At 36.5% G+C, this 72,089-nt stretch overlaps 1 pseudogene; it reads right to left on the bottom strand.

Moving 5' to 3' along the window:
• Window positions 1–8,003: 8,003 nt before the first annotated feature.
• LOC109677053 (small ribosomal subunit protein uS2-like) lies at window positions 8,004–49,354 on the bottom strand (annotated as a pseudogene).
• Between the last annotated feature and the right edge of the window lie 22,735 nt (window positions 49,355–72,089).

Raw genomic sequence — 72,089 nt, forward strand, 5'->3', positions numbered from 1 at the left:
CAAATCAAGTGCATGTGTAATCCGCCCACAGTTAATGCCTGTATCCATATGCAGGAGAGACATTGACTACCCTTGGCCCTGGCACTGGGCCTAAATGTTTCTATGAATGCTGAGGCAACGATCCACAAAGACTTGGAGGCAGGCATGCTCACAGAACTGCCCTCCACTTCCCAGCAAAAATGCAATGTGTGAACTTGCCTCAGAAACCCTTCACTTATGGGTTTGGACAGCGGTGTTTTAAGCAATGCTTTTGTTCTCTTTAGAATGATAATACTCTCTGCAAAAGCCTATCAATTATTGACTGCTTTTATTTTATTCTTAGAAATAACATGCAAAGAAGCAGTGTTACTAACTTATGACATCCCTTTTCATTATGAATGATTGAATGACTTCCACGCATTTTACACTCCACATAAGGAGGTGGGGAAAGGGGTTGAAAAAGAAAGACAATCCACATACAGATTTCACCTCACTAAGGACTTAATTGGCATCACCCCTGGGGTGAAATGTCCTAACACCCTACAACCCTTTATGACAGGAAGTGAAAATTCCATATCCAATTGGAGCTACAGGGATAATTTAGGGAGGCAGAATGTAATTATCCAATTAGGAACTTAGCCAGAACAGAAAGGTTAATCCCCCTTAGTCCTTTCAAAAGAGCCCATGGGATCTTTAATGACGACAAGGGGTCAGGACCTGTGTTTTACAACTCCAGCCAAAAAATTATTCAGATTTCTCTCTCACTTTCTGAAAAGTAAGAAGGTTCAAATCTACCAAACTTCAGGAAAAATTTCTATCATCATCAGAACTTTTCAGAATTTGCAGATTTCTTCTCTTCCCTCTTCTAAGTTACAAAACCACAATGTAAAAGTTGTTTTAGCTTCAAAATCAAGTTGGGTGTTTCACTAACAATGATTTCATGGCATGGCATGCTTTCCTGTCCTGCACAGAAGACAGAATGGCATGGAGCTGGATGCTGACTCAGAGGTTTGGAATGCGCCATTGATGCCTGGCTGAGCTCCAGCTTTTGGCTTAGAATCTGCCAACTTGGCAGGCTAGGGAATTTACTATGGCAATTTTTCAAAATGCAAAGAATCAGTCCAAAGAGAGATTGTTTCTACATTTTAACTACTAGGACAAGTGACAGGGTCCTCTCAGACAAACAGTCTGGTCTAAGACAGAAGAGTTGTGCTCAAAGGAGAACTGACGGCATATTTGCAAGAACCTCTTGTACAAGTAATATACCTCTTGGGCATTCACTCTAAAGTTCTGGCCAAAGGATATATGAATAACAAATTTCAGTCTGGAAAGCACAGAACACAGGCCTGTCTGATGCAACAACAAATGGTACTTTTCAGGTCTTCCTTATCAGACATACAATTATGTCACAGATATTTAGAAGTTAAGTAATTTTTCTTTGGATGCAAGCCAAAACAGGATCATTAACCAGAGTTTCTGGATTCTCAAATCTTAAAACAGAAAGAGAGACAGAGACAGAGAGAGAAAGAGAGAGAGAGAGAGAGAGAGAGAGAGAGAGAGAGAGAGGCTTTTAGCTAGTAAATAAGTACAGCTTTAACATCTTATTCTTTTAAAATTCTTTAGCCTTTAATCTCTTGATAAATTCCAGTTGACATGAATATTTTGACATTTTGGTGAAATTTGTAGAATGTTCCCAAATACTTTTAATTTTCTAAATATTTCAATTTGTTCCAATACCCTATGGGATAATTTTCTTATAAGACTTACAATATTTACAAAACAATTAGGTAATGTGTCAAAGTTGAAATTACAGGATTTGACTAACTTTTGTGAATTGACAGGAATTAATAGAATCTTGTCAATTTGTCACTCAGTCAGATTCAAGCTACTACTTACATATTAGATTAAAATTAATATTGAATTAGTATTAGAAAATGCATGAAACACTGTCTTCATCAGAATATGAATTTCAGCAGTGAAATCTAAGGCAAAAATTTTTTATCATCATATAGGTTTTAGTTCATTTTAGCATTTTATTAAATTTTTCAAGAAGACAAACATTTTGTTTGCTTAAATAATACTTTCTTAATTTGTTTGTCTAAGTAATAATACCTAAATAATACTTTCTCTAGGAAATAAAATTGGATTCTATGTACAGGGGAAAGTATGTTTCTGCTCTTTGTGCAATTCTGCATATTCAATGGTTTAATTTACACTGGAAGTAAAGTAATAAAAATTATTAGTTGAATGATATTTAATAAATAAAGTAACCTGAGAGCCCAGTAGAGTCAAAATTCCCTTTAGAGTACCATTGTTTCCTCCTAAAATATCTAATTTTACAAGATTTATTACTGAGGAAACAAAATCCAAAAATTCATGTATGTATGATACTCAATTTATCCATTTTCTTCTTTAGTATTATAAAGAAGAATAAATTTAGAAAATGTTATTATTTACGTTAGTCCATGTAGGAAGATGACCTTCAAAATCATCTGATGATTTCAGGACAAAAGTTCACATTTAAAATTTTTTTGAATAAGAAGAGGAAAATCATTTTCTAAGAACAAAGATATTTGAGATGCTCAGGATACATGCTTAAAATATAGATTTTGTTATTGATTAAGAGGTATTTGTCACTGAAAATGTGGTTACTCTTAGTTCCAAAGATTAGTCAAGCCACACAATGCAGAGCCACAAAGAAAACACTAAAGTGGATGAGAAGTTGGTGTGGGGGAGAGTGAAGGCATAATGTGGGTAAGAATCTTTATTGAGGTTTCTCTAGAGAGGAATGGACTAAGCAAGGTGAGAAAAGTAGGGATTGGCTAGTTTAAGTGATATAAACTCTGGGAAATCATGGTGTCCTTAGTTGTCCTCCTGGTCCTGATGTGGTTCAGACAGGGAAATAGTGACCTAAAATGTTAGGCCAATAGAAGAGGAAGTTGAGCTCTGGATTCCTCAGTTTGCATTTGAAAGGGACACTCACAGGTGAGTCATTCATTATCTCAGGAATTGACAAGCTCTTAGAGAGGCAATTCCTCCAGAGTTTGCAAGATTCCAGATGTCAATGTACCAAGAATGTAGAAAAATTGAAAAAGATTACTGATGTAATTTGCCTTTCAATTTTTTAGGTCAGTATGACAATTCAAAAGCTTTTTTAGAGTACCCTAAACAAGAAATTGTTTTCTTTAATGTATACCCATTTTCTGTTAATTTCACCATAGCCATAAAGAATTGTTTAGCATCTGTTTGTGTAATGAAGCCACCCTTTCAGCAGAATATCTTTCCTGGGTCTAAACAGAAGTTTTTTTCCTTTGGTATTAGACAGATCCCAAATCAAATCTCAAGTTTTACCCACGTTCAGTTGGGTATCATACGTAATTCACCTCTCCAAGCCTCATTTTCTTCACTTTTTAGAGAGTCTTGTATTTCTTAATTTGAAGATTAAATGTGAAAATAAATTGTAAATGCCTGTATCATGCCCAGAGCTCAAAAACTACTCAATGGAAAATCTCACTCTTATTATGCTTTTCAAGTTCATAAACTGGAGCCAATGTGATTATGACTAGCCAATAAAGATACTTTTAGCTTATTCATGTCTGGATCTTTATATTTTCTTAGAATCACACTAATTCATTTTCTAGGAAAACCTTATTATATCAGACAAGAAAGGATTCCAGCTTATCAGAGGCATATCTTAACTGCTAGAATACCACTGTTTACCATCAGGTAGTGGAAGTGAAGTAAAGGTCAAGGCAGCCTTGGGTAGATGTAGAAAAGGTCATTGGGAGTTTATACAGAGGGAATATGTGAGAATGTTATTGTAGGCAGATAGGTAGGCATGAGCAATAATGGACCATGAGACTCCATTCTAAAATTCAGATGACCCATACCCTGGGCCAGTGATTAAGATAATGGCCATGTAATCTTATGTAACCCACCCACATATCAAAGCCAAAGAGGATCAGATAGAAAGGGCAAATAAAATGCTCAGATATGTCCATTCCCACACAAAGGCAGCCTCTGCTCAGTGGCCCAAATCATTTGCAGAGGGCCACAAAAGGAGGGCCCTCAGTTTTGCACCATTCAGTAACTCCACCCTACTGAACAACCGCTTCCATCCACCTTTTGGCTCTTATCCAGCAACATGATGTATCCCTAATAAATGACTCTTGGCTAACTTCTGACTTTTGGTAGTTCTTTGGCTGCATCTGGAGCAGGATCCTTATTTTAGAACTTGTACCTGAGAATCAAGGAGCATCTGGAACAAACTCCCAGAAAATGGACTGATAGGCTATAGAAATGCAAAGTCACTCTGTGTGACTCCTAGAAGAGCAAGCCAAGTTGCTCAACCACTCATGGGCTATGAGGTCAAAGGCAACCATTTCACCTCAGTGAGCATTAATTCAGTTATAGAACAGGATGAGCATTACTTGTCTCCTAGCAATAAAACACTCAGTGCAGTTTGTGACAGAGAGTAAATGTCCTGCATATGGTGGTTATCAAGTCATTTTTATAGTTTCAAAAAAGATGTACAGAAAGGAGGAAATTCAATTTGAACTGTTGTGAGCCAAATATTCAGTAAATTTTGCTTGGGGGACCTAAATCCTATAATAGAATACCTACCACCACTGTCACTACTGTGTGTCTGTAGCATTGCTCACGGCAGCACTTACAGCATACTCACTGTATTCAGTAGTATTCCTGCTCCCACACAAATATACTGCATTTTATTCCCATTACTAAATTAAAGTTTATTTTCCACTTTTTTTTTGATGATGTTAGGTAGTTTGTCCTGGCAAGGTCATTTTCTACTTATCAAAACCCCTTTGGGTTTGTTCGCTCTTTCCAGGTAATTAGAGAGCTCACGTGACTTACTGTGCTATGATACGATGACAAGCCCACGCTGGTTTCATTCATCTCAGGCAGTTTAGCAATGAAGATATCAGATTTTTGAGCCCATGAGTTAGGGTTCATTCACATCTCAATTCATTCACATCTCTTTCTAAGACTGCAGAAGCATGACACATAGCTAGTTCAAGGCTAAAACAGTAGCTTCTTTACATGAACTGATCAAACTAAATAGGGCTACTTAATAAACTTGTGAAACATCCCTGATAGAATCATTATTTTGAAATTTGTTAAACATTTTATGCTTGCATATTAAAGCACAAGTATGTTTAAAACTTTAATTTTATTTAAAAAAAGGTTAAAATGTTAAAAGGTAAGTGATTTACTTTTTTACTTCCTCCTTTATTTATGGAATGGAAGTTTCAAATGAGAAAATGCAATTAGGACTTTCAGAATAGGGATGTGTGGAACATCTTATTCTGTACTGTTTCATATCGAGTTACAACTGTCAGTTTCTTAATTAGTTTTCCTAACACTCCATCTTCTTCCCCAATCCTGACCTGATCCGTATCTGATTTCAGCTTTTCATCACAGGTTACATCAAGGTTCCTGCTGGGTAAAATTCTTTGTTCTCTCATTGAAGGAGAGGTCCAACCTATAACTGTATTTCTCAGATTTCTCTGAGAATATCATCTCCAGAAAAAAATACCAATTCATTTTTATCTAAGCCTAAAACTCAAAAATACCATGAAATAAGACCTTTTACAGTTTGAAATAAGTATTTGTGTTTTTTGGCACTGTAGCTCACAGAATGCCTGGCTCTAATGACAGACTATAGTCATCCAAACTTCTCATTTATGAACACAAAATAGATGATATGTCATTCATAGATTTTTTTTTTGCAGATAATAGTGATGTTTTTAAGATTTAATTTCCTAACCAAATTGTGAAGAATAACTTAATGAATGTCAAGTGGTTAGTATGTGTTGAAATTCTCATGCTTCTAAAGACTTTTTCATTTTCTAATCTTTGTTGGCGCTACAGGTTAAGTTTACCACAAAAATTTTTCTAACATCAAAACTTGTACATCAAAACTTGGCTGGAGTGATTGAGAGTAGAAGGGCTCTTTTGTACATTCAGGCTCTTTCTTCCGTGAGAGATCTCAGACACTGGCTTGTGGCTGGAGGCTCCCTTCCCTTTCCTTTCCTTTTCCATTGCTTAACAATGTTTGGAATTTTCCCCTTGTTCCCCTCATTTTCTTCATTAATGCATTCTGGAAGTTTCCAGTCCCTTCTATATAACAAAAAGACTCGTAATTGATATGGGGAAGGGTCTAAAATGACCTAAGTTCAGCAGAGGCTAACATAAAGGCAATGAAAAGAAAGAGGAGTTTCTCACCTAGTCCAGAACCCTAGAGTTGGGAAGGTCTGTATGACCAGTCCTGGGACACATGTCATTTCCTTGTCAAGTCAGTATCGACTCTGAATGATTCTCTCTGCTCTCTTTTCCTTTCCTGGAAAGATGGCGCAAAACACATTTTGAGTTGGCTCAATCACAAATGAAAGTTTGAGAAAATTCCCCTGCTGGAGAGGAAACTGCTGCAGAAAAAAGGTCTATTCTGGTTTATTCAATCATTGAGATCTGGAGAAAGGGTTGTCTGCACAAATAGTCCAAGTTATGAAGCTAATATAAAGCATTATCCTGTTGACATACCTAGACTATTTAATTTATCCAGTTTAACTGATTTTATTGACTAAAACAGAATTTAATCAAATCTGTCAATTTTTATAGGTGTGGTTTATATTATATTCTGAATTTCCAATGTAAATTTAATATGTAAGTAATTAAACTCATCTCTAAAATTAAAGGAAAACAACAGCCTATCATCAATTACCCTTAGTGAAAATGAGGCATAAATACTTCCCATCTGTTGGGCACCCCAAATTGGAGTCCTGCAGTTCTCACACCTTTTCTAAGGATAACATATCAATGCAACACTTCAAATATGCACAAGTGGGCCACGCCTTGTGCTTCATTGACTCCCCACACTCATTAGGACATGCTACATGCTCATTAACAGAATCTAAGGTTAGATGAGACTAACCTTTCTGGATTTTTGACAAAATCAATCTCAAGTTTCCAGCCATTTCAAATAATCACTGGTATTAATGAGCAATATTTATGCCCACCAGAGAACGGGGCGATGGTCACGTCACATGCCAAAGCCACTCTTTCCCTAAATAATTGGTGGAATTAACTGAAGTCATTTTTCTCATGGCTATTTCTTTGTTAACACATGCTAACTTTGTCAACTTGATTATGTTAGACAAATGTCCAAGTTTAGTGCCATAAATTTGTACAGATTATCGTGTAATATTTTAATCAGAGGGGTTATTGAGACGTCCCCTTTTTATTGCTGACGTTTCTTGTTTGTGTCTCCTGTTATTGCTTGCTAGGAGTTTGTCAATTTTTGACACTGCTGAATGTCTGTAAGACATGATGGAATTCTATTTACTTAAACTCTCCTCTAAAAATTTATTTTTATTTTACTCTATGAGTCTAACTTACTTGTCTTATCCCACTTTCACAGGAGAGATATTTTCAGCTTTTTTCCTTTAGAATATATTAATAAGTAAATATGGTCATATGTGAAATATTATTATAGTAAGTACTTATTGTACTTATAATGGCTTTATATTTTGTTATTTAGCCCTATGTATTTTATAATTTCCATAATGATTTGCTCTTTGACTTTTACCACATCTCCAAATATTTGTCTGTTTCAATGAGTTATTGTTTTCCTTTGCTTTAAGTCGTGTTTTCACTTACACATGGTGATTTTTATTGAGAGTTACACATTGCATTAAAGTAATTTGTAGAACTGAATCGAACCTTTAGGAGATGCTACCTTTCTCCAGAAATGATTGATTTCTGTTTAGGAGCTACCAAGGCTATGGCCATTCACAGTCTTAGATGATTACAAGCCACACAGGAAGACACCCTCACTGTAAGTGCTTGTTCTTTCTGGGTTAGACTTACTGCCATGAAGTCAAGCTTCACGCTTCCACCCGAAGGCCTAGGATGTCTAGAAACCCTGGCATGAATTGCTTTCCATTTTTTTCCTTCAGACTATTAGTCTGATCTCTTTACCTTTCTGGTCACCTCCTCATATATTGTCAACAGTCTTGTGCACAAAGGGTGCCCCAGGGCAGGGCTTGACCATCTTGGTCACCTTCCTGTCTAGGAGCTTGACCCTGTCTGTCCTCACTCTCTAAGTCTAAGTTTAAAAATGGGTCCAGTTTTCTACTTTCTGTCAGGAGCAAGTCTGGTCAGAATCTATTTATTTATTCATTCATTCATTTATTCATATTTGTTCTGTTATTTAGAAATTGGTGTTTATTTCCCATCAGCCTTCTTTCCATTTTGCCTGTTGTCTGCAGAACAATTTCATACCATGTGTGGCTATTCCCCAGCCTTCTGTGGCTGGGCTGTGGGAGCTGCCTACCCAGTGGCTGGTTGGTGCTCCATTCTTTAATAGGGAACTGCTGAGTAGGCTCAGATGGCACCTGCCCACCATCAAACCAGTCTGCAACCTCAGGTTGAGCAGCAGTGAACTTAGGAGCTGGTTTGGTCCATTCACTCTGAAAATCTTTCTTGGTCATAGCATTTTCAGCAGTGAGTGGCCAGCTTTTCCTATTCTGTCTCTACAGGATCTCTATAGAAGTAGATATCAGGCATGACTTCCATAGGTGACAGGACAAGGGACCATGCATGTGCAGAGCTTCCTGGGTCCAGCATCCATCACATCTGATCTACCAAGTGAGCACCCTTATTGTTATCTGAGATGGTGATGTCCACACAGTGCAGGGGAGAATCTTGATTTACAGAGCAATGGTTTGGGATCACAGCAGAAGACATGACTCCTGGAAGGCCTCCTGGATCTGTGAGTGAAGGTTCTAGGAGGGAAGCAACCAACAATCTGAGATGCTCCAATGGCAGCAGCAAACTTTAGCATAGCCTGCTGGCCAGAATTTCTGAAGAACAGGACACTGACTTCAGGACAGTTTGCATGACAACAATGTCAACAGCTGTTGGAGAAGCTCCTCCCAGGTCCTCTTCAGACTTACAGTGTGGACACCATTGTAGGTATATGGTTCTTTTTGGAAGTCAGTCTGTGCCACCTTAAGTGGGTTTCTGCTGTAAGGAATTTGAGGAAATCCTCCTTCATTTGCAGAACACAAGACATTTGAAAGTTTGCCTTTAAGTTACTATGGGTTACTGGAGGTGTGGCCCAAGCGATAAGAGTACCTGCTTTGCAAATGGGAAACCTTGAATTCAAAACCCTAGTCCCTCCAAAAGAACCAAAAAAGTGATAGAAATAAAAAACAATGACTGTGGCTCTGAATTAGGTAGGCTCTGAATCTATTTAGTCTGCCATTCTCCTAAGCAGGATTTTTTTTTTTCTTCACAGTACTTGGTTTTGAACTTAGAGCCTGCCACTTGCTAATCAGGGATTCTACTTGAGTTACACACTCAGCCCTAGCCCTTTTTGCTTTGGTTATTTTTGAGATAGAGTCTCACTTTGTGTCCAGACCAGCCTGGACTGTGATCCTCCTATTTACACATCCCACATAGCTGGGATGACGGGTGTGTGCCACCATGCCCAAATTTTTATTGGCTAAGATATGGCGGGGGGGGGGTCTCACAAATTTTTTGCCCAATCTCCCAATCTCCACCTCCCATGTAGCTAGGATTATAAGTGTGAGTCACCAGTATCTTGCTCCCTAAATAGAATTTGAAGACTTACATATTTCAGTTCTCACCTCTAGATAAACATCCCTATGTCCACCTCACCTTCATCTGTGTTTCTTGTCCAGTAGATGTTTGCCTTTTTATTTATTTATTTATTTATTTTTGGTACAGGGGTTTGAACTCAGGTCCTCATGCTTGCTAAGAAGGTGCTCTATCATTGAGTCATTCCACCAGCCCAGCTGTTTGCTTCTTTGTGTTCTAAGTTGAGCAGAACATGTAATGTGACCCTTTTACTTTTAATACCAGTAAAAATAATACCTCCAATAGGATAAAGAACTCATCAGCAGGTGCTTACATATTGAAACACCTTATTGAATGAAATCTCCAGTTTAGATAGACTTGGCATCAAAGTAGCACACAGAAACAAATTTAAAATATTCTATTATATATCTCTGTCTCTCAAAGTCCTTTAGCCTTACTTGTATCCAGACATTCTCCCTGGCCCAAATTTCTCCTCACATCTCTTTATTCCCTGTCCAGGGACTTTTCTATTATAAAAACATGTACTGCAGATGCTTGCTTTTCTCAAAAATGCAAATTTTTGTAAACATTTGTCATTGAAGCCGCATTATATCTTACAAATGCTGTACTTTTTGGCATGTATTCTTCACTCATCCTTCTCATGAAATGACTCTGTTGTAAACTGTGATATTCTAGATCACTGGTACATACTTTTATTTATTATAAAAGAACCAAATCATCAGAAATAGAAACATTTATATGCTACTTTGCATTTAACCACTGTAAAAATTCCTATACCATGTTTGATGGAAAATGTGATTATTAAGCAAGGATTGCAGAGAGGTTTTAAACAGAACTATGTTTATGAGAAAATCAATCTTTCTTTTTGGCTACCAAATTTTTCATATCTGGGGAATATTTGAAGATGGCAACATGGAAGCAAATTCTTAGATTTGCAGCATGACTTGGGAGCATGAAGAAGGAGCTCCCAGGCCACTCCAGAGAGATGGCATCTCAGCAAAGTCACGTGTAAAATTGAAGGAGACTATAATAGGACTCTTGACAATTCCCTCTAAATATTCATAAATTGTCAAATGGTTAAATTTCACTAATAATTTGAAGATAAAATATTGAACATGGAAAATCCATGACATTTGTGTAAAGCAAAAGAATAATAAGCTTTATTGAATTCTTATTCAATAAAGCTTTCTGCTAGATTCTTTATATAATTATCATATTTAATCTTCACTACAATCTCCATATCACAGCAGCACGTAGAAAGAGAAAATGTCCTCCAGACTGAGTAAAGCAAGCACATTAAGCAGAATCCCAAATTCTATGAGAAAAGAGTATTGTAACAATTGGCCTTCTGGGTTAGACTTATTCCTAATTAAGGCACTTGGGTGCCAATGATTTACTTTGTCTCTCAACCTTACGCAAATTTTTTCCTTCCTGCTCAGTTAAGCTGGTTTCCCAGGTTCCTTTGAAAGTTGGTTTCTCTGTTTACTCAGTCAGAGATACTAGCACAACCTCTGATGCATGGGGATAGAGAAGACTCTCTCTATCTTTCTCTGCTTGTTGTTGATTCTCTGGATGTGACTTTACTCTATCATGAGCCAGGCTTTGGTCATGTAGCCATCCTTGAGGCTCTAGCTGGGTCTGATGATGGTTGCATGGCTTTTCTCCCATGATTCCAGGCTGGCTCTGGTAGTTGCTGCATTATTGTCTCATTCCTTTCCTGGGGAGTAAAGTGTCAGTCTTAGCTGATAAGATGCAGGCATGTCTGTCACAACCCACAACTGGTCTCACTTTCACTATCATTTCTTCCTGGTTTGTTGGAATACCACCTGCTCCATGCGTTTTCTTTGCTTTAGACATCCTGCTGCTACTAATGTTTGAACTACCAGCCCTTCCAAACATCGGTACTTAGTAAAGTTGATGATTTCTGAAAATAACCTGAATGGTACACCTTGTAGCATTCTACAGAGTATATAATTATGATACTGTATTTGGAGGTATATTCTTTGGCACACAAAACCAGGGGAGTTTCACTTCACTCTTTTCACAATAACAATGCCAATAATGAATAAGATAATGAATAGAAACAACCCTTGCCCAGGAAAATGTTCCAGCGAGTAGTATTTGTATAGGAATGGCTTGGAGTTTCATCTGTATCTCTACAAATCTTATCCAGATTTCTGATCAACCTGCTGGCTTTCAGTTTTATATTACATGGAAGCAAAAACTGAAGCCAATAGAAATGAACATCAAAACACCTGCATTGATGTGTCCTTTTTTCCAGGCCAACCATATTACCTATGTTCGGGATTGATTCTCCAACCAAGCATTTTGCAATGTTTGCTTAATGGGTGCTTCTCTGCTATATTTTCACATGTATTTGTCTCTCAGACCTCTGAAAATATAAATGTTACAGGCAGAATGGCCCATTAAAGAGGTTTGTATCCTAATTCCAAGAATCTGAATATTTATCCAACTTGACAAAAAAAGAGTTTGCAATTATAAATAACATTAGAGTTTTAAAAAGGGAAACTATCCTGGATTCATCAGTTAGGCCAAGTATAATCACATAAATTCTTTATTTAATTAATATATTTGAATAACATGTATTAGTTGTAGATGTTAGTGAGGTTCAATGTGATATTTCAACACATGCATATAGTGTGAACTGATCAGAGTAACTAGCATTTCCCTCCTGTCATTTCTTTATGTGTGGCATCTTCTCTTTTGTCTCTTTTAGATTTTTATAAAATTTATAATAGGTTATTATGAACTTTTATCAACACACTGTTCTGTACAGCACTGGGACTTATTCCCTTATTTAATTCTGTTTGGGAACCTGTTATCCAACCTCACATAAGCTTTTAAAAGCAGGACCTGTTACCCAACCTCCCATGAGGCAGAAAGAGAGATTGCAAGCATGAGGAAGTTTCCATACACCTTTTCTGGTTTGCTAATTGGAAGGAAAACATAATGAGAAATGCAGATGAAGAAAATGTAGTATCTATACACAATGGAATTTTATGCAGCTATGAAAAAGAACGAAATGTTATCATTCTCTGGTAAATGGATGGAATTGGAGAACATCATTCTGAGTAAAGTTAGCCTGGCCCAAAAGACCAAAAATCATATGTTCTCCCTCATATGTGGACATTAGATCAAGGGCAAACACAACAATGGGATTGGACTTTGAGCACATGATAAAAGCGAGAGCACACAAAAGGAGGGGTGAGGATAGGTAAGACACCTAAAAAATTAGCTAGCATTTGTTGCCCTTAATGCAGAGAAACTAAAGCAGATACCTTAAAAGCAACTGAGGCCAATAGGAAAAGGGGACCAGTAACTAGAGAAAAGGTTAGATCAAAAGAATTAACCTAGAAGGTAACACCCAAGCACAGGAAATCAATGTGAGTCAACTCTCTGTATAGCTATCCTTATCTCAACTAGCAAAAACCCTTGTTCCTTCCTATTACTGCTTATACTCTCTCTTCAACAAAATTAGAGATAAAGGCAAAATAGTTTCTGCTGGGTATTAAGGGGGTGGGGGGGAGAGAGAGGGGGTGGAGTGGGTGGTAAGGGAGGGGGTGGGGGCAGGGGGGGAGAAATGACCCAAACATTGTATGCACATATGAATAATATAACAATAAAAAAAAAAAAAAGAAATGCAGATAACTTCAAGGAGCGAAGAGAGTTTCTCAACTGTCGGCCAGCAGGAAACAAGGACATGAGACAGAGAGCCACCAGGAAGTGAATTCTGCCAATGATGAGAATGAGCTTCAGGCATATTCTTCCCCAGAGCCTCCAAGCAGCAACACAGTCCTGCCAAACCTTTGATATTGGCCTTCTGAGACCATATACAGAGTACCAATTGGGTCTAACTATATTCCACTTTGACCTACAGCACTGTCGAGTGCTGTGTTTGGCCACTATGTTTGAGACAATCTGTTATGGCAAAATGAACAAAGACAATTTTTCCAAAAAAATACATTCTAAGACAAATCCTCCACTAAATTGAGACCATTAGCTATGGTCCTACTGTTTTTATCTTTCTCATTTTGTCAATATTATAAGAAAGTTCCCTTGCTTACATCCTATATTAGTCAGGGAAGCCTGCTGTAACAAAAATATCACAAGCTATATGGCTTAACAACAACAGAAATTTTTTTTTCACAGTTCTGGAGGTTAAAAGTCCTAGATCAAGGTGTGGGTGGGTTGGGTTTCTCCTGGGACCTCTCTCCCTGGCTTGAAGATGGTTACCTTCTCCCACTGTTCCTCATGTGGCCTTTCTTCTGTGCCTGTCCATCCCTGATATCTTCACTATTGTTTTTAGTTTCTTGTTTTTGTAGGTACTGGGTTTGAACTCAGAGCTTTGCACTTTCTAGGCAGGCACTCTACAGTCTGAACCATGCTTTCAGCCATTTTTCATCTGGTTATTTTTGAGATGGGGTCTCATTTTTTTGTCCAGGGTGGCCCGGACTCCAATCCTCCTATTTATGTCTTAACCGCCACCCCCTCCAAGGCTGGGATGATAGGTGCACCACCACAACCACCTATTGGTTGAGTTGGGGGTCTTGGTCTTGAAACTGCCCAGGCTGTCCTTAAACTGTGATCCTCCTGATCTCAGCCTCCCAAGTAGCAAAGATTATAGGCGCGAGTCTCCAGTACTCAGCTCCTCTTTTCCTTTTCTTACAAAAACTCAAGTTCTACTGGATTAGGGCTCTGCCCATACAACAAAATTAACCTTAAAATGCCTTCTGAAAGTGCTATTTCCAAATACAGTCACTTACAGATTGTGGGAGTGAAGGGATCTTAGAAACCATTTTGCTGCTACAGAAGAATATGTAAGAGAAAAGACTTATTTGACTCACAGAGGATCTCTGCCACATTCCAGTACCAGCTCTTTGCTGAGAGAACTCTTGAAGCCACAAGATTTTTAAATTATAAAACCTCAGTATCAAGCCTTGCCCATTTTGCACTTCCTCATAGAGATATTTATTTACAGCAAAGTGCTTGTCTGAATTTAAAAAAAAAAGCTACGCATTGAGCAAGAATTTCCAGTTCCTTTCTTTGTATGCTAAATTACATTATAAATATTTAAAATTTTTCACTGCAGAACAACGTTGATCTCCTATAAAATTTGATTTAAAAATCTATGTGAATTGACCAACAAACAGTAAATTAAATTGAGAACATATTTATTGTATATAAGGGACAAAAAATTGTGTATAAAGCAGTTTGAATGATAACTAAAAAGTAGAACTTAGGCAGCTTTCTGCCATGACAAGCTCAGGGAACTAGAAGTAAGATGCAAACCAGAGTGGGAGATTTTCTGAATGTGAATAACCCTGAAAGCACTTTTGTTATCCTCACAGAAAACTCACAAGATATTTTAGAATGACCATCCATGGCACTAGCAGTGGAGTTATAAATGAGCAAGTGAGCACCAAATTAAGATAAATTGTCTTTGATTAACAATAAATAAATGAGTTGCGATATACTGCCCTTCCAAACATGTGACCAAATACCTCATTCTGAGAATTTCTTCCCAGGGCAGACAAATAAAAGTCACAAAGTTATTGCCAGCCCTCATGTCTTAAAAAAAAATTTTAAGGCATTTTTAAAAAATTTTACAGATAATGCTAGAAGATACCATCTCAGTTACCTAGAATGTTTTATTTTTTATGAGCACTTTTTACTTTGTGATGATGAGTAACTGCCTCTTCACTAGGATAAAGTAATAGTGTCTATGGGGTTGCTACTCTTCACATAGTAGCTTCTTCCCCTGGCCTCCCAGCAATTCAAGCAGTCACTCAATGAACCCAGATGTCCAAATCAGCACTTTCCCCAGGCAACCCCCACTCATCTCTCCTTCCACGCTGTTCACAGGTAGTCATGGCTTTATTTTTTTTCTTCATCAGCATGAGTTTTCTGAAGGAGAGATTTCCATGGATAAGAGAGGGGATGGGATGAACTTTTCAATTATTTCCTTTTAAGATACCTAACTCCTTCTGACATTGAAACTACAGGTGTAGTTAACTCATATTCCCATAGTCCTTCATGGCATGTGGGGTCACAGGCTAGCATTCCCACAACTATTGATATATTAATGAGATAAGTAGTTAGGCAAAACTGGACTTTCTTTCATCCAAACGCAAGGAGAAAACAATGCCAAAAAGAAAGGGCATTTAAAGGCCTTACGTAATTTTGTAAAGATAGATAAATACACTGAATTCATCTATGCACAAACAAAAAGAGAGTGAGCCAAAGCTATGAAAAATGTAATCTTTCCTTAATTAAATAAAAGTATATTCACAACTAACATACTCAAATGCAACTTTGATAGGTTATGCATGGTTGTGCCCTCTCTGTCTCAAATGGTATTAAGGTATACCTAAAAATATTTCAAACTGTTTTAAATATACAGATAACATGGAAAAGTCCCTTCAACATATACAAACAGCAATTTAGAAAAGCATGCAGTATGTGGCAATCACAATGATAACTAGGAAGTGGAAAACATATTTTTGGTATTCAAACTTTGGGGGGTTAGTTGAAATGTTGAACTTAAACAATGGTGATCAGAGCTATTAATTTTATGAATCATGTGGAAGTGAAACTTCTGATGCTATTTTCTTTTGCTTCTAATCCTACCCTCAGCTTATCTAGAATGTGAGCCACATTTGATGACTGCTGAACATATTTTCTCATGGAGGATTTGAGGGGCCACATTTGCCCCTGGAGCCTGATGGCCCCCAGTATTACCAGACTTACTCTGTCTGAGCAATGGATCTTTGTCTTACAATTTCAAAGTGTGAAAGTCACCGACAACAGGTGAAGGAAAAAGGAGAGGTTTATTATGCAGAGAAGAAAAGAAAAGGAAGCCCCTCAGGCTTAGAAAGGCTGAACCAAAGAAGTGACCTGGTCTGGGGTTTTTATCCATTTTCTCCAGTACTTTGTTGAATTTCTATGCTAATTAGGTGTGCAGAAAGCAGCATTCCTGTCGGCTGTGCCTGCAACATACTGATTGGTTGTGCCCTAGACCTTACAGTGTTTTCATTGTGTTCCATCTGCTTTTCCTTCTTTCTATCTTTTAAGGTTACAGGGAGGACATAATGGAGGTTTTCAGGGGAACTTCTGACCTAGCTATACTGTCTAATTCAGCTAATTGGATAGCCTACTTGCTCACCAGCATAGTCTGTGCACAGAACCCAGACCAGCCACTACCAAAGGCAGGGTGAGCAAGTAGATGGTTTAGTGTTGGTCTTGAGAGCCATGGAAATTGTGTAGGAAGTGTGCAAAGTTAAGGACATCTTGTTGTTATCTTGCATTCCCCTGCAGAAAGAGGAAATATGGTCCATTTTCTTGAAGTTCTCAGCTGACTGCCTGCTCTTTAGTGTCTGTTGCCTTTAGGAATTGGGGAGATAGTGACAGGTACACACTCACACAGATGCACAATGAAAACAAGATCTAAATGACACAATAAAGAAACCTGCATCTGTTTAGGATAAACTTTGTGCCATTAGGTGTGTGGTGAATGGAAGAGGTAGAAAGAAAGTGCAGACTTATGCAGCTGTTCCTTTTTCCTAGTTAATTATTCAGACTTTTTCCATCTGAGATTCTATAGAATGCAGATTTTAATTGACAATTGTATACTGTCATTGGATGGTTTAAGATACATATATATGTAACATGATTAGAATTTTTATGAATGGTTGCTTCATTTTTGGTAAAGAAACAAAATGACACATTGGAAAGATTTTGGTGCCAACAGTGGCCAATTAAACATACAGAACAAGGGCAGACATTTTACTACAGAGAGGTGAATGAACATATATATTAGACAGGCAATAATCTTTATGAGAGGCCCAGAAATTGCATGGGTCACCTTGCAGTCTGATGGGGCCAGTGACTCTTATATTTTGGGGCTTTGGAAACAGAGGGTAAATGATCAGTATAATTTACCAAGGTCAATACATTTTCCTGATCCCCATGAGAGTAAATATTAGTCTGCCATGGTTCAGGTGGCTGGAGGCAGATCTTGGAAAACTTAGAGAAGCTGAGTATAAGAAGCTGGGCCCAACTGTAATGAGACAAGCTGTCCACTTTTATCTATCTTCTCCATTGAAGAAAATAGTAGAAGTAAGTTTAATAAATAGATTAGGATATCAGTCAGAGTTCTCTGGAGACTCAGAATCAACAGGATATCTGTATCTCTGTCTATCTACATCATTTCTATCTATATATGTATATACTTACACACTGTATGTACATGTACATTTACATATATAAAGAGAGAGAATTATTTTAGAAAATTGGCTCAGAAAATTGTGGGGTCTGGCAAGTATAAAATCTCCAGAGCAGGCCAACAAGCAGAAGACATAGTGCAAATTTGCAATTCAAATTCAAACACCATCCACTGTCAGAGTTCTTGCTTGCTTTGGGTCAGTCTTTTTCCCTGATGGCCTTCAACTGACTAGATGACATCCGCCCACATTATGAAGGGTCAGCTTTACTCAAAAACTACTGACTTAAATGATGACCATCCAAAAAATACATTCACTGAAACTTCCAAGTTCAACTAAATATCTGCATACCTCAGTGTAACCAATTTAACACATAAAATAAATCATCACCATTACCTTTGTTCTATGTTACAATCCACTAAAAAAGTAGTTTATTACTAGTTTTTACAATTAAATAGAAAGGAATGAAGAGAGAGGGAGAAAGAAATTGAAGGAAAGAAGAGAGGAAGGAAAAGATAAAAAGGAAGACAACAAAAATAACAAGCCAAAATGATATTCAAGATCTTTAAGAAATGTTTAGAAATCTGCAAAGACAAATAGTTTTTTAATTACAGAAAATCTACCTTAGAAATTTATACTCAATGGAAAAGATCACCAAAGACAATTTCCCCAATGCATGTTTTTTTAAAAAGTAATTTGTGACAAGCCTGTCAAAATGTTCCCCATGTCTTTAATTCTATGCAAATATTCATCCTGACTGTAGGTAGAAAGAAACATATTTGCTTGCCTGTTGATTTTATAAAGTTTACTCCTTACCTCTTACCCCCATCCCAACACCTCCAATGTAGGTCTCCTATTCACACCAGCAGAGTGGGGAGAAGCAGGCATACAACAGCCAAAGAATTAAATGCTTTGGGAATGGAAAAGGGGTATAGTAATCAATTCTGAAGAAGTCCCCAGGGACTCATTAACTCCCAAGCAATTTCATAGAAGAGATGCCTGACAAAGAGCACTTAAAACCGGATAGGACATGCGTGAAATCTAGCACCTCAATTACACGCTATCCTGAGAGCAGAGCAGAGTGGCAATGGTTAAAGCTTTTAGTGAGGCAGGCCATGGTGGGCTGCAAAGCTGGCACAATGTACTCTCACTGCACAGAAGTGGGTTGGGTCACAGTGAAGTGTTCCAACATGAGGCCTCCTAAAAGGCCAATCCATAACTTCCAGCTGGTGTTGCTGAGCTGGGCAGGTAGGAGGCAAGTGAGATTCCATCAGCCCCTACATTTTGTGCTCTGCACAGCGTATATCCCTCTCCAGGCTGAATTTATGACCTTTCTGTCAACTACTTCTTTAATGCATAAGGCTGGATATCAGGGGTATGATTCAGACACTCAAGAGTTTGAATCCCTACTATTGCTCGGACATGCAGGGGGGAGCTGACATTCAGCATACGATGTTATAATTTAAAGTCTAGCAGACCTGGTAGCAAGTATCTCACAGCTGGAATGCTTTCTGTCATCCTTCCTCTTCTATGTAAAAGGAAGTTATGATGTGTCAGACCCCAAGAGAAACATTTAAGAGATAAGCAGTACCAATTTTTAAATTTTTTTCAATGAAAGACTTTTCCTTTTCCATTTCATGGGAATGGATTTTGTTAACCAAGTATGGATCTAAGATATAAAGAAGCTGTTGCAGAATTTTCCCAGGATATTTATGCAATCAGGAATGTTAAAAAACATTTTATTATTAACGAGATAAAAAAATCTAAAATTACCAGGCCTTGCAGCATTTAAAGAAAATAACATTTGGGGCTGGGAATGTGCCCAGCTTCATCCCCAGTTATCCATCCTCACTCCCAAAAAAACCCCTAGAAAGTAATGTCTATGAATACAAATAAAATCCACATCGCAAGGAATTCTCCCCTATGCAGGTGGAGAGGTAGCACGGTTTTGTATTCATTCTTCCTAGGATTTGAAGGAGTGAGTGAGAAGGTCTCATATGTGGGCCTGGACTATTCTTTCATGTTTTCAGATCATGGCCCCTTGTGGACCTCTGCTGCCAGGAAGATGCCACCAATGACATGTAACTAAGGCTTCTAAGGCAGCAGGGGCCAACAAATTGTAAGAGCCAAGTCTCCTTCACTGTGTTAAAACGAAACCAAGGTCTCAGCAGTAGGGCAAGAAGCAGATTCACTACCACTCGTGTGGCTGGCCTTTTCCTGGGGCACCAAAGCAGATGTATTGCTACCTCATGTTAAACAATATCCCTTGTGAAATCACATGTTCTGAATTTGCCCCTCACTCTGAAGATTCAGACCCTACATATCTTCTACAGTTGTTGGACCATTTTATTGTCCTCCCAATCTTCCTTTCACCAAAGTCTTCTTCAGAGGGGAAAATACTAAACCCAAGATTGTATTGCAAAGGCAGTGTTCAATGACAACTCAAGGAAGATAACAGCTGCATCTATACACATTTATTAATGACTTAAAATTTCTTCCAGGTACCATGTTTCAAAATGTATGATGTATTATAAGAAATGTTCCAAGATCAAATAAAGTTGGAGCATGCTGTATTACCAATGGCCTTTGGTTACACACCTGGAGCTCTGAGCACTGCCTTACAAAGAAACTCATTTGACTTTTATTAAGACAGACTTTAAAAACTTATTTGACAGCATGCCCCTGTTTCTAGTTTCTATCTTTCATTTTTTTGCAGTGTCTGTACTAAGGCACTCATACTGCATAGAACAGAATTTGGCAAACAATACCTTAGGAATATTCTAGCCCAATTTTGATAACAAAAACTTCTTACTTCTAGAAAAAAGTAAACAAGGCTTTGAAGTCATTCACTCTGTTTTTTTAATCAGCATCAAGCCAGTTTTCTCAGTGGCAAGTGTATGAGTCAAGGGGTGCAAAACCATAGATCTTTTTGGCAGGTGTGGTGTTATGCCAAAGACCAGGACTCTTACCAAGGGCACCTCTGCCAGAACCGTAGTGTAGGGGAAGAGCTAGTGTGATACGATCCCGCCACTGCAAACAAAAAAAGAAAAAGGAAGAAAGAAAGAATGAAAAAGACCAATAATGGAGAAATCTAATTTTTAAATTCGAGGGGAAAGACATCTTATACATAAGTACCCTTCATCCCTCACTTACATAAATAAAATGAATTTTAAAAAATACTTTGGGGTTGAATCTAACCCATGAGTTACCAGGTTATATTCTTCTGTCTGGGTTCATGGTTGGGAAGTAAAGAGAAAATTAAAGCTGTGTTCTCAGCTGCTGCTTGCTTTCAAGTACCGTATGCAATCTGCTTATCAAAGTAAGCAGCATGATATTATTGCTGCAAGAGTTTATAGTTTAGCTCTGGTTACAGAGGGACTGTGTGGTAAGTATCCACAGGCACTTAGACTCTCATGTCCAATGTTTTCAAGCTGTTTAAGTCAAATAATCAATGCTTTAGGCCATACCTCCTCTGGCGATGTTAAAGATTAGTTTTGTTGGAACTATAATTAAGAATACAATTCAATGATAAACTTGACAATCATGCTATTATTTTAAAAGGCTAATCCCTAATACATTATTATCAAGAACAATGACCATACTCTTTTAGGGAATTCTGCAGTTCAAGGGAAGTTTCAATATTGGTTTGAGTCACACTGGAATTATTTAAAACCCTGACAGAAAATGTGCATCAAAGGTATTACCTCTCAGTGATCTATAGGGTCTGTCCTTCACCACAATTCTACTGTGCAATATTTCCACTCTGCAACCCAACCTATGATCCCAGAGAGTTCAGCTAATACACACATACACACATACACACACACACATACACATATATTATGTGTGTATATTATGTTACATATATATTCCATAAAAATAATTTTATTTAACACTGATACTGGTTATACATTAAAATATAGGTCTTATGCTAATGCCAAAATAATATTCTTGACTGTCATTCTCCATTAGCATGTAATTTATACTAACAATCTGATACTTCATGAAATATATTTATCTTCTACTATTTGTACTTCCAGGAGATGTCAATGAAAAAAATGACTTCTATTAATGTTGCTTGTTTTTTGTTGATGGACAATCCTACATTTTATTTTTTGTCTTATTTTATGAAAGATGTGAATCTGAAAATTTTAGCTATAATTTTATTTCTTATAAAACACATTACATTTCTTGAGACTGATAAGGTGGGTGTTAATTTTTATCTTTAAAAAGGAAAATGCTTTCCTTTTGAGAAGGATAAATCCACTCTGAATATTTTTTCTTTTAGACTTCAGGTTTTACATAGAGAATTTAGTGAGTTGGGATACAAATATAGAAAACTTGAATTTTTTTCTTATAATTTTGTACTCGATTTAATAATTCTTCAATTGATTTTCTGTTTTCTCTACCATATAAGAAAGATGAGTTTTGAAAGAGCAAAAATGATCCACTTTCCTTATCTACCCTTTAAGAGAACAAAGGGTTTTGTTTTGTGTTTGTGTTTGTTTTTTCCATCCTGAAGACATCAAAGAGCAAGAGGAGTGCTTGGCTGGCTCAGCTCAGGAAGGATGGGAAGAGGCAGATTTTTGGCAGTACTGAATGTGTTAATCTGCAGTGAAATTAGCGATTTAAAAAAGTATTTCTCAGCTGCACATCAGAAAAAAAATTTATGGGTCTAATTTTCCTTTGGAAATTTAAAATGTTACAAACTCGTAAGATATAATTATCCAAGTTTTTCCACCCCATACTCACCAGGCCCACAGAAAGGAGTGGGAATTATGTATGGATGTAAATGGGATGACTACTGCAAGAATTTAGAAACATTTCAATAAACATACTTGCAAATATTTTCGGTATTTTAAAAAAGTAGGACACATATGTTAAACTCAAGTGAAGAGGGCCTAAAAGGGAATCTCCAAGTGCGCAGTTTGCTTCTATATTTGTGTGAACCATTTGGTTAAGTATTTTACAAAATATCTACACTTTATTTTCCAGTCCTTCTGGAATTTTCAAAATACTGTATATCCTACAATAGACTTTTCAACATATGTGTGAGCTGTAGTGTGAAAATAATTGTGGAAATAATTCTAGAGCTATATAATCCCACAACCTACTTGCCTTGAATTGGCTGCATGTGTTTTTCATGTAAGTATGCACAGAAAATGATGAAGTGTTTCACACAAAACTCGTTTCGTTCTAAAAGCATCTCTGCGATTGGGAAGGCTTTGCCAACCCTGAGGAAATTAGCAAAGATAACATTTAATAACATCCACCATGAGGTAATCTTACTTTGTCAGATTTCTTTAAAGGACTTAGAGTTGGGGTGAAGTACAGAGAGAAGTGTTTTGTTCAAGCATTCCTCTTTAAATGCATTTGTTAGTAGGGAATTCTCTGCATACTGAACGTGTTAAATATTTTCAAAAATGAAATGCTTCATGGTCTTTCTAGAAAAATACATTGCTAGTGAGGGACTCCTGTTTTGTTTCATCCTGTCTCAGGTTCTGGGGTCCTCCTATACCTCTCTTCTCAGAAGTTGCTAAAAGGAGTTTTAAAATAGCCCAGGCTTTTCTTCAAGCTTCTCTTCCTTAAATCTTCTCCTCCTCCAGCTTTTCTTTACCCACTTAAGATGTTATAAAAATTAGCAAAGAAAAAACTAGCACTCAGCATAACTATACACATTTGGGTGCTAAATAAATACTTTTGATGGTGATGAATGTTGGCAAGTCTCCATGGAAGAAAAACCTTACACAAAAGATGTTATAATTATTATGTTTAAATGATTATGCTATAATTATTATGTTAAAAATCTCCCATGCACTCAGAGCTGCTCAGCAGTGGCAGGGCTGTGACATTCCCATTGAGCCTTATCTATTGCTAAGGCACTTGCTACCTTCCCAGGAAACCATGCAAAGACAGTGGTGTGGCCCAGCCAGAGCAAATCTGAGTCATGGGAGAAGGTTCTGGAAGGCTCTGCTCTCTCCTTTCCCCATTCTGGGAGACTCCTGGTCACCAAGAGATCATACTTTCTAATTTTGCTGCAAGGTTTTCTCTTTTTTCTTAACCACCTGCTATAAAAGATTTCAGTACTTTTATTCACACCAGTTTAAATGAAGCTCAAAATTCCCTGCCTCTTTTGGGTTAAGTAACTTTTTATAGGGACGATGATAAAATTTGAATAAATGGTGAGTATTTTTTTAATCAATAGACTAAGTTTCCCTAAGGAAAATCTTTGGATTCTGGTGCTAGGAATCACCTACAGATAATTACATATTCTACTACTTTTTTTTCTCCTGATGTTTTGTAGATTAAAACTAACAGAGAGGCAGGGTAACTTTGATAGCATGTATGTGTGTACACTGATGGTCTTTTACTGTCCTTTGAATCTTCTCCAGAAGAACGGCAAAGGCTGAGTTCAGCCAGGTTTTCAGTTCTAAGATAACAAATACTTGAAAGTCCATTGCCTGCTCTGCCTGTGCCAGGAGGATTTCCAAGATGTGTCTGGACAGGAAACTTGGAGCTTATCCAGGATGCATTGAAGTGTCATTTATTCCTTACAACTGAAAATTACTAATACCCTTCATTTCTATGAATGCCAATGCATTTGAAAAGTACACAAAGAGAGGTGCAGTTTGGAATGCCATGCGTCAGCTGCCTGTGTTTCTGACCTGGGGGATAACATGGGAGGGAGCACAGATGTGAGGTCTTGATTCAAACAGAACAGAGTTCTCCTTAGAAATGCAAAGAATATGGTCACCCCTGCTGCCACATGGAAGGGGCCTTGCTAATACTAATTGCTATGGCCAGCTGTCACCCTTCACACTCAAGGTCAAGTTTGTGAAATTCATCCCTGAAGGTAGGTAAGAAGGAGGACTGAGGTGGGTGAGGGGAAGGGGTCCCTACAAAAACCTGTTGAGAGGACTTTACCCAGCATGTTCCATCCTGGGGAAATGGCACAAGGGGAAAAAGACAAGTTCACAAACTCAAGTCAGAGGACTGGGGATTAATTGAAATCCTCAAGTGGTGCATGGTAAGTGACTGCCTATTTAGAGCCAACGGATAGGTTTCCCTGAGGTTAAGGAAGCGAAAAATCCCATACGAAGCTAGTGAGATGTTAAATTCTAATTAGAAATGTTAATTAAAAAAAATTCCAATTTCATCAGCAAGAGTGCTTTTGTTGTTCCGATCCTCTTTGCTACAGTGAATCCTAAGTATCCTGACTCACTTTGTTCCAATATTATTCGCCACGTCTATAGGGTAGAGAAACGTTGACTCCGTCCACAGGAGCAGAGCATGAAAATGCTGTTCCCCTCTTGCTGCCGCCTGGCGAGGGCTTCAGACTCTGCCATAAGAAGTCATTGACTCAGAGTTTGCAAACCCAGTGTGAGGTTCTCAGGAAGAAGAGGTATTTAAGTTCTTCACAGCTTCTCTTTGCCCTTGTTTTCTGATTTTCATACCTGCAAAAAATAGCCAATGAATTTCCAAAATTATTTTATTTCAAGATTATTTTATGTTGTGTATTAAATTAAGCATGAAGTCATAATATAATCTAACTGATCTTTTGGAGATCATTAAATGGTAATGAGGATGAAGTCCTTTGAGACTATACAATGGTATAGAAGTATACAAGTATATAAAGTATACACCTGAAGTTATGTTTAAAATTAAACATTAAATTAAATCCAATATTTAACAGATTTCAAAAGAATGTGTAAGTATATATTAATATTTTATTCAAATAGTAGTAACCAACATGCTCTAAATTATTTAATGCAATCTTAAACATTTTCTATTATGTTTAACTTATATAGGTAAACTTTCAAATTTTACATTAAAGGTTATAAAGTGTAATGTATCATATTTTTAAAGTGTCTCAAATACAAATTTGAGAATAGGAGAGTGTTTATGTAGACAGACACACAGAATAATTTTATACATTAAAAATTACTTATTTAGCCAGAGTAGTTAATATATGTTTTAGAAAATATATGCACACCTCTATTTATTTAGCCACATGTTTTTTCCAGATTACATGGTGTCATCTTATACTTATATTTCTAGTGTCTTGTCTAGTAGTAATAAAAATAATGGAGATATAACTTAAAAAGTGAAAGTATTTTAAATCCCTAAAAATCCATCATTTCTGAGGAGTATCTCTTTTAAAATATGTTGCTATACCCCATACTGTTTAAAGAAATGTATGAATTTTTATTTTGAAGTTATTGTGAAATACATCTAGAATAACTGAAGAAAAGTAGAACCTAGGTGTCATTTGCTTATGATCTCCACTCTACCCTACAAGCACCCTCCCACTTTTTGCCAAGATCCTTTGTGGAATATAAGATGCTTTCATTTTTCTATAGTGCCATCTCTCAGAACTTCCAGTTAACTAAAATGCCCACTATCCCATCAGCATCCCCTACCAGCCTGAGGGCAAAACCAGACATTTCCAATTCCATATTCTGCATCAAAATATAACTTTCCCAGGTACCATATCAACAATAGAAAAGCAAATGGAGAATTAGGAATATAATCGATAGTACATGCTGTCAGAGGGTGTTACTAATGAGAAGATGCCAATTCATGCTGTAGAGACTCAGATCCAGAGTATTAGGGATTCACAGGCTTGACTGAAAATGCCATTACAGAGCAACAGGACATCAAATCTCTTTCTTTATCCAAAGTTGTAAGTAACCCCCTGGGAGAGGGAGTACCATTCCCTGAGGAATCCAGTTAAGAACATCTGGATGTGAATGTCACGGAGGAGAGATATGGTAGAGGGAAGGCCAGGGAATGGAAAAGGAGATAAGGTAAGTCTTTGTGTGAACAGTCAGATGACCAGTCTTCCCCAAGTCAGCTCCACAGCACTGGTTGCAAGTCACCTTCTCCTCCAAGAAAAGAATTAACAAAATCCAAATGTCTCCAAAAAGACCCACATATATTGATGGTTTTAGGTTCTTCTAAAAAGTGACTCATATGGCCGAAATTAGTGGCTCACATCTGTAATCCTAGCTATGTGGGAGGCTGAGATCAGGAGAATAAAGGTTCTGGATGAGAACAGGCAAAACTTAGCAAAACCTCATCTCAACAGAAAAAAGCTTGGTGTGGTGGTTTAAGAGGTGACACACCTGTCAACCCAGCAACTGTGGGAAGCATGAAGTAGGAAGATCATGGTCCGAGCTGATACCATTTGCTTGCACAAAGTGAGACCGTGTCTCTAAAATAACCAGAGCAAAAGAGACTGAAAGGCTCCAGTGGAAGAGTGCTTGCCCTGAGTTTGAACCCAAAAAGCAAACTCTATCCATCCCATAACCTTCAGTGAAGACCAATAGACAAGCCCATCATGGAAAGTGTTTTCAGTCATCATTTTAGGCCTTATTTCTAAACATGAACAAGTAGACACAGATTTTTGAGAAAACCTACAAAAAAGAAGAGGCCAAAAAGAGTACAATTTAGAAAGGCGGATAAATATAAAACAGGAAAAAATTGAGAATGCCTTGGATAGAAGACCATGCCAAGAAATGACAACATAAAAAAACAACAATATTCTGAGAGTAATAGTCGAAGATACTACCTCCACGAAATTTATTCTGGAGGTGATGGGGCCTTGGAATAAGCTCATGAGAACACAGAGGATGCATTTTTTTTTTTTCTGGCTGAGTTTCTTTCTTTTTTTTTTTAATTTTATTATTCATATGTGCATACAAGGCTTGGGTCATTTCTCCCCCCTGCCCCCACCCCCTCCCTTACCACCCACTCTGCCCTCTCCCTCTCCCCCCCACCCCCTCAATACCCAGCAGAAACTATTTTGCCCTTATTTCTAATTTTGTTGTAGAGAGAGTATAAGCCATAATAGGAAGGAACAAGGGTTTTTGCTAGTTGAGATAAGGATAGCTATACAGGGAGTTGACTCACATTAATTTCCTGTCCATGTGTGTTACCTTCTATGTTAATTCTTTTTGATCTCACCTTTTCTCTAGTTCCTGGTCTCCTTTTCCTATTGGCCTCAGTTGCTTTTAAGGTATCTGCTTTAGTTTCTCTGCATTAAGGGCAACAAATGCTAGCTAATTTTTTAGGTGTCTTACCTATCCTCACCCCTCCCTTGTGTGCTAAAGCTTTTATCATGTGCTCAAAGTCCAATCCCATTGTTGTGTTTGCCCTTGATCTAATGTCCACATATGAGGGAGAACATACAATTTTTGGTCTTTTGGGCCAGGCTAACCTCACTCAGAATGATGTTCTCCAATTCCATCCATTTACCAGCGAATGATAACATTTCGTTCTTCTTCATGGCTGCATAAAATTCCATTGTGTATAGATACCACATTTTCTTAATCCATTCGTCAGTGGTGGGGCATCTTGGCTGTTTCCATAACTTGGCTATTGTGAATAGTGCCGCAATAAACATGGGTGTGCAGGTGCCTCTGGAGTAACCTGTGTCACAGTCTTTTGGATATATCCCCAAGAGTGGTATTGCTGGCTTAAATGGTAAATTGATGTCTAGTTTTTTAAGTAGCCTCCAAATTTTTTTCCAGAGTGGTTGTACTAGTTTACATTCCCACCAACAGTGTTCCTTTTTCCCCGCATCAGAGGATGCATTTTTAAAAGCAAGAGAATACTTTGAAGAGCAGTCAATTAACCATTCCAGAAAGCAAAACAGTAACACAAACATGGATAGCAAAGTGGTGTAAATAAAAGAAAGTTTTGATTTTTTTTTTCCAGTGAGCAAAGAAACCAAAAGAGTTGATTTGCAAAGAATTAAATCAAGAACATTTCACAGGACATAACTCTCCTGGACTGAAAATGTGCTCCGAGAACCCAGTATCAGAAAAAAAAAAGTTTTCAATAAGGCACACTTATAATAAAATTCTAGAACCTATAGAGGTAAAAATCCTAAAATCTTTCAAAAAATGCATACAAAGAAAGAATAATGGCATTAAGTTCAGTAGAATTTATAAAATTGCTGGGTGCCAGTGGTTCACACATGTAATCTTAGCTACTTGGGAGAGTGAGATCAGGAGGATTGTGGTTTCAGGCCATCCTGGGCAAAAATATGAGACTGCATCTCCAAAATAACCCAAGCAAAAAAGGCTGGAGGCAAGCTCAAATGGTAAAGAGCCTGCCTAGCAACTGTGTAACCCTGAGTTTAAACCATAGTATTGCCAAATTTAAAAAATCTATAAAATCAACTAAAGTAGGGGTATAGCTCAGAGTAGAGTGCTTGCTCAGCATATACACAAGCAAGACCCTAGGGTTCCATCCCCCAGCACTGCAAAAATCAAATCAACTAAGGAATCCCCGAAACTCTGATGGGAAATGAATTTCACCTTATGATTTTACTATTAGACAAACTGTTATTTAGTGGAGATAGAGCAGTTTTGACACTACCTAGTCTCAATGACTATGGATTCTCTCTTGACAAACAGTTGGAAGATGTCTTCAACCAGAGGATTTAAAACATGAGATCCACCTGCCACAAAGGAGAGGAGAAAGGATGCCTCAAAAAGTAAGCAAAGAGAAGTTATGTCAGTTAGTAGCAGGTCAAGAGTAATCAAACTAACGTACAGCAGTAGGATGAAATGTTCTAAAGGCATATCCTCTATGAAATTTAAAAAAAGAGGGGTAGAAAAGGAGGGAATTGTTACATGATGTTTTGAATTCAATGAGAGGAATTTTATGGTGTCACAGAATTTGTGCAAATTCATGATTCCTGAAATAGCATAAGCAAATGAAAAATCTAGGCATTGCTAATTATAGGAAAAGCAAAGCAAACATTTGCAAAAGAAGAAAAGAGAAATGTAATAAGTGTCTACTACTTGACTCAGCAATGAAAACACACATTAATAGAAAGCTCAAAACTGAAGACTGCTTTAAACAGCAGTTGTATTGGAGTTACTTTGGAGGATAAGACAAGAAGTAAGTTCAGGCCAAGTCTGACCTTATTATCATTATTATTTCACATTATAGGAAGATTTATCTCCTCCCTACATGAGGAGAAATAAATAATTGAACAGACCACATGTCCATGTTTCTACTTCATTCATACAAGTATAAATATGCAAGCTTCCAACATTTTTTTAAGCAGAAGACATTTCAGTATAGACTTTTTCTCTACTTTTGTCTACAGGGTATGCTGAAGTAAATAATATTAAAAACAATGTTATGTACTATGGGAAATGAATTTTAAAACGTGCATACATGCAAGGTTTGCTATAGCTATCCACAAGCACTCTGAATGACATTTATATATGCAGTCAGTCCTCAGAATTCTGTGTGAATTGTATGAGAACCTTCAAGAGTAATTCATCAATAACGTGATTACTGTGCACCTCACAAGCCATGCTGAAACCGTTTTCATCAGGTGTTTCTGATACTTCAAGTCACCTTCGTGTGCCTTGGATTTATGCCAAGATAATTCCAGAGGTGATTTTAGAACCTTTCCTAGTGAAACTTACTAGGCTGATGTCTGCAAAAAATGATTCATGAGTCGTTTGCACTTTTTATGTGTTGATGGAACTACTTTCTCTTAAAGGCATTTCCTTGTGTTTATCCTTTTGGAAGTTCACGTGCCAGTTTTCTGCCCACTGACTTTGGCTTTGGAAACATTTCTGCAGCTGTTATTTCACTGTCTGGCATTTCAGTCACTGGGAACTCACTCACCAGATCATTTATAACACTTCAAAATGAGGCCAGTATGTACACCAAGCTTAGGAAAAATCACTACTTAGTGACAAAGAAAGTAATGTACTACAATTACCCTCCAGTTTTTCAAGACTTAACTGTCTTTAAACTAGGGTCCCATGCATGGCAAATTAGACTACTCAGGTGTATGGGAATTTGATCCAAGCTTTAAAATACATTTATAGATTAAATCATTTTCATTTTGAATTTTCCTTTATTCTTTATCTGTACTGCAATAGGTAATTAGCAAGTGACAAATCTCAAAGCAATGTAAGTTAAGAAGTGTCATAGGGTTTAAGATATGTCACAGAAACCAAGAGCAGAAATGCAGCCTGGACTCAAGAACCACTAGAAGCAGCCATTCCAATGCAGTTGTTCTAATGTCTTCTCTCTCGGTACCATTATTTTCTTTCTTTTGAGAGATCCTTTTTGGCATTTCAGGTCCATACAGAAGGGTTGTTTTTCCTTTCTTTTTCATGTTGGCTGGACTCATAGGTAAAAAAATAAAATTTAATTTAGCTATGACTGGAATTTCTGTTGCAGATAAACCTACTTTCTTTGGTGAGGGGCATACTGAGGTTGATCTTAGGGCCTACCACTTGCAAGGTATGCCCCAGTCTTTCGACTTTCAGTTTTTCAAAGAGGGACTCCTGATTTTACCTGGGGTTGGCTTTGGATTATGATCTTACTACCTCTGTTTACGAAGTAGCTAGGATTGCAAGTGTGTACCACACATCCACATTTTTCCATTGAGATGAGATCTAACGAATTCTTGTTTTTGCCATGGCTGGCCTAGAACTACAGTCTTTCCATCTTAGCCTCCACAGAGCTAAGTTTTAAGGCATGATCCACTGGTGCCCGGCTACATGATTTATTTCTTAAGACATTTAATCTACTCTCCCATTTGCTAGGTAGACAGATATAAATCATTAAATTGTATATTTTCCAACTTTGATAATAAAATTAAAATAAAATCAAAGTAATGATAATAGTAATAATAAGGCATACATGTATTTTAGTTTGGGGATTATGACCAAGTCTCTGAGTTTAGTATGCATTTTATCTCCATTTTCCATACTAGGTGCTACATAGTTCAGATACACTAAGAGATAAACCCAAAGGTACACTAATTAGTGAAAGTTGGAGCCAGAAACTAGTGTGGATCCAATTCCAGGGTTCTCACTCTTAACCACGTTGCTGCATGCATTGTGTTGAATTTTTCTTGTCTAGTTGAATTGATTGATTCTTAAGTAGTTGTAACAACAGTGAAAGCAGGAAGCATGTTTCATTACTCACTTAACAGTAAGGTCTTAAAGATACCATAGTGGACAAAAAGTGTGGCTCTTGGTATGAAAAAGATGTGTTTGAAAATGTTTAAGATGAAAGATTTTATTTCTATGTGTTACATCGTTAAGACTTTTAAAACATTAGAATAAATTTTGGTCAAATTTGAAATTCACACAGTCCATCAATCTCCACATGCATCTGATTCTTTTTATTTATTGCCTAAGTGTTCATCCAGTACCTGTTTTGTTAGGCATTATGCAAGGCAGAACACCTTATATAACACATGGATTGTACCAGGATATATAGAATTTACACCCTACTTTGAGTTTTTAAAGTTATTTAATCTGTCCTGATCTCAGCTTGCTTGAGTGAGAAATGAAGTTCAAGTGTCATTCCTTGTCCAATGTCTATTTATTTTTCTAGGAGTCTGTGTAAGTGCAAGAGATTCTGGTGAATTGATTTTTGCTTACCACTCAACTGAAGTTTGGAAGCCCTGTCCTTTCCACTTATTGCAGACACCACTCCTAAGCCATTTTCTTGTCAGTAATTAGACTCTGGGAATTTGTTTATTCAGAAAATAAAGGAAGAATTGATATTATAACATCCCCTTTACAATATACAAATAGAAATATCTCCTATATGCATACATCCCTATATATATATGTATATATATATGCACATACACACACATATACTATATTTAACTATGATTCTAATATCTGCTTTATATTAGCTAAGCGTTTAGTTTTTAAGGGCTGAAGTTATAACCACTTCCTGGGAATAACATTCAATTTCAAAAGGCACTCGGGGAGTCATAAAACTCCTAAATATGGCAAGTAGGGATGTTTCAAAGCATGAATAGCTACCATGGGGATTGCAGGCCCTGCACGTGGAAGCTGCAGTTTTTCCCCATTTTTATATTTATTGAGACTTCTGTCAACAAAAATGTTTTTAATTCCTGTAATTACCCATCACCACAAGGCACTCTCCTATCTGCTGTTCCAATGTGCCATCATACTTGGAGGGCAGTCCACGTTTGTGGTGCTTTGGGAGTGTGATATTCTCCTAAGCAGAAAAAACATACTTAATTGCATTCATTTTCATTTTCGTTTTTGCTGCTAGTAGAAATAACACATCATTTCCTATTTTATCTCCCTGGAATTAGATAATTATGTGTGTATCAATGTATTTATCAATGTGTGCATCCTTGATGCCTTCAGTGAAAAATATGAAAAGCATAAACTACCAATACCATGAAAATCAGCATCTTTTAACCCAAGTGTGACACAAGTGGGGAGGATGTTTTTCTGGCTTTCCTTTTCTAAAAATTCAGATTACGATCTGCTTCACTGGGTTTAAATTTAATCTTGTTTTAGATTCTTGCTACACATAAAAATGAAAGCAATGTGAGACCTTGAAACAATGAAAATTCATCTTGTAAGTGATAAAGACCATCTGGGAGCTTCAGTGGCTTCTCTCCCACTGTTAAGGAAATAGACTTGGAGATCAACCTCTGATCAGTATAACAGAAAGTGTGGAATTATTAACATACAAAACCTTAATGGTGCAGTTCAGATTATGTAAAATACTACCTTAAAATAGTATGCTTTCAAATAGTTTGTTTTAATAAGTGGGCAAAATACCCTCTAAGTTTTAAAAGTATTGTGCTTGAAAATTCACAGTCTTCCTCTCTTAGTCAAAAGTGACTTTTAAAATTTTTCTTTAGAAAAGGTGTAACTTTTAAAATGCTATGCAAGATTTTCCTTTCCAGCTGTGACATCCGAGGGCAAAAGAAAGTGAGACATAACGTGGCTTTACTGCTTCTTCTTTTCAAGATAACTCTCTTAGTCAGTTCAGGCTGCCATAATAGATCACCATAGGCTTGTAATCAACAGACATTTATTTTTCTCATAGATTTGGAGGCCAAAGACAAAGACTGAGGTGCTGGCAGATTCTGTGTTGGAGAAGGGTCAGCTTCCTTCTCATGGGTGGCATTTTCTCTTCCCTTCAATCCTCATGTGGCAGAAGATGACAAGACAAAGTCTGGGTGTCCTTTGCCAGAGCACCTGGTGATGAGGTATCAGCATTTGAATTTGGAGGAGGCATCAAAAATTCAAACTCTAGCAGAAATATTGCAACCTCTGCCTAATTTCCAAGAGGCTCCATTTATAACACTACAGTGTCTCCTTTCTTCTTTCTCAGTGATCCTAGCAGCCTCAGTGGCATTGGTTTCTAAGGAACTTCCACGAACTAAATGTACAAATGCTCCTCAATTTGTAAGGGTTACATCCCAATAATTTGAAAGTATAGTTAAGTCGAAAATGCAGTTAAAATAGCCAAATAATGGAAAATAGCCAAATCAATGGATGGATGGATAAGTGAAATGTGGGCTCTATACAAAGTGGAGTTTGACTCAGCCATTAACAAGAATGAAGTTATGTTGTTCATTGGAAAATAGATGGAACTGAAGATCTTCATATTAAGTGATACCCAGTCCCACAAAGACAAGTATTTCATTTTCTATTATTTGTGGAAGATAGGGAAAACAAACAAACAAGAAAACCAAAAAATCAAGGTCATAAAATTAAAAGAGACATACTGGGCAGGTGGAATGGGAAGGAAGGAGGGATAGAACAAGTAAGAGAGGGGCTGAATATACTCCAAGTACATTATATGCATGTATGGAAATATGCTGAAACTGCTTACTATGTACAGTTCAATGTACACCAATAAAAAAATTTTAAAGGCAGTAAATCCACCTAAACTGCCAAACATCCTAGCTCAGCAGCAAGAAAGAACAGGGCGGTTCTTTCCCACTGTGATCCTCTGGCTGCTTGCACTGCCCAGATTTGCCAGAGAGTTTCAAACTGCATATAGCTATCCCAGGAAAAGATCCACATTCAAAATTGAAAGTACAGTTTAATGAATGTGTATTGCTTTCACACCACCATAAAGTCAAAAAATCAATATGTTGAACTATCCTAAGTCGGGGACCATCTGTAGTTGCTTTTGAAATAAATGTGTGTCACGTTTCTCTACGTTTGATTCTGATGGAAACGCTTGGCATTACTCTAAGTGGCTTTATCATTATAGTTTGTTTATGAAAACAAACCTACAAAGGAGGAACTATGGTTATTCCTGCTTAAAGATGACAAAACTGAGACTCGAGATGTTAAATAACTTGTCACTAACTACTGTGTCATTATAGTCATGTATCGCTTAATGATGGGGGACATGTCCTGAAAAATGTGCCATTAGGTGACTTCATTGTTGTGTGAAGACTGTGGAGTGTGCTGTGAGCCATGATGAAATAAGCAAGCTCAAATCAAGCTAAGACAATAGAGGCAATCAAGGAAAAAGGTAAACCCGATGCATGAATCTGCTGCTAGAATAACCCAGCATATTGTTTTATAATAAGTGCAAGGAGTGTTTTTTATAAGTGCAAGGAGTACACTATAAAATAATGACAAAAACAGGATAGCAGATACATGAACAAGCCACATAATCTTCTGTTATTCTTAAGTTCTGTGTACTATACATAATTTGCTATGTTTCTTATATGAGCAACAGTGCAGCGTCACTTCAAACATGTAATATTTTGCTCTAAGATGAGAAAGCAGCTGTGATGTCACTAGGCAACAGGAATATTCAGCTTTGTTGTGAGCTTATGAGACCACCATCATACAATTGTCTATTAGCGACCAGAACATCTTCATGCGGTGCATGACTGCATGATTCCCTCCATTTATTGATACTATCAACTTCTGTCTTTTCTTCTACTGAATAGACAGATATATATTTTGTACAAGATTAAATTGCTTTTCCTTTTCTGCCACTTTTTTTTAAACTTCATTATTAAGTAATACTTTTTATTTGTGAAGCAGATGTGAATATGGGGCTTGGGTGACTTGCCAAATCAGGGATCTTCTGCTTATCCATGTGGTTAAGCGAGTCTAGGTATTTCTGGAACTCTCCCCTCTCCCCTTCTCACACACAGTCTTCTTGGGTTTGTGATGCCCAATGACTTCTAAGTCATTTTCATTCTGTCACTATCCTTGCCTCTGTGATGCTTCTCTGACTAACTTCTTTTCAAATGTTTCCTTCAGACTAGTCATTCCTGTCAAGTCGCAGAGGAAACTTTATATTTTAGGGTTACTTTCATGAATAAACATCAGGGGATTATGTGGATTTTGAAGTTGAGGAGGGCTTGGGTTTTTGCATCCGAAAAGAGAGAAGTATGCTGAAATCTACTTTTGCCAAGAGGGGGTGCTCAATATGGGTTTAATGAATTTTAGAATTTTCAACCCCTCCAAAAGAAGCCATATTTCATTATTCTGAATTAATATTAATGTAATATTGAATTGTAGAGCATGTAGGAAGAGGAAGAGAATACAGATGGTTCTATTTCAGAATAAACATAAGATGACCTCCTATGTTAATTCAGATTCTGTGGAGGAGTTTTTAGGAGTAGAATGCTAAAACAGAAAGCAGAAAGCTGATGGGATTGTGGACTCTGGAACTGTAGTGTCAGATACAGACCTAAACACTGGTGCCCAAGTCAGGTCTGGATAATGGACAACATTTAGGTTATAAGCCTGAACTGTTGATTAGACTGCATTAAAACTTTTAAATGGAAGAATTCGTTGGGTCAGATGTGAGAAAAGGTAGTGAATATCTGTGATGAGTTTATGAGTTATACAAGACTCTAAAACTACCTTTAAAAAACAGCCTGATCACTGCAGGCAAAGTTGTCAGGCATCATAACAATAAACAGGGTTCTGGAAGAAAAGAAATGATGGCAGAACAAGAGCAGGTCTGGCCAGTAGCCATGAAATATGGAAAAGACATAATCAATGAGCTGGTATTTTTCTTAAAAGGGCTAAGATTGCAGAGACACTAGGGAGTCAGGCTATCTTCATCCATTTTGTTTTGTTATAACAAAAAACAAAAAAGTAACACCGATAAAGAAAATAGGTTATTTGACTCATGTCTCTGGAGATTGGGAAGTCCAAAGCATAGCATAAGCAAATAGACAGGACTTTGGGCAAGGGATAAGGAGAGGAGTTGGAGACAAGTAACCAGGGGCTGACTGGGGTAATCTTTGGATTTCAGAATTTCCATAAATCCAGTGGAGATAAGAAGTTACATGACTGTGCCCTTAGCAGTGTCACCTTGGTGACATAGTAAGAAGGACAGTAGAGTAAACAGGGGAATGAAGCTTGGCTCAAGTCAGAGCTCTGCCACAGGTGGCTGTGTGACCTTGGGCAGGTCCTCTGACATTTTCTCTGTAAAACAGAAGTGAAAAAGAATGTAAGAAAGTAGTTTAGGTCTTCTGAACGAGACCACAATGAAAAGTAAATAAAGAGGACCTGTTATCATTCTTGGAGCACATATATGCATACATAAGAAAATATATGCCATTCTTATTAGAGAGAATAGGTGGAGAAATGTTGGCACAAGCTGAGTTTGAGGGTAAGGACTGGAAGTGATCAATTACAAAATGGACAAATGCAGAAGGGTAGAGTGAGAAAGATATTGCAGTGATTAAGGACAGAAAGCAGGGGCGGACTGCATTTGGTTACTAAACCAAGCAGAAAATCCATAGGGACCACTGGGATGTGATGTAAGACTTTCTGCTGTTGACCTTATCTAATGTAACTAAATCCCCTAAGTCTTCTTGCAACAGTCTGGAATTGAAGTGTCTCCTAAGGCCCACATGGTAAATGCCTGGTCCCCAGTCTATGGCACTAATAAGAGATGGTGGAACCTTTATGAAGTAGAGCCTAGTGGGAGAAGTCAGGTCAGAGTGTACTCTTGAAAGGGATTGTGAAACCTCATCTTCCTCTTTCTCTTTGTACCTGGCCATGAGGTGAACGCATTTCCTCTGTCACAGGTTCCTGACATGATGCACAGTGCTGTCACAGGTCGAAAGCCATGGAATCAATCAGTCATACACTGAAACATGGAAAACTGTGGTCCAATATAAACATTTCCTCCATATAAGCTGATTATCTCTGGTATTTTGTCACAGCAATGGAAAGCTAACATCTCCCCAAATATTTAACAAAGCCTGAAAGGTACACAAAGACATTCCAGGTGTGTTTTGTGTGTGTGTGTGTATGTGTGTGTGTGTGTGTGTGTGTGTGTGTGTGTGTGTGTGTGTGTAAACCAAACCAAAGAAAAAAGGTGATTTCCACTTTTGGATTGATGGGATAAAATGAAATACTGCACACAGATGAGTGAAAAGAGGAAAAAACTAATTTATCTGTCAGAAGCTTAGAGGTAGCTGAGATTTTGACACCCTAAAACCTCAGGGAATTACAAAATTTAGAAAGGTTATTATACTTCAACATTATTTACATCAGAAAAAACACAAGCAAAGTGAATCCAGATAGTATCTGGGCTATAATTAGTTCAACAAACATTTATTAAAAGCATCAACTATGACAGATATTTTGTTGATCTTGGTAATAAAAAACATGTGTATATGTAAATGAACTTGTTTTCAATACTTGATCACACATGAGGGAAACAGGCAAACAAATACTAAGAATGTAATATAACTTGAATAGGTGAAAAAGGATTTTATTCTACCTAATGAAGGCAAGTTGACCTCTTGAAGTAGATGATAAAAACAATTGATCTTTCACCTGAAACACAGGTATGAGTCTTTCAGATGGATTGAAGAATAAAAAGGTGTTCCAGTTTGAAGGACAGAGGCAACTTAAAATTTCCAATCCAGAAATGGCAAAAGATGAGAAGGTTGAAGATAGGATGCATTTATGGTAACAACAGCAGGAAATGTCTTAGATTGCATAGGGTCTCATATAACGTAGTAAGGAATTCAGGTCAAAGTCCTTAATGATGGGTAGTCACTGAAGTTGCTGGACAAGAGAATGTTTGAATTATCCCCTAAATCAACTTCTGTTCCAGGAGATAAAGCTTTCATTAGTTAGGAAACCTCTAGCTATGATGTTGAAAAACTCTTGTGCAGATTCTGGAGGCTTTTTCTGCTGTAGATTCCTCATTCCACCATAAACCTCCCAAAGCTTACTTTCTGGGAATTAAGCCTGAGATTCTGCACTCATGGCAAATAAGACAGTTGTTATGCATGGATACTGAAGTTTGAAGATCATAGTCTTAGGACAATTTCATCCCTTAACAAGGCTGGTTAGAAAATGAGGACAATAGGAGTTGCAAATCTGAGGCATGCATAATAATGAACATGGTCAAATTTTTATATGTGAAAGATCACCATAAGGTTAAAATAACATAAGCTTATAGCTAAGGAAGCAGGATATGTGACAGAAATTGCCCATTATGAGGATCTGAATGAGGAGGACATTTATGTGCTTGCTTAAGCATTCAAGACATTTCCTTAATGATTACTCCATACTATATTTTTCCACAATGGAAAAGTCTAACTTCACATTCATTTAAAAAGTCTAATCATCACTTATTAATTGTATATTGATTTCTTTATGGTTGTCAAGTCTCATTTCAAAGTATCTGAAATATAATTCAGGAGGAAATTCTCAAATTTCTCTTAAGACTTCTATAATCCTAGAGAATAATTTATAGTTATTACTATTAAAAGTAATGTTTATGTGTAATAACGGCAAAATTTTGGCTTACAAGTTATGTATTAAGGGAGCTAGATGCTTTAGCTGAATATTTTAGCAATTAACATCAGTCCTTACATTATGTCATTCCCATATAATGATAAGCTACAATATTTTTTCAAGTAAAATGATTATCAGTTTAACATGCTATGATAATACACATCACAGATAACAACCAATGAACTAATATTTAAAACCCAACATTTAAGGAATAAGAGGAATTCTTAGACAATTTTGCATTCTTGCTAGGAAAATATTCTCTAGGAAACCTAGGATATTTTTTAAAACACTATTTTAAAAGCTAGGATTTCAGAAACGACAAGACCATATACTTTGATTGGGGTAACTGGGATATCTGAGGACATCTAGTGATGCTGGGGACTGCAGTCCAAACAGCTGGACAGAATGACTGGCTGGGGTCAGGAGACAAAACCCCAGACTCCACATGGTGAGAGGTCAGAGGATAGTCATCTCTCTCCACAGAAAGTTGGAGCCCAGTGCAATGGGAATAGGAAGAGAGCAGACATAGGTGGAGACTACCCAGGACAGAAGTCAGATTCTTTAGCTGGGAAAAGGAGGGACCTTTCAGCAGACAAGGATGAGGTAATTAGCTAGATGTATTAAAAATAAAAATAGATCACTATCTCATAGGAAATACAAATATGAAAAGCTAATGAAATTTTTAGAAGAAGTTGGTTAAAGAATACGTAGAAGCAATATAAGTTCATAAGACCAATTGTACAACATGATCACCACAATTAAACAAAATGCAGAGATGGGTAAGTGTTCTCGCTGTAAGAACAGTCTAATATTCTTATAATATGTCAGACACTGCATTTGTTAATTAGATAGATTTGGCCAGAATACAAGGTGTATATACTGTGAATATCATATGCACATGATATGTACATATATTTATTCTGTTGATTTTATTTATTTATTTATTTATTTTTGCCTTCATCAATATTTTAAACTTTATTGACAGCTTCCATTGTATTGTATTGTATTCTGTTGATTTTAGAAGCAAATGGCTTTATAGTGAAATAAGGAAAGTTTTTTTCAATAAAATATAAAACATAAAAGTCAGTAGAAGAAAAACACTGAATAATTCAGTCTCATTAAAATATAAAATGATTGATATCAGAATACCCAGAAACTTGTAAAACAAGACAGAAATGAAAAAACTGTATTTGCAATGTATAACCTGTGGAGTGTCATTAGTTTGTGATTAGAATATATCCTTAAAGAAGATATATATTTGTCTTTCATCAAATATATGACACACAATTAGTCATTCCAGAGGAGAGGAAACATACATATGTAAACAAGTTTATTATTAATAGTAATGAAGTTTATTGATATTAAACATACACTGAGATAATATTTTACTCCAACCAGATTAGCAAATATTGCACAATTGGACATGCAGTAGTCTACTCTTTATATGTAGGGCATACATTCCAAGAACCCCAATGGATGCCTGTAACCACCTACAGTACCGAGCCATATATATACTATATTTTCTTCTGACTGTAGATTTTAGCAACCCTACTGTATGATCTTATTCTTCCCTTATTAAGTCTACAACAATCTCCTTTCACAGCTTCTCTTTGTCACTTCCAAATTGCCAAAATCACTGCTCTTGTTCTTTGGGGTTAATATTATGCCAAATGCAGATTACTTGATACCATCACAGTTGATCTGATCAACAGATTAGATTTAACAGATATAACAGATTAATAGATTATTTTATTAAATGAACAAAAGGCAGGTTTACTTAATCCTATGGTATGCTTATAGTAGAAAAGGGATGATTCATATCTCAAGCAGGATGGCTCAAGATTTCATCATATTATTCAGAACAGATGAAAGCTTGTGAATTGTTTATTTCCAGAATTTTCCATCTTTTTTTTTTTTTTGTGGTTGACCACAGGTAACCAAAACCATGAAAACTGATATGAATAAAGGTTAACTACCAAGTTTTGGAAAGTGTGTGGAGAAACAAACTTTTATACAGAATTTCAGAGGAGGTACCGTCAATGACCTCAAAAATGTGATTTTTCTAATGAAGTTGAACAAATCAAACCCCATATTGCACATGCTCTATTCCTAGGAATACACACACTCTAGAAAAACTAAGTACACCTGACAATGTTAAAAGTTTGCTATCATTTACATTTCATCTACTGAAATTGGAATCTTTAAGCTATAGTTTTTTTTATTCTCAGACACTACAATTTAAAATATTCAACTTTATTTTGTGCCACTTTATTATTTTAATGACTTTTACAGAATTACTTTGAGGAATGTAAACATAAAAACACACCTTGAATTTAATCACATTAATTTGGTTTAAACAAGTTGCATGTCATACACTAGCAAAAATTATTTAAATGATCCATTTGTACCTATCCTCCCCAAACTAATTTATTTCCTTTCTTATTTCTTTATAAAGGAATTTTAAGCAGAGTTAAGTTCTTAAAAATTAATTATTTTACTCTATTATGGGGATTTCACAATTTTCAGAGAGATGTCAAAAAATGATGTCATTGTATCCATAGCACCATGTAAGAAACTGATGAGAACTATCAGTTACACATCAGTTCTTGAGAATGAAAGGTGATGGTTAAGCACAACTCAGGAAGCTTCTAAAAGAGCACAAATCTGATGCTGATGTACCTTCACTCAACCAGTATTAGTTCTCATTTCATAATATTTACCTTAGAGCGCTAAGTCACAGTATTTTCCTTGAGTCAGATATCATTGTTAAACATACCGTAATAAGAAGTGTTGACATTTTATTGAAAACCACTCTATATTGCTAATCTGCTATGAATATTGTCATGGCAGTGGGGAAAAATCTGTCAAAATGTGTTGGACTAGGTTTTGTCTTAATGAAAAAGAATAACTTCTCACAGTTCAGGCTCGTATTCAATTGCCATTCCTGCTTAACAACAACAACAACAAAAAATGGGGTATCTGTTTCACCCTTGGTCATTCCTCCTTGATTCTGAGTCATCCTTTTTTGCATGTCAGCTAGACAGCTCTTTCCTGCCAGAGCTTTTTTTTTGTCCCAACTTAATGTCAGACTTGTGATGTGTGCCTCTTCGTAGTCTGTCCTCTGCCTGCAGGACTTTCCTCACAGTTGGTAATTTGTGGTTTTACTTTCCAGTAGTCTACATTCTATAATAGTGAAGTGTGTCCAAGTTATTATCCTATGTCTATATATCTTTAACTTGCAATGTCACCTCTGTGAGATTGAGTTATTTCTTTATGATAACTTGGGATGTTGAATAAGATAAAGTATGAGCTCTCATAAAACTTAACTATATTGGGTAGCTTTTAAATAATTTCCTAATTCTATATAGACTGTAAGAAACTTAAAACCTGAAATGAAATGTTCATTTGGGAACAACAGATAAATTTTATAGATTTGTGTATAGTTTCTATATATTTAATCTAGTCAATACATTTCTTCCCTCACCTGTGTATTGACTGAATAAAAGATGAACAATCTTTATCCTAAGATTTTATAGTTGAGAAAGCAAAAAGCTGCAATACAACTAACTTCAAGTTTAAGTGAAATATCCAATTTGTTAAAAACAACAATAACAAAAAAAAGGTATGTTATTCAGAGGCAATGTTCTCGCTCCCTTATGAAATCATGAGTTTCATAGAGAAGTATTTACAAAGTGCTTTGAAGAACAGCAAGACTACAAAATTATCAAAAAAGAAACAAGGCAATATTGAAGTAGAATAAGCACTGCCAAGGCAAGTAAAATCTGCTGTAGGTATTGTAGACAGATAGAATGGCAGTGGATGAAAGTATGAAGCACAGGAGGACTCTGCCTGGGCAGGATGGGACATTTAATCCCAGGAATGCTACTCTAGGTGGTGGATATGAGCAGCTTCAGAAGAAGGAAGGAGAGTTTTCATTTTTCATACTCACACCTTACTCTCATTTCCACTGATAGAGCACTCTATGGGGAATACTGCCCCTTAAGTCCTACTTAACAGTGGGCGCTGTCTCTCAGCTGTACATTACTCCAGAAAAGGGAGAGGAGACTGGGTAACCATGATGCAGTTAATGTTGCCAAATTCTGTTTCCTTTTTATTCCACATAATAAAACATTATGGGTCCTTCTATATGCCAAGAAGAAGAGAGCCATAAATATTAGAAATCAAAATATCAATGAAAACTGCTACCTGAAAACAATACCTCCAGAAGTTCAGTCTTCAGGAAGAAATAGCTATGGAGTCACAATCATAATGCAGATGACAAACACTGTGTGTCACACAGTGAGTACATGGATATGAAACCTGTTGGGAGCCCAAAGAAATTATATTTAAACACATTTGAAATGTGTATCTATGATTTAGTCTCGAAAATCCTGCTACAGCATGACTTTGTTTAAAAAAATCTGTGGAAAATAATCTTTGGTTCAGAGTTAGCCATTACTTAAAAAAAAGAAAAGTGAAAGCAACTTAGTGCTTTAAACAATGAAAATGTCAGGATCACTTGTCAGTGCAAGAGTGAGATTTCATTTATTTTTAAGACAGAGTTTTTGAGAGAAAAATAATAGTTTTGATATTGACCCTATTTTACAACACAGTTGAGTGAGATTTTTGTGCATGGATTTCCATTTATTTAAGCATTTCTGTATTCATTCATTCCATAAAGATTTTATCTTCCATGTGTACAAAGCCCCACCTTCATCCTAAACTTAATGCAATAATGTACACATAGTATATTTTGAAGAATACTGTAACTTCTGTGGGGAATATTAAGCAAAATTTTATTTTGCTTAAATTACCCGTTTGAATAATTAAAGCAAAAGATTCCAAAGCTGTTCCTTTTATCCATGTTCTACATAAAACCATACAAAAGTATATGAGACTTGACTCTTTATAAAGACATATTTCCATAGGATTTAAAATAGTAACAATTAACAAACATTGAGTGCTATGTGCCAGTGTTCTAGACCCTTTTCATATTGAGATTCACTTAGTACTCAAATCCTCTGGGAAGCAAGTTACTACTATTGGTATTTTACAGATGAAGAAAGTGGAGTTACAAGCACGTAGGTGGCTTGTGTCACTTGATGTAGCTCGTCAGTGGTTTAGCTATGCTAACATATCAGCTGTTCTCAATGACAGACAGCTTTTTAGACTTTGCTGCTCTAGCTCTCAAAAGTATTTACAGGATATTCCTTATTTTAAACAGATCTTACCTTGAAAGAAGTACTTATGAGATTTCTAGTATGTAGCCAGCTTGTTGCTAAGCCTGTCACAAAAACTCAGGGTAGTCCTTCCATCCAGCTTCTCCAAGTATAGTGAGCTAAATTCTGATTGTCCTAGGATTTTGACTCCCAAACAAAAGATCCATGCCTAAAATCTATTGTTTGACTCATAATGTCCTTTTCCATTAGGTCATCCAGTACAGTGAAGTAAAAATTCACAAATACTACACCATGTTTCTGGGTTTTGCTTGTGTTTTTTATTTTGATTTCTTTAGTAATATGTAACTTCACAATTCTGTGTTTGTCTAATATAATTTCTAGTAACTTTTACATATATTGTATATAATGAGACTTGTATATATAGAGAGACTGAGGGTTATTTTCTTTGGAGAAAAACAAATAGAAAAAGCAAGGTTAACCAAGTTTTGCTCTAAGAAACATGAAATCTTCTATGTATTTTTCCTCATAACAAAGCACTACTCTAAATGCAATTGTGTCTATAACCTCAAAGATTAATAATTTTTCTTTGATTGTTTGTTGTGGTTGCTTTTATTCAAATAATGAAAACAGAACAAAGCTGTCTATGTTCAAACAGCAGTGATTCTGTAGTCTTCTCAGATATTGTCTGAATCTAATTGGATTTTAATGAAATGATATTTCCTTTGTGATAAGTACATAAAAATTAGGTTTTTAATTAACATCACAAGGTATGAGCTATAGATACCAAGTTTTAACAGGAATAATATTACTTTAATGTTTTTTTCATTTAAAATGAGACAGACGTGTAATCCACTTAGTAGGAAGACAGTGAGTTCAATGGTCAGTGCTTCGTGCCAGAGCTTTCTGATCTTAGGAGTCTGGCCAGATTGGTGGTATCTACTTCATTCTACATTTAAGCCTTTACTGCTTAGTTTTATTTTGAAAGACTCTAAAATTTTTCTTATTCAATTTTGACAGAGTTTGAATATAGTCATGAGAGCAATGCTCATTATATGTGCTTAAACCCCAAAACAAAGAAAACAAAAGTAATTTGTAACACTGGGAGTATGTCTGTGAAATGCACCCATTTTTTCATACGCACAAGTAAACTATTTAACTGAAAAGAAAAATATTTGTTTTCTAAGTAATAAACTTGAGGAGGGAATGAGAGTTAGAGACTCAGGAGTAAATAAGGACAAGATATTTCTTGCCTATACACTTTCAAAACCAACAGGAAAAAACTCTCCAAGGAAAAACAAAGAACAGTTATGGCAAATCAGGCTCAAGCAGTCCTGCTCACCTGTTGAGCTATTAATTATGTTCCCACTGCATACAAGCAGTTTGTATTAGTGGTCTATATATTGATTTACACACTTAGTCATTTAGTAGTTAAGAAAATGAGCACACTGGTTTCCTTTAGATTTTTATGGATTTTTCTTTATATATATACACATACATACTCACATGTATATTAATACATATATACATACATATCATATATATGTATAATTTAGTTAAACCCTTCATAAAAAATGATAAACCATTCATAAAATTGGATTGCATTGAGTGTGGGGCGTATGGATTTTTGAAAGTTTTCTTATGGAAGTTAAATGAAAAGTGAATGTGCTGATTAGCTTTACCTGTCTTAACAATTCTTCTCACTTTGTATTAAAACATTTTAAGTAAATTCATGAACATGTGCAGGTAGAACTTATCATGAGTCTCTATAATGCTGAAAGCCTCAAATTTTCAACTACAAATATTTTCCAAATTTCTGAATCCATTGAGAATATGTGTGTTTCAATTACTTTTCATACAACTAAAGAGCTGAAATAAATCACAATTACTCTATTTTAAAAGATTCTCAAGCATGAAAGAAGAATATGATGGTACGGGGACTGGGTTCACATTCAGACAATACGTATCAGTGGAGTTCTAAGAGTTTTAGCATTGAGTGTTTGAAATTAGCATTCATTTGTAAATATATAGATTTTTAACTTCTATGCTATAAGTTACTGGATTCTGCTAGTAGGTTTTTAGATTTTTATTAAAGTATAATCTAATGAATGAAATACATAAATCTTAAGAGGATATCCAGATGAGTTTAACATATTTCTATCCTCATGTAACATATTTCCACCAGGTGGAGATGAAGAACTTTCCCATAAACGCTGCAGGTTTCTTATGTTCTACTCCCAATCAGTCACCTCCAGCCATAACAAATATTCTCACTAGTATCTTCATGGATTTGTGTTGTATTATGTGAAGTTACCTATGAGTGAAATAATACAATTTATACTCTTTGTATAGATGTCTCTCCCTCAGCATTGTCTCCGGTCCATTGTCAATAATTTACTATTTTTATTGCTGTGTAGAATTCTGTTTTATGAAGATATCATAATTAATTTACCAAATTCACTTTTTAAATAGTAATAAGAAAATAAATAAATAATAAAATGAAATAAATAAAATAATAACATATTATCATATGCAATATGCTTATGAGTAATGTGCCTTACTCATGCTGGGCAGTGGTTCTACCACTGAGATATATCCCCAACCCATACCCGGTTTACTTTGAATGAACATTTAAACTTCTAAGTTTTTGACTAGAATGAATAAAGCTAATATTAACATTCTCATACAAATCTTTTGGTAGACAGACATATTCACTTATATATGAGTAAAATTGTTGATTGTGGAATTATAGGGACTCTCTAATTACCAGACAAAGAAGAATGAAGAATAAAAGGTAAGGGGAAGAGAGTGGAAATAGAAATAAAGGTGGAGGAACAAAGAGAGGATGAAGAAGAAGGAAAGGAGAAGAGGCAGCCACAGCTACAGCCACTTGAGCTAAAGGGGTGGGCAGTGTGGAGTTTCCCCTGGAAAGTGAGATGAATGGCCTGAGATTTGTGAACTCAGTCTAGTGGAGTTCACATGCATGGAGGTGAAGCAGAAACACAAAGTGCCTATGAAGTTAAGACCCAGGGCATGTGTGCTGGAGTTGTAAGGAGAAGCCTGCATCACTGACAAATGGAAGCCCAAAGCAACCTTGATATAGTCCCTTGAAATTGTCCTAGAATAATAAAAAGTGAACCTACCACCCCAGAATTATAACCACACTAGACCTACAAGGAAATAGGTTGCCAGAGATAAGAATTAGGAAAAAAAACCAAAATATGAATAGACCCATGAGGAATTTAGATATTGAAAATACCCAGTAATAAAATAACTATAAGTGAAATGTTTAAAATGTGTAATCACATAAGTTTCTGTAACATTGTAAGGTAAAAACAAGGTCTTAAATTTTATAGACACTGTGGAAGAATACATTGCTGATCAGGGTGTAAACTGGTACACCACTTGAAGTGTGTAGAGTCGAACACACACTGCCTCCTAATGTAGCCATGCCATCCCTCAGTCTGTCCCTGAGAAAGGAAGGCTATGTTCACACAGAATCCTATGTGAAGTTATGTGCAACAACTTCATAAAATTTCCAGAAACTGGAAACAACAAAGTGGCTGTCTCCTGGTCCATGGATAAGAGAGAATGGCATGCATCCATTCCATGGACTATGACTCAGTATTATTAAAGAAACCAACATGGGTTAATCTCAAGAGCATTACTTTAAATGAACAAAACTTGCCTCAAAAGTCTACATACTGGATAAGTCTATAAAATAATTCCATATGAAAAGGTAGGAAAGGCAAAATTATAGAGACACAAAACAGATTGGCATGCCAAGGGATAGGGCATGTGGAAGGATATTGTGTACAAATGATCACAGAAAATTCTTTGGGGAATTGCAAAAACTATCTATACTCATTTTGGGGTGGTGGTTATATAACTAAACATATTTGTCAAAACTCAAAACTGAACACCTGAAAAAGACAAAATTTTACTATTCATAAATTATGCTCAATAAACTTGAGTTTAAAAGAATGAAAAACAAAAGAATGACAGACAAATCCCTCCCTAAGCAAGTGATAGCCAAAGCCAGCCATGAGAAAAGGAAGGTAATTTATTATAATGAGTATTAAGTTTTTTAAGGAATGTAATTTGCATACTTTAAATTACAAAATGTAAGATTTTTAACATTAATGTACTAAAAAAGGAAAAGTATGATCTTTGTAATAGATATAACCAAATCACTTGATATATTTCAACATGTATTCATTATATAAACACATGATGGAACAGAAGGAAACTTCCTTAACCTAATTAAGTACCCTAGAAAAAAATAAAATCATATGTAAACATGACTATAAATATAGAAATATTAGAAGCATTCTCTTTAAAATTATCTTTGAAAAAAATAAAGATCAAGAGCATGAAAATCATGCCACAGGTTGCAAAAGACATGTCTGGTCAAGAACATTTTTCAAAATGTACAAAGAATACTTAAATCTCTGGGGTAAGACAACAAAGAACTTGATTAAAATGTGGATGGAAGATTTTTAAGACACCTTACCAAAGAAGGGATACAGATGATGATTCAGCATATAAAAATTCTGCCCCATATGTCATCAGGGAAACACATAAAGCAATGAGATTCTATTACATAACTATCACAATGGTCAAAATCTGAAACACTGACAACATCAAACGTTGGTGAAGCTTTGGAGCAAGAACTTCCTTCACTGCTGTTAGGGTTAAGAAATGCTACAGCCACTTTGCTAAAGTCCATGCCTTACAAAACTAAACAGGTTATAAACATACAGATTTATATCACCAGTCTTACTCTTTTGATTTCCCCCAAACAAGTTGAAAAATAATGCCAATATAAAAATGTATGCAAAGATGTTTACAGCAGTTTTATTCATAATTCTTCAAACAGGAGAGAGGGTAAAAGAAGGAAGTTAAGAAGGTGAATATGATTGATGTACTTTCGATACTAGAACAAATATAGAAATTTTAAACCTGTTGAAATCACCATAAGATGGGGACTGAGGGAGGTTGGAGAAAAATGGAAGGCATGAACAAGTTTCATCAACACACAAATACATGGAAGTCCATAATGAAACTTCTTGTACAGATATCTTAAGCTAACAAAAATGTCTTTTTGTAAAAATGGAAGACAGGATGGTAAAATAAGTCCTGTCTGGAGGTTGGTGCTAATGGGAGGAGGGAAGATATAAGGAAAAAGTGTAGGAGGGTGGATAGAGTAGAAATGTTATGTACTCATGTATGAAAATGGAAAAAGAGACCTGTTGAAACTACCCTAAGAATTGGGAGAGGAGGAGATAAAGGAGAATGATGGAGGGGGTGAATTTAAGATACATTGTAAGTACTTTTGTAAATGTAACAATGTACCCCCAGTACAACAATAATATGATAATAAAAAATGAAATTAAAAAAAAAGTAACCAAGATGACCTTGGTGAATGGATAAACTATTACTCAGAGTTAAAATGAATTCAGTTAGCAAGCCATGAAAGCACATGGAGGAAACTTAAATGTTTATTAGTAAGTGAAATACTCCAATATGAAAAAACACATATAGTGCATGACCCCAACTCTGTGATATTCAGAAAAAAAGCAAAATTATGGAAACAGGGAAAAGATCAGTGGTTGCCTGAGGTTAAGAGCAGAAAAGGATTAATACTTGGAACACAGTGTTTTCAAGGCAATGAAAGTGCTCTGCACCTGGTGTTGGAAGTGGAGCTCAGTGGAAGAACACTTGCATATCATCTACAAGGTCCTGGATTTGACCACATCACATTAAAAAATAATATATAACCACTAAAATAAAATGTCATTGGATATGGAAGCACAAACCTACTGTAGAACTCAGGGGCTGAGAAAAAGGATCAAGGAGGTCAACCTGGGTTACATAATGAGACCCTGCAAAAGAAGATGTAGGAAGTTCAGGTGGCAGAAGAGGAGGAGGAAGCCAGGAGGAAAAGGAAGTGGAGATAAAAGAAAAAAAGCAAATTTCTTCAAACCTATAGGTTGTACAATACCAAGAGCTAACCCTAAGGTGAACTATTGACTTTGTTAATGCGTCAATGTAACAAATACAGCCCTAGGGTGGAAATGCAGATAACACAGGAGGCTGTGCATGTGTTAGTGAGTATATGGAAAATCTCAGTGCTTTCTGCTCAGGTTTGTTCTGAAATTAAAGTGTACTAAACCACAAAGTTAAAATGCAATAAAAGTAAGAAATGGACAACTACTTCTAGTTAATATGGAGATCCTAAACAGCAGAGAGAAATAGAAATAAGGTGTGCACTGATTGGAAGAAGGGGAAACAGCTATTATTCATATATTATATGGTTATCTCCACAGACAAGGCTTAAATAGTATACAAATAGATTATTAGAATTAATAAGAATATAGCCTGTGAGCCAAATAGATGATCTGTAAAAAATAAAATCTTGGAGAGATGCTGGAGATACACCTTGCAGGAAAAACCACCAAGAAGAGGCAAAACTCCAACACCTCCACATCCCCAGCCTGCACATAGCATGCCCACTCTACATTAAACGGAGAAACCTGGAGGGCTCTTGTGCTGCCAGATGCCAGCACCTCACCTGCTTGGGAGAAGCAGACCACGAGGGGAGCTAAACAGCATGTGGTACTCCCACAGACAACCCTGGGACAGATCAGCATAGCCCCCTGGACAGACTGACCCCCACCTCAGAAAAAAAAAAAAGAAAAACACAAACTGAATAATAAACAAGCAGCTGAAAAAAAAAAGACACATAGCAAAGAGGGCGGGACTCCCTGAGCTCCGGAGAGTGGGGGAGAGGCACTCCCACATGGACCTGTAAATAAACAAGCTGGCTGGAGAACCACCATCCCCCCAGTGTGCTTGGAGAGGGGCAGGCTTGCAATAGCAGCTAAAGTGTGGCACGCCCCACCGGAGAGTGGGGATGGGCACATCCCCATGAAAGCTCTAAATAAAAAAAGACTGAAATTGAAAAAGCCAGGTAGGGCTGTATACTGGAGAAAACAAAAGGGGTACGGTCCAGGAGAACTCTAAATAAACAAAGCCTGTAGCAGCAGATGGCTGACAGACAGTAGGAGGCAGGTGAACCACAGCCTCAGATAGACATTCACAAAGCTGTCTCCAGACTCCCTTTTTTTTTTCTCTCTTCCTTTGATGAGACAATGACAGAACTAGGAATGGATGCTGAAGGACTAACTAAAACTGTATTGCATTTGAATTTGGGATTTTTGTTTGTTTCTTTGTTTTTGTTTTTTGTTTTTTCCCCTTTGATGAGAAAACAACAAAACTACTTCTCAGACACTGAGAAGTCTTCAGGACTGGAGACTGAAGGACTAACACAAAATTATTAAGACTGAAACTTTATTGCGTTTGAACTTGGGGATTTTTTTTTTATCCTCTCTCTGTCTCCCTAATGCCTGTTTAGCTTATCATTGATTAGTACACTATCTCTCCCTGTTTATTTCTTTGGCTCTGTTTTTTGTTTGTTAGATTGGTTGGTTGGTTTTTTATTTTGTTTGTTTGGTTTTTTGGGTTTTTTTTTCCTTTTTCTTTACCTTCTTTGCTTTCCCTGTCTTCTCACCCTTCCATTCTAGATATCAACATTGTTATTATTACAAGCTAGACAATACTAAATTACACACAGTACAGGGGCTTCTCTGGAAATGAAGAAAACAGATACCCAGATCCAGACTCCAACAAAATGAAGATAAATTATGCCAAAGACCCCAATGAAGCCTACAAGAACATCCAGAAAGAAGAATTCCTGCAAGTAATCAATGAGAATTTTATAGAGATGAGACTGGATATGGTCAACCAAAATGTACAGGAGACACTCAAGAAATTCCAAGATAACAAAAATACAGAATTGGAGAAAGAACAAGAATAAATAAAAGAAACTATAGAAGTACTGTATAAACACCACAGTGAAACAAAGAACACAATAAATAAAGAGATAGACGAACTCAGGATGAAAATAGACAATATTTTCTGAGGATATGGAAAACCTCAGAAAAAAGAACGAAACAGAAATGCAAAACAAAATGGAAGGCCAATCCAGCAGAATAGAACAAGCAGAAGACAGAATCTCAGAACTTGAAGATGAAATAGTAATTAAAGGAAAAAAAACAGAAGAACTATTAGTTAAACAACTCAAGACCTGTGAAAGAAAATGCAAGAACTTACTGATTCCATTAAAAGACCAAACCTGAGAATCTTGTGCATTGAAGAAGGAGAAGAGGTGCAAGCAAAGGGAATGTGTAATATATTCAACAAAATAATTACAGAAAATTTCCCAAATCTAGAGAAAACTATGCCCATACAGGTACAGGTGGCCTCCAGAACTCCAAAGAGACCTCACCAAAACAGAACTACCCCACAACATATTATTATTAAAACAACAAGTGCAGAAACTAGAGAAAGAATATTGAAGGCTGAAAGAGAGAAAAAACAAATAACATTCAAAGGTAAACCCATCAAAATCACAGCAGATTTCTCAACAGAAACATTAAAAGCAAGAAGAGCTTGGGGTGAGGTCTTCCGGGCACTGAATGAAAATAACTTCAACCCTAGGATACTCTACCCAGCAAAACTATCATTCAAAAAGGATGGAGCAATAAAAGTCTTCCATGATAAGCAGAAACTAAAACAATATATGACCACAAAGACACCACTACAAAAGATTTTTCAAGGGATTCTGCACACAGAAAGTGAAACCTGACAACCACAAAAGGGCAGGCAGTACCAAACTATAGGAAAAGAAAAAGCAAGAAAGTAGAGAGTAACATCGATTTAGCTACACACAATCAAACCCTCAAAAAACTAAGACAACTAAATGACAGGAATCTCCACATAACTATCAATACTAACACTTAATGTTAACAGACTTAATTCACCCATCAAAAGGCACCGTTTGACAAACTGGATTAAAAAGGAAGATCCAACAATTTGTTGCTTACAGGAGACCCATCTCATCAATAGAAATAACCATAGGCTTAGGATGAAAGGATGGAAGAAAATTTACCAACCCAATGGCCCCCCAAAACAAGCAGCAATAACAATACTTATCTCTGACAAAGTAGATTTCAAACATATATTGATTAAATGAGATAAAGAAGGACATACCATACTAATAAAAGGGGAAATAGACCAAAAGGAAATAACAATTATCAACTTTTATGCACCCAATGTCAACAAACTCAATTTCATCAAACATGCATTGAAGGACATAAAAGTATATAGAAACTTCAACACAGTGGTCGTGGGAGAATTTAACCTCACACTATCATCAATAGATAGGTCATCCAAACAAAAAAATCAATAAAGAAATCCCAGATCTAAAACATACCATAGATCAAATGGACCTACTTGATGTTTACAGAACATTTCATCCAACTTCTACACAATATGCATTCTTCTCAGCAGCCTATGTCACCTACTTGATGTCTACAGAACATTTCATCCAACTTCTACACAATATACATTCCTCTCAGCAGCCCATGGAACATTCTCCAAAATAGATCATATCCTAGGGCACAAAGCAAGCATCAGCAAATATAAGAAAATAGAAATTATACCATGCATTCTATCTGATCACAATGTAATAAAACTAGAACTCAACAAAAAAAGACAAAAAACATGCAAACAGCTTGTAACTGAATAACTCATTGCTTAATGAACAATGGGTCATTGATGAAATAAAAGAGGAAATTAAAAGATTCCTGGAAGTCAATGAAAATGAAAACACAACCTACTGGAACCTATGGGACAAAGCAAAGGCAGTCCTGAGAGAAAAGTTTATAGCCATGAGTGCATATATTAAAAAGATGGAAAGATCTCAAATAAATGACCTAATGTTACATCTCAAAATCCTAGAAAAACAAGAACAAGCAAATCCCAAAACAAATAGAAGGAGAGGAAAAATAAAAATAAGAGCTGAAATCAATGAAATAGAAACCAAAAAAACCATACAAAGAAGTAATGAAACAAAAAGTTGGTTCTTTGAAAAAATAAACAAGATCAATATACCCCTGGCAAACCTGACTAAAATGAGGAGAGAAAAAACCCAAATTAGTAAAATCAGGAATGCAAAAGGGGAGATAACAACAAGCACCATCGAAGTGCAGGAAATCATCAAAGACTACTTTGAGAACCTACACTCAAATAAATTTAAAAATCTTGAAGAAATGGACAGATGTCTAGATACTGATGATCATCCAAAACTGAACCAAGAGGACATTAATCACCTGAATAGATCTATAACACAAAATGAAATTGAAGCAGCAATCAAGAGTCTCCCCAAAAAGAAAAGTCCAAGACCTGACGGATTCTCTGCTGAATTCTATCAGACCTTTAAAGAAGAACTGATACCAACCCTCCTTAAACTGTTCCACGAAATAGAAAGGGAAGGAAAACTGCCTAACACATTTTATGAAGCCAGTATTACACTTATCCCAAAACCAGGCAAAGACACCTCCAAAAAGGAGAACTATAGGCCAATCTCCTTAATGAACATTGATGCAAAAATCCTCAAAAAAATAATGGCAAACCGAATTCAACAACACATCAAAAAGGTCATTCACCATGACCAAGTAGGCTTCATCCCAGGAATGCAGGGGTGGTTCAACATACTAAAGTCAATAAATGTAATAAACCACATTAACAGAAGCAAAGACAAAAACCACTTGATCATCTCAACAGATGCAGAAAAAGCCTTTGATAGGATCCAACACCATTTCATGATAAAAGCTCTAAGAAAACTAGGAATAGAAGGAAAGTACCTCAACATTATAAAACCTATATATGACAAACCTACAGCCAACATCATACTTAACAGTGAAAAACTGAAACCATTCCCTCTAAAATCAGGAACTAGACAAGGATGTCCACTATCTTCACTCTTATTCAACATAATACTGGAATTCCTAGCCAGAGCAATTAGGCAAGAAGAAGGAATGAAAGGAATACACATAGGTAAAGAAACTGTCAAAATATCCCTATTTGCAGATGATATAATCCTATACCTTAAAGACTAAAAAAACTCTACTCAAAAGCTCCTAGACACCATCAATAGCTCAAGCAATGTAGCAGGATATAAAGTCAACATAGAAAAATCATTAGCATTTCTATACACTAATAATGAATAAACTGAGAAAGAATATATGAAAACAATCCCATCTACAATAGCCTCAAAAAAATTCAAATACCTATATGTAAACTTAACAAAGGATGTGAATGATCTCTACAAGGAAAACTATAAATTTCTGAAGAAAGAGATCGAGGAAGACTATAGAAAGAGGAAAGATCTCCCATGCTCATGGATTGGTAGAATCAACATAGTAAAAATGTCTATACTCCCAAAAGCAATCTACATGTTTAATGCAATTCCCATCAAAATCCCAATGACATTCATTAAAGAGGTCGAAAAATCTATTGTTAAATTTATATGGAAACACAAGGGCCATGAATAGCCAAGGCAATACTCAGTAAAAAAAACAATGCTGGAGGTATCACAATACAGGACTTCAAACTGTATTAGAAAGCAATAGTAGTAAAAACAGCATGGTACTGGCACAAAAACAGACATGAAGACCAGTGGAACAGAATAGAGGACCCAGATATGAAGCCAAACAACTATAACCAACTTGTCTTTGACAAAGGAGCTAAAAATATACGATGGAGAAATAGCAGCCTCTTCAACAAAAACTGCTGGGAAAACTGGTTAGCAGTCTGCAAAAAACTGAAACTAGATCCATGTATATCACCCCATACCAATATTAACTCAAAATGGATCAAGGATCTTAATATCAGACCACAAACTCTAAAGTTGGTACAAGAAAGAGTAGGAAATACTCTGGAATTAATAGGTATAGGCAAGAACTTTCTCAATGGAACCCCAGCAGCTCAGCAACTAAGAGATAGCATAGAGAAATGGGACTTCATAAAACTAAAAAGCTTCTGCTCAACAAAAGAAATGGTCTCTAAACTGAAGAGAACACCCACAGAGTAGGAGAAAATATTTGCCAGCTACACATCAGACAAAGGAATGATAACCAGAATATATAGGGAATTCAAAAAACTAAATTCTCCCAAAATTAATGAACCAATAAAGAAATGGGCAAGTGAGCTAAACAGAACTTTCTCAAAAGAAGAAATTCAAATGGCCAAAAAACACATGAAAAAATGCTCACCATCCCTAGCAATAAAGGAAATGCAAATTAAAACCACACTAAGTTTCCACCTCATTAACCTCATTAAGATTCCACCATCATTAACAATACCACTAACAACAGGTGTCGGCAAGGGTACAGGCAAAAAGGAACCTTTTTACACTGCTGCTGGGAATGTAAACTAGTGCAACCACTCTAGAAAAACATTTGGAGGCTTTTTAAAAAAAAAAAGCATACATCTACCATATGATCCAGCAATACCACTCTTGGGGATATACCCAAAAGACTGTGACACAGGTTACTCCAGAGGCACTTGCACACCCATGTTTATTGCAGCACTATTCACAATAGCCGAGTTATGGAAACAGTCAAGATGCCTCACTACTGACGAATGGATTAAAAAATGTGGTATTTATACACAATGGAATTTTATGCAGCCATGAAGAAGAATGAAATCTTATCATAAGCAATTAAATGGATGGAACTGGAGAACATCATTCTGAGTGAGGTTATCCTGGTCCAAAATACCAAAAATCATATGCTCTCCCTCATATGTGGACATTAGATCAAGGGCTAACACAACAAGGGGATTGGACTTTGATCACATGATACAGCGAGAGCACATGAGGAAGGTATGAGGATAGGTAAGACACCCAAAAAACTAGATAGCATTTGTTGCCCTCAATGCAGAGAAACTAATGCAGATACTTTAAAGCACAGAGGCCAATAGGAGAAGGGGACCAGGAACTAGAGAAAAGGTTAGATCAAGAAGAATTAACCTAGAAGGTAACACATATGTACAGGAAAGTAATGCAAGTCAACTCCCTGTATAGCTGTTCTTATCTCAACTAGCAAAATCCCTTGGTCTTTCCTATTATTGCTTATACACTCTCTTCAACAAAATTAGAGATAAGGGCAAAATAGTTTCTGCCTGGTGGCAAGGGAGTCAGGAGGAGAGAGAGGGGGTGGGGGGATAACGGAGGGGGCAGGGGGAAGGGGGGAGAAATGACCCAAATATTGTATGCAAATATGAACAAAAGAAACAAAAAAGAGTGCACTCTAAAAAGAATACATCTTGTTGCTTTATATTCAGGAGGAAAGATGATTTTGGTAACCTATTTCTTTAGAAATATGAAAATAGCTACCCTACCCTCAAGAATGAAGACTGAAGATAATATATGTAATTAATTGGGGGAATCATCTATCAGTGAGTATCATTCAAATCCACGATTCTGCAAGCAAGCTTGTATGAATATTTGTTATAAAATCCCAGTGAAAATAGGTTTTTATGTCATCCTGCCTCACTCTTCAACATGCGGACTCTGAAGCAGGTGTTATCTGTGATCAGTGGAGCAGCTAGGCATTTATGGAAAGGGAAAAGTAAGATAACTGCTTATGTCACAGAGCCAGCATGGCTAAGAATTTCACAAATTAAATTAAATAGCTGCACTCTTCATTTTAATAACCTCTTAAGAGTCAAAAATACAACAGCCTAATTTTTATACAGCTGCTTTCTCAAATAAAATTTTAATCTATTATGAATACTCATTTCTTTCTTGACAAACATTTAAGCTAGCTGAAGAAGTAGAATCTCTTGTGTATACCCCTTCAAAGGGCAAGAGAGTTATAAAAAATGAAAAGTAGGTTGGTCAGTAAAGCATCACCAAAAGCCCTGAAACATTGTGAGTATACATATTCCCCAAGGTATTCATGAAACAGGCAGATAGAAATCATTAGAACTGTGTAGTGAGAAACTCCACCTGTTTTGCTAATGGTAGCAATGTCTAGCAACAGGTTAACCTTTGCTTAACCTAATACTGTAATGTAGAAAGCAAGAACTGGTATCCAGAAATAGACTTGTAAATGAAAATACTCTCTGGAAAAGATAAGTAAACAAAGGAACATATTGGAGGAAGGCTGCTGGTATCTTAGAGACCTGAGAGGCAATGTCCTCACCCATAAAACACCAGATAGCAGAGTGTTAAAAGTATGTCTTTGCTAACAGCATTAAAATATCTGATGGTAGACTGCTAATAATTACTAATACATGCACTACAGAAGTGGGCAACACCAAGATTTGTGTTTGAAAATCCCTTGGCTTCATAAGAAAAAGAACTTGGATTTGAGCAAGCTGCTTTTGGAAGGTTTTGGACTTGGTTTCAAAGCTGCCTTAGCTTCATGATTCATGGTTTGTGGCACCAAATTTAACTTGCCCTACATGTCTGTCCCTGGCTGTTTCCCTGCCTTAGTTCTTATTACCTAATTGTTTTGTTGGCATTTTCTCTGCAATGACTGACCCAGAGCTAGAATATTGTTCCAACTTCTGACCTGATTTGGACTTTACCATCTCAGTCAAGATCTAGTTCTACACCTTGCTGCCTGCTATGAGTTGGAGGTATTTTCAGTGTTTCCCCCAAGAGTTCATGTGCTGGAACCCTCAAAAAGCAGTTTCTTAAAATTCTTACAAATGATTGTATTGGTCTCCATGGGAACAGTGTGGAGAGGTAGTGGGAACTTTAAGAAGTAAGGCTTTGCAGAGTGCAAAAGGCTGTGCCTCCCACTCTCTGAATTCCTGTCTTACCATGTGACCTTTTCCTCTTAAATGTACTCCTGCCATTGGGATACCATCCCCCATGAGATCCTCATCAGAGCTGAGCTGATTTAGGCCCAATACCCTTGAACTATATGCTAAATTAACCTCTTTTCTTTATAAGTTGTTCAGACTCAGAAATATCAATACAGTAACAGAAAATGGACTAATGCCTTGCCTTTCCATTAATGTTTAAAGTTCTTTCAATACACAAAACATATTATCAACTCTGCACAGTGCATAGTCACAGAGACTGGGAGACAGGCATAGTGAAAAAAGGCAGAATTCCTATTTTGAAAGGCATATCTTCTATTGAAGTTAACAGTAAACACAGCCACAGACAAATAATTTTATGTCCATTGAGAAGAACATGGGAAAAACAAAGGAAAAGGATAATAAAGATGAAGTGTGAGGGCTGCTGTCTTAATGGTGTCCAGAGATAGTAAGGAAGTGGAGGAGACAGCCTTAAGGATTTTGGCAGAAGAGCACTGTGGGTATATGATGCGTACACAGGAGAGAGAGCTGCACAGAGAGAGACGGACAGCAGGGCAAGGGATGAGGGCTGGGATGTGATAATCTCTATCTTGTAGGAGATTTCAATCCATTATGAGGACTTGGCTCTTCTGATGAGATAAGAAGCCATTGGATATTCATTGTCACATACTTGAAAAAGCACTTTCAAAATTCAATTTTCTTATAATTCAATTATTTCATCTACCTTGTTTCCCTCTAATATTTTAAAAGCCTTAGCAGCTAAAGCTGATACTCATATTTATGAATGTAGCCATTGTATGGTGCAGTTCAGATCCAAGCCCTCCAATGAACCTGTGGGAAAAAATGTAAACCATTACAAATTATAAATAATGACTGAATGATATGTATGAGCTCTCAGAAATTCAACACAAAATAATAAGACATAATTTTCAAGTATTAAATGAGGTGGAACATTTTTATTAGGGATATCCTATGTTTGATAGTAATAAATGATAAAATAATGTACACATTTGGGTTGGAAATAAAGATAGATAGTACGTTTATAAATAGGAAATTCTCCTTAAATAAAGCAACATTTTCTTGGATTTTATATGTGCTGAATCATTCTTATTGATAAAGTATAGACTAAGACTTATGGATTATTATTATTATTTAAACAAAAATACATGAAAAGCTAAGTGCCCAATAGTCAGGTAAATAATTATTAAACAGGAAATTAAGTCAACCCCTGTAGACAAGTTATAGGAAAAGATATTTCTTCAACCTAAGAGAATACCCACTGAGCAAACTAAAGAATCTAACTGAAAATCCCAATTGATTCTAGTTCAATAAAAATAAAAAAGAAGACGGCCTTAAGGAAAGTAAAATACAATATTTAATAGAAATTATTAAGACAACATATTACCTCCTCCTAAGATGATAGAATTTGAGCTAGGGACATGACTGCCCAAGCAAGAATGACTCCAGCACACTCCAAAACAAGCTGTTTTAGCCAATGGTCTGTAAATGGAAATGATAATTGAACATGTCCTTGAATGTTCTACTTCTTTCCTCGCTTGCTTACTGGAGTGAAATCATGAGGCCAGTAGCCTTTGGAATCACAATGGATGCTCTGAGGTGGTGGCAGTAGACATGAAAGAAGGCTCTCTAAGAGTAAGGGTAATACCACAGTGACACAGAATTTGATGTGAGGTAAAATAAATTTCAATTTGTTATTGTTATTTGGGTTCTCTTTTCTGAAGTAATTGATCCATGTCCTAGGAAATTCAGTTTTCTTAGTCATGCCTTGATACATTCTCCAATTTTTCCATCACAAATGTAAAATAATTTATAAATTTAAAACTAAATGTGTTGTTAATACAATATCAGAATTCATGTATCAAGATAGATCCAAAAGATGAATGTATGCACAAAACCAAAAATGATCATATACACATTTATATAGAGAACATATCTGTAATGGTGGAATTGCTCTGTGAAACTTTGGGGATGAGGGAAATGAAAAGATAATGAAGGAGAGTCAACAGTATCGAAATATATCACATCAGTGCAGGTAGAGGACATAACAATATGTACTGAAAGCTGTCAAATAATAGGAGGGAGGAGAGAAAGGGTGAGGGAGAGTAACAGAGGGGATTGAACCAACAAAAGTGCATATATTCATAAGTGAGACACATTGAGAAATCTCTTTGAACACTGACTTTGGAATTAAAAATGAAAGGCAGGATTATAAATAGGTAACTTGGGTGGGGATTGTACTGGGGGGAGGATGTATGGCAGAGATAAAGGTGAGGGAATATGGTGGATTTGCTTCATATACATATATGAAATAGAATGATGAAACCTTTTTCAATTGTTTCAAGTGGGGTGGGAAGAGGGTTGCCATGGGGGAAGATGGAGGGGGTGACCTAACCGATCTACAATGTGAGGCTATTAAAAGTTGTCACAATGAATCCCCCTGTACAATGAGTGTATGCTAAAAAAATGAAAAAAGAAAATTGGAATCCAAAGTAAGGGATGTTACTTAAAACTTTTAGTGTTATGCTTATTTGTAGACTTAAGATTGGAGAAATAATATTGGCCAAGTAGAGTGCAATTCAATTAAAACTACCAAAGAAATAATTACATACCATAACCAGATGTCATGTGAAATGTTACAAAGGAATTTTGTGTTCATTTATCTTTTTTGTGCTTAAGGATTGAAATTTTTAAGTGATTATGAAATAGAGATGTTTTAATAGTATTAATGCCCAAAACTCAATAAATGGTGAAGCACTGTGATAAAGAAGGCAGGTTGAATAAAGAACAGCATTTGTACTACTTAGCTTCTCAGAAAGGAAAAGTCTTGCCCAAAAGGAAATGAGAACCAGCACACAGGGAATGGTCACAAAGTGATAGATTTGATGACCATGTGGACTCTGTATTCGGTAGACAATGTAATAGGCTATAATTCCCCAGAAAACTTTTGGGCAGTCACTTATGAGATTCTCTGACCACATGAACTAGTCAGGAAAATACAAATTAGAGTGCTGTCTTATTAACTTGAGTATATAAGAAATAGAACTTATCTGTTCAATCTTATTGATCATACTGGTTGATTTGTAAAATAACTGTGCCATTAAATAACCTATTGCATAGAGATTTTTAAAAAAATAAACATTTTCTTTACCAAAAAAAATAGTGGACACTGTATTTCCCTGGACAATGTAGCTAATTATAGCCCAAAGTCTGTACTGTACCTAGGACAACTCCCTGTGAAGATCTACTTAACACCTAATGCTGAGAAAGTGGCAGTGCAGTCACACAGCCTCCATGAACATAAACTGAGGAGATTTCACAGCCTATTATCTCAGAGAGCCACTTGCTCCATAAAAGAAGAGCTCTGTCCACTTTATCATTATTTGACACCTCCCTTCCAAATGTGGGGGTGCATTTGTCTATAGTGGACATGTATCTTGTTGAGGCCTTACTCAATGTATCCTTCTAGAGCAATACAAATTACAAGGTCTCATGACCTGTCTTTGGAAGTCACAGTTTCCCTGACATGTGGCTGCAACTCCTATCCTTCCCACCTGACAACTTCTACTGAATTTTCTAGCTTGTTCTGGAATTGATATTAAAGCAAAATAGTCACAATGGCCAGCTATACTACTTAGGAATCTGGGGAGAAGAAGGATAGCAATGGAGAGAAGCAGCTGGAAGAAGTTCGTTCTGCCTCTGTTGGACGACCTCTTCAAGAAGGGGAGTGGGAATCTAGCAGTCCCTTGAGACACTCAACAGAGGAGATAGCAGACAAGCCTTGTGAACTCTGCCCTTAATGGGCACCATCATCTCGCATTTTTATGGGCACACACACTGTGGCAACATGGATGACAGCGCAGACACCAGCTGTCTTTTGAGGTTCTTTGAGGAAAAATTGCTCATCACCCCAACTGGCTACACATCATGGAGGAAACTGCCCTCTGCTAACTGGGAGAAGTGCTGAAACAAGGCTTTGGTTCTGCACAGGTGCTGGATGAATGTAATTTTCTTGTAGAGTATCAAACCCATAATTGGATAGTCACAAATGCTTCTGCTGCTGATGGTGTCCATGTTGTGACTGCTGGGACTCCTGATGAGTTAGGCGCAGTCTCAGAGGGAACCAGGGCGCACAGACTAACTCCACCATCCAGGGAGTTCACTACTATGTTGTTAGTTACAACATGGTTTATTTTCCCCCCTGCTGAGTAGAAGCTGCTAGGAAGAGTTTAGAAAGACTATAACCATAAATGGAATACTAGAGGTCACAAGGGTAAAAGGAAACTAATGTCTAAAAGAAGTGGGAAAGTTCCATGAGGAGTGGATTCTGCATTTAAATTGACTTTTTGTTTAAGAATCACATCCCAAGACGGAAGCCTGGTGTATTCTCTACAGGTGTAGAGTGAGAATAGGTGTGGAACCCACAAAGTTTCTGTCCACAGAGACCAGGTGAAATCCCCTGATCAATGTCCCCAGTGAAAGCAGGTGCCCCGGTGTGGCTCCTAGGCTAGTCTGGGGAACCATGTGAGCTCAGCACACTTTCTTTGGCAAGCCTACCTATAAGCAGGAGGGCATAGTTCAGAGATTTTTCTCCCTATGCCTAAGAGCCTCACAGGCTTCAGGAACCCATTGGCTGATCTGACTTCCAGGTCTTAGTTTTAAATACAATAATCACTCAGAGAGAGAATGCAAAGGAAGGATGCCAAAAGAGCAGTGAAAGGACTTCATAGGGAATGTAAGGTGATCATAATCCAATTTCCTATACTTTAGAATAATTTAGTAAACTGTGATGGGAAAAACTGAGGAAAATGCAGTCTGGTTTACCTCACATGCAAGGAGTTTGGCCATCCTGGCCTCCCGATGCCTAACATCAAGGCTGCAGTTTTAGTGCGTGAGTCAAGGCACTTGGGCTTGCTTTAGTCCTATTAGACATCAAATATCCAGCTCCTACAGAGGAGGTATAGGAACCACAGCTTATTGTGTTTAATACTGTGGGTGTATGGCAGTTGTTCCAGAATTCTGTGTTTGATTGCAGGAAGAGCAATGTGAAGAAAGCATGGCAAGAAATTTGCCATTTAAATACAAACTTTCAGAAAGCGTTCCCATTATTCCACTGATTTTGGTGAGCTTTCTGCTGATTCGAATGTTCAAATCACATTTTATTCAAAGGATTGTATATAACAAAGATAGTTCCAAGCAAAATATTTGTTACTATTGACCAGTGTATGGATTTCTTGGTCCAGTGGCCTCACATGAATTTGCTTTGTTATCCGACTGCACCCGGCAATAGGATCCAGGGTTTGCCGTTGTCACCCACATGGTTTCTTTGTGTCTGCTCTTTGGTAGAAGCTATAAGACACTGCGAGTCAGAGGGAGGGGACATTATGCTTTCCAGCAGTGAAATGCTGGAAATGCTTTTCATAGTGAATTCAATCTGCCTTCCATGGTGGCTCCCAGGGGGACCACGACCTTTGAGTATGAGTCGCATATTCACAGAATGGCCAGAGTATCTCAAAGAGTAGGTTGCATTTGATTTTAAAGGTAAACCTGTGTTCCACACCACATTCACCCAATTGCCAAAGCACTTTTAGGCTAAGTTTATGTGAGTATAATATCTTTGTGTGATGAGATGACAGAGTTGGACGTTCAATTTCATGAGCTTGGACACACACTTTTCATCCACAGGTGTTTATGCAAATTAATGCAAGACATTCGTCTCTGCAGTTGGGAAGAATTAAGTGTCCTGCTCACTATAGTGATGCCCTATAAGGGACCAAGCACAGGGGAAAATATAAAGAGTAACTTAAAATGGAAGCATAATCCTTTGGAGTCAGAGCAACCATTCTGGATACCTGCTTCAGTGCAAAGTCCCTATTCCTGCACACACAGACACACGGACACACACACACACACACACACACATACTCTCACACAACTTGTTTAAGTCCAAAATTTACAACTGCCCTCCATATATTAATTTCTTAATATATTGGGTATAGTCACAAAATGAACATGTATTATAAATGTACAATCATTTTATATAAAATTAATTTTTATATTTCAAATATATGCAAATACATATTTTACATAAATATAATATATTTATATAAATATATAGTTATATTGTATTTAAATTTATATTATATTTATATCATATAATATATGAAGTTATATAATAATGTAGAATACCTTTTTTCTTGGCAGTACTGGGGGCTGAATTCAGGGTGTTAGTGCATGTGCTCCACCACTTGAACCACCCACCAGCCCTTTTTTGCTTTGGTTTCTTTTTTAAAGTTTCAGCAAGGATTTATTTTAGTATAACAGGGTAAAGTATAGAAAAAGGGGAGGGGAGAGAAAAAGAGAGAAACATTTCCTGGCCTCATGCAGGAAATCGGAGCAAAGACGCTGCTTTAGTTATTTGTTAGATTAGGGCTTTTGCTCCCTGCCCCTGCCAGCCTCAGACCACAATCTTTGTATCTATGCCTCCTGTGTACCAGGGATTATAGGTGTACCCCATCACACATGGCTTGTTTATTGAGGTGGGGACTGGCTAACTTTTTGCACTGGGTGGCCTCAAACTGCTATTTTCCCTATCTCTACTTCCCAAGTATCTGGGATTACAAGCGTGCTCTACCATGTGTGGCTACAATATTATTACATAATACATAAAATTGTATATATAATGTATTAATATATTGATTATATAATATATATAACATTCATATATATAGTAAATACATGTACATATATAAATATGAATGTATAATATTTAATTTTCATATTGCTGTATTCCTTTTTCATCTTAGAGTTTTCTGTGAGTCTCCTAGGGCTGTGATAAAAGTTACCACAAGTTGTGTGGGCTCAAAACAAATGTATTTTCTTATGGTTCTGGAGGATGGAAGTCTGAAATCCAAAAGATATGATGCCTACATAATTCTGCAACCCATACTCCCATAATGTACATTTGGTACTGGTACCCATAATCCCTGAATCCATGATCTGTATAAATAATCTCTTAATCTACAATCAGTATGTACAGTCAGCACCCATAATCCCTTAATCTATCATCAGTATCAATAATCCCTTAATCTACAATCAGTACTCATAATCCATTAATCTACAATTGGTATCAATAATCCCTTAATCTACAATCAGTACCCATAATCCCTTAATCTGCCATTTTATCCATAATCCCTTAACCTACAATCAGTATCCATAATTCCTTAACCTACAGTCAGTACCCACAGTCCCTTAATCTATAATCAGCACCCATAATCCCTCAATCTTCAATCAGCAAACATAATCTCTTAATCTACAATTGGTATCCATACCCCTTAATTTCGATCAGTAACCATAGTCCCTTAATTTCATAATCATGCATTAACCTGATTGGGAAAAATGTGGAGAGATAAAAAAGATTCCTTTCTGTTATGTTGATTCTGTATTCTGTTATGTTTGCTTGTTGCCAGGATATATAAATAAAAGTGCTAGAGGCTGACAAACACTGGAGCGCAATCAGAGAGAGACTTGAGAATCTACTAGCTCAACTATTCTGTGGTCACGTGAAACAGTATTGGGAAGACCTGATTCTGGAGAACATGCTTCTTCTCTAAGGTGCTAAATACTAGTCATGCACACTCCATGTGCCACGACAATCGCCATTTTCTCATAAAGCATAATAAAATATCACTAGTTAAGTAGAATTTCATCTGCAGACAATAATGAACATTCTCAAAGCAGTCACTAAATAACAGGCATGCTTTTGTCAGCACAGGCATTCTCTCTCTCTCTCTCTCTCTCTCTCTCTCTCTCTCTCTCTCTGTCTCACTTTTAATCCTCACCTGGAATCCAATTGATATATCCAAAAGCACAGAGAGTTTGCTGACTTGCCCAGGGAACACATATAGACATCTGGCCCTAGAATCCCAGAATCCATGCTCTTCCACACTAAAACATCTGACAGTCACTACCTGACTGGTCATCACATGCATGCAATATGCCAGCACTCTGAAAAGATTATGGTATTATCCATAAAATTAAACACCTAAGACTCCTTGTGACCCAGCAATCCCACTCCCAAAGATATCCTCTAGAAAATCCCTATATATGGCCCAGGCAACATGTATAAGAGAGCAGCCAGTTCACAACTGCACACACATGAAACAACCCATAAAGTGTGGCATGTTCTCACAAAGTAAATCAAGACCACGGTGAAAATCCAATGCACTACAGCTGTATGCATAAGAATGGGTGAGTGTTAGAACTGTCAGGTCAAGAGAAAAACATGCCAGAGATATTTTAAGAAAGTCAAATAGGAGTCAATATCAGTAATATATTTTTAGAGACACAAGTACTGCTATGACTACAGGAGGAAGCAAGCAAAGGGAGGAGAGGAAAAACAAAATTCAATAAGTGGTTACCTTGCAGTCAGGAGGCCAGAGCGAAGTTGGGTAGACATAGAGAATGTCACAAACTTTTAGTTAGAGAATGGGCCCTTGGTTACACACTTTATATATTTCTTTTTTCTTGCATACTGCTATGGTTGGAATAGGATTTGTCCTCTCTGAAACTTATTTTGAAATTTAATCCTTACTACTAAATTATTAAAATTGTTGGACCAGGTGGAATCCTTAAGAGGTGATATAAGAACAGATTAACTCATTTATGTGATTAATTGATTAGTGGGTTATCTCAAGCGTGGTATGCCATAAAACACAGTTTGTCTATGTCTCCCACTGGCTCCTTGTCTATCAACATAGGATGATCTGTGCCACTTTGGGACTCTGCCCACAAAAAAGCCATCACCAGATGTGAGTCATCAAATGTGGACTGAACCATGAGCCAAAATCAACCTATTTTCTTTTTAACTTGCTCAGTCTTTACTATCATATTTCTAGTAACAGAAAACAGACTAAAACATCTGTAAAAACTGTGCATGCTAATTATATTTGTTTTAATAATAAGAAAAACAAGTAAAAGATAATGAAATTGCCTCACACTTCAGGCCACCTCATGTGGGCTCCCTCAAGGCCAGACCTGGGCCTCTTCCTGTCCCACACATGAGCATGTGCTCCTTCTGGGACAGAGAATAGACACTATGGAGGGTGCCAAGCTTGCCCCTCACCACTGCAGCAGCTTGTTGCCCATGCTACCACTGGAACTAAAAGTAGGCATTTCAGGCACCCCCTACTACAAGGGCTGATAGTGCCTTGTTATCAATACAGCTCACCTCCGTGTGTCCATGGAAAAGCCCTCTGCCTTCCTGGTTGCCACCACTCCCCCTGTCAGAATGGCCACATGGGGGACACCACACACTGACTGCTGTGTGCAGTATACCTCCCTGGGCCACTAGAGTATCCCAGCTCCTATGTAGCCCCCAAAGAAACTGTCTCTTTCACCCGACCATGACATGCACTGGGCTCAATACCTGTAGCAGTAGCCAAAGAAATGATGGAGAGACTACAGTACCCAATTGGAATCAAGGTCAACACTCAGTAGCAAACCAGTCCCCCAAAATTCATCTTCAGGAGAAAACCATTCACTCCATTTACTTCATTATAAGGTGTTTTTTTATAATCACCTTATAAAAGTGGTAGCCATAATTGATCCCCCAGATGCAAAAGTCTCAACTTAAGTCATGGTAAAAATAAGTCAACAAAGAAACATTAGAGTTAAATTATCTTGTAGATGAAGTGGACTTAACAGACATGCACAACACATTTCACCAACAGCTACAGATACCCATTCTTTTCATCAGCTCATACAGCATTCTCTACAATAGTCCAAGGATGAGCAAAATCAAAACAATACAAAATGTATTGTATCTTTTCTGAGGACAACAAAATCAAAGTGGAGAAAAACAACCAAAGAAACCTCAAAGTTTATAAATTCATGAAGATTTAACAAAAGGCTCTTGAATGAACAATGAGTCACTAAAGAAATCAAAAGAGAAATTTAAAATTTTCTTAAAACAAATGAAAATAGAAACACAATATATCAAACTTACAGGACACAGTAAAAGTAGTACCAAGAGGGAGGATTTTTAGCAATAAATACCTACATCCATAAAATAGAAAAATTTCAAATCAACAACCTAACAATGCATCTTAAGGACCTAGAAAAGGAAAAATTAGTCAAATCCATAACTGATAAAATGAAAGAAGAAACAAAGATTGATGCAGAAATGAACAATTAAAGAATATAACACAAAAGATCATTGAAACAAAGAGTTGTTTTTCTTTAAAAAATAACAAATAAAATTGACTTTAGCTGGCAACTACAAAAAAGAGAAAATACCCAAACATATAAGATTAGAGATGAAAAAAGAGATATTACAGCTGTTATTACATAAATTCAAAAGGTCATTAGAGACCATGAGTACTTCAAAAAATCAGAAAACCTAGAGGAAATGGATCAGTTTCTGTACAGACAAAACCTACAAAAATTTAACCATGAAGATAATGAGAACCTAAAAAACCCAACAATAAATTTTGAGATTGAATTGGTAATAAAATACCTCCCCCAAATGAAAAATACAGGGCTAGATGGTTTCTCTATTGAATCCATCATTAAATCCATCATTTTCATTGAAGAGGTATTTTGCATCCTCAGTTAAATTTATTCCTAGGTAGTTTTTGTAATTATTGTGAAGGGGGTTTCTTTCATGACTTCTTTCTTAGCAATCTCATTATTGGTATACAAAAATGCTACTGACTTTTATGTTTATTTTATATCTTGCAACCTTGCTGAATTTGTTTACCATGGAAGAACTAATACCAATTCTTTTATAGAAGAACTAATGCCAATTAATCCCAAGTTATGCCAAAAACTTGAAAGGCAGAGAATTCTTCCAAACTCATTCTACTTGGTCAACATTACCCTGGTACCAAAAATAGACAAGGACACCACAAAAAGAGAAAACTATAGACCAACATGTCTAATGAACATAGATGCAAAAATTCTCAATAAAATCTCAGCAAATGGAATCCAACAACATGCAAAAATGATCATACATCATGAACAAGTGTAATTTACTCCCAGAATATAAGGATGGTTCAATATTTGCAAATTATGTAACAGAGTATAGACCCCAGAAATAACCCCACCCATTTAGTGCCAATTGATTCTTGCTAGGTAAGTGCTTTTACTGCTTGAGCCACTCACCTGCCTCTTATATTTCATCTTAAATGTATGATTTTATGAGGTACAGTGAAATAATTCAATACATGAATATAATGATCAGATCAGGATAGCAAACATTTGTCTCCTTAAACATTTTAAAAATTTTATTAAAATAGAGTCATTACTCATATTACAGTACCGAGTGGTACTGTATAGGATGCAAAATACCTCTTCAAAGAAAATGATGGATTTAATGATGGATTCAATAGAGAAACCATCTAGCCCTGTATTTTTCATTTTGGGGAGGTATTTTATTACCAATTCAATCTCAAAATTTATTGTTGGGTTTTTTAGGTTCTCATTATCTTCATGGTTAAATTTTTGTAGGTTTTGTCTGTACAGAAACTGATCCATTTCCTCTGGTTGTTTATAAAACATGCAAAGGTTATTATTAGCTATAGTCTCCCTACTGTTCTTTAGAACACTAAAACTTCTGTGTGGGGGTACCTATTATCTAACTTCCCACTGAGGTCCTTTCCCCACCTTTCCAAGCCTCTAGTGATCACTATTAACCATTCTGATTGACTATTTAACATTCATATTTGAGAGAGAACATGTAGAATTTGTCTTTCTGCACAGGACTTATTCTACTTAATATAATACCCTCCAGTTCAATCTATTTGGGAAAAGGATAGCCTTCATTAAATGGCGTGAGGAAAACTGGATTCACAGGCGTACAGTTAAAATTTGACCACATCACTTAACCTTACACAAAAATCAGCTCAAAATAGATCAAAGACCTAAGTATAGTACCTGAAACTTTGAAAGTGCTAGAAGAAAACATAAAAGAAACACTTCAAGACATCAGTATAGAAAATGATGTGATGTAGGCTTTGACATATCAAACTAAGGAAAGACTGGGAAGAATAATAACTAATAGAGTGAGTAGACACATTACAGAGTAGGAAAAGAAATTTGCCACCTACTCATCAGACAAAAGATTAACATACAGAATACATGAGGAACTTTAAAAATTTTTATAACATAAAAAATCCAATTAATATTGGCAAAAATGGTCAAAGGATATGAGTAGATATGTGTCAAAGAAGAAACTCAAATGTCTAAATAATTTGTGAAGAAATCCTCAGCTTCATTAACTGTCAGAGAAAAGCAATTCAAAACCAAAATGAAACATGGTCTCACCCTAGGAAGAATGACTTTTATCAAAAACAAAAAATAAATGCTGAAAATGATGTGGCACCATTAGAATAACCACTATGGAGATCTGTATGGAGGTTCCTCAAAAAACTAAAAATAGATCCAGCTAGCACTCTTTAGGGTACACACCTGAAAGTAAAGATGTCAGCATATCATGTCCATTCAGAATAGTTAACTATTCAGAATAGTTAAGATACGTAATCAACTTGGATATCCATCAATGGATTAATAGATAAGTAAATATGATAGAATACAATAATATTCTGCCACAAAAACAAATGATATCCTTCCATTTCTAGCAAAATATATTGAACTGGAGGGTATTATATTAAGTAGAATAAGTCCCATGCAGAAAGACAAATTCT

The sequence above is a fragment of the Castor canadensis genome, chromosome 12 (assembly GCF_047511655.1).
Source record: "Castor canadensis chromosome 12, mCasCan1.hap1v2, whole genome shotgun sequence".
Classification (NCBI taxonomy): Eukaryota; Metazoa; Chordata; class Mammalia; order Rodentia; family Castoridae; genus Castor; species Castor canadensis.